This window comes from Micropterus salmoides, unplaced genomic scaffold (genome assembly GCF_014851395.1).
Source record: "Micropterus salmoides isolate LMB-PRFRI ecotype aquatic unplaced genomic scaffold, ASM1485139v1 Ms_hic_scaffold_11, whole genome shotgun sequence".
Taxonomy (NCBI): domain Eukaryota; kingdom Metazoa; phylum Chordata; class Actinopteri; order Centrarchiformes; family Centrarchidae; genus Micropterus; species Micropterus salmoides.
Genome location: NW_024040152.1, coordinates 18,079,408 through 18,149,724, shown reverse-complemented (window position 1 = coordinate 18,149,724; position 70,317 = coordinate 18,079,408). Strand labels below are relative to the sequence as shown.

At 41.2% G+C, this 70,317-nt stretch overlaps 5 protein-coding genes across 9 annotated transcripts in view; 2 read left to right on the top strand and 3 right to left on the bottom strand.

Annotated features, from left to right (window-relative positions):
- The window catches only part of steap4 (STEAP family member 4), a 10,641-nt gene extending 4,740 nt beyond the window's left edge, over positions 1–5,901 (bottom strand). The window contains exons 1-6 of the mRNA XM_038711580.1: positions 5,327–5,901; positions 5,029–5,136; positions 4,867–4,937; positions 4,697–4,784; positions 3,531–3,809; positions 3,286–3,380 (exon numbers count right to left, since the gene is read on the bottom strand). Coding sequence (XP_038567508.1) covers positions 3,286–3,380; positions 3,531–3,809; positions 4,697–4,784; positions 4,867–4,937; positions 5,029–5,136; positions 5,327–5,527 — 842 coding nt within the window. The 5' untranslated portion in view covers positions 5,528–5,901. The remainder of the gene's footprint in view (positions 1–3,285; positions 3,381–3,530; positions 3,810–4,696; positions 4,785–4,866; positions 4,938–5,028; positions 5,137–5,326) is intronic.
- Positions 5,902–25,787: 19,886 nt separating this feature from the next.
- Positions 25,788–30,733, top strand: glipr2l (GLI pathogenesis-related 2, like). Of its 2 annotated transcripts, XM_038711578.1 has the most exons (6): positions 25,788–26,204; positions 26,413–26,764; positions 26,912–27,020; positions 28,515–28,618; positions 29,077–29,154; positions 29,957–30,733. In XM_038711578.1, the coding sequence occupies exons 2-6, from the start codon at positions 26,689–26,691 to the stop codon at positions 30,121–30,123; spliced, it is 534 nt and encodes a 177-aa protein (XP_038567506.1). In that variant the 5' UTR covers positions 25,788–26,204; positions 26,413–26,688; the 3' UTR covers positions 30,124–30,733. The 2 variants fall into 2 exon arrangements, with proteins under 2 accessions (XP_038567506.1, XP_038567507.1); XM_038711579.1 differs by lacking the exon at positions 26,413–26,764 and having other exon boundaries at positions 25,792–26,204.
- Positions 30,734–30,876: 143 nt separating this feature from the next.
- On the bottom strand, positions 30,877–44,390 carry nacad (NAC alpha domain containing). Its single transcript, XM_038711577.1, has 10 exons — positions 43,975–44,390; positions 40,564–40,847; positions 34,992–40,446; positions 34,514–34,762; positions 33,833–33,924; positions 33,232–33,300; positions 32,929–33,075; positions 32,709–32,843; positions 32,465–32,587; positions 30,877–31,943 (listed from the first exon to the last, which is right to left on the bottom strand). The coding sequence occupies exons 1-10, from the start codon at positions 44,057–44,059 to the stop codon at positions 31,929–31,931; spliced, it is 6,654 nt and encodes a 2,217-aa protein (XP_038567505.1). The 5' UTR covers positions 44,060–44,390; the 3' UTR covers positions 30,877–31,928.
- A 1,565-nt stretch (positions 44,391–45,955) lies between these two features.
- On the bottom strand, positions 45,956–52,105 carry tbrg4 (transforming growth factor beta regulator 4). 3 transcript variants are annotated; one of them, XM_038711576.1, is made up of 11 exons: positions 52,001–52,105; positions 50,947–51,465; positions 50,472–50,792; positions 49,919–50,093; positions 49,196–49,353; positions 48,959–49,066; positions 48,722–48,866; positions 47,638–47,880; positions 47,332–47,443; positions 47,113–47,227; positions 45,956–46,513 (listed from the first exon to the last, which is right to left on the bottom strand). In XM_038711576.1, the coding sequence occupies exons 2-11, from the start codon at positions 51,370–51,372 to the stop codon at positions 46,412–46,414; spliced, it is 1,905 nt and encodes a 634-aa protein (XP_038567504.1). In that variant the 5' UTR covers positions 51,373–51,465; positions 52,001–52,105; the 3' UTR covers positions 45,956–46,411. The 3 variants fall into 3 exon arrangements, with proteins under 3 accessions (XP_038567504.1, XP_038567503.1, XP_038567502.1); XM_038711575.1 differs by having other exon boundaries at positions 46,377–46,513; positions 50,947–51,396; positions 52,001–52,057; XM_038711574.1 differs by having other exon boundaries at positions 46,377–46,513; positions 51,873–52,006.
- LOC119897685 (potassium-transporting ATPase alpha chain 1) lies at positions 46,733–67,847 on the top strand. Of its 2 annotated transcripts, none has more exons than XM_038711573.1 (24): positions 46,733–46,810; positions 58,057–58,209; positions 58,451–58,510; positions 58,705–58,908; positions 59,048–59,161; positions 59,348–59,479; positions 59,902–60,019; positions 60,134–60,402; positions 60,850–60,928; positions 61,195–61,314; positions 61,532–61,641; positions 61,816–61,950; positions 62,193–62,385; positions 62,721–62,896; positions 63,017–63,153; positions 63,356–63,506; positions 63,625–63,793; positions 64,653–64,807; positions 65,159–65,282; positions 65,602–65,747; positions 65,902–66,035; positions 66,960–67,061; positions 67,305–67,396; positions 67,507–67,847. In XM_038711573.1, the coding sequence occupies exons 1-24, from the start codon at positions 46,733–46,735 to the stop codon at positions 67,533–67,535; spliced, it is 3,180 nt and encodes a 1,059-aa protein (XP_038567501.1). In that variant the 3' UTR covers positions 67,536–67,847. The 2 variants fall into 2 exon arrangements, with proteins under 2 accessions (XP_038567501.1, XP_038567500.1); XM_038711572.1 differs by lacking the exon at positions 46,733–46,810 and adding an exon at positions 54,607–57,065 and having other exon boundaries at positions 58,105–58,209.
- Positions 67,848–70,317: the final 2,470 nt, after the last annotated feature.

Below are 70,317 nucleotides of genomic sequence, written 5' to 3'. Positions count from 1 at the left end.
CTGTGTGAACACCATGTGATTATGATGGCACTGTTTACAAAGTGGAGGAAAAGAGAGAAAATAGTGAGGGACGAAGAAGAAAGTGTCCAACTTATGGGATTATTTCAAGGTAAAAGAAAACAACAACTGTAATGTTACCACAACAGTACAACGGCCCCTGATCAGCCGCCAAGCAAAAGTACTTCTTAAACAATGCATTGATGAATCCATGAAATAATTTATAGCAGCTCCCAGTACTACAGTGGGTACGGAAAGTATTCAGACCCCTTTAAATTTTTCACTCTTTGTTTCATTGCAGCCATTTTCCAAAAATCAAAAAAGTTCATTTTATTTCTCAGTAATGTACACTCAGCACCCCATCTTGACAGAAAAAAAACAGAAATGTAGAAATTTTTGCAAATTTATTAAAAAAGAAAAACTGAAATATCACATGGTCATAAGTATTCAGACCCTTTGCTCAGTATTTAGTAGAAGCACCCTTTTGATCTAATACAGCCATGAGTCGTTTTGGGAAAGATGCAACAAGTTTTTCACATCTGGATTTGGGTATCCTCTGCCATTCCTCCTTGCAGATCCTCTCCAGTTCTGTCAGGTTGGATGGTAAACGTTGGTGGACAGCCATTTTCAGGTCTCTCCAGAGATGCTCAATTGGGTTTAAGTCAGGGCTCTGGCTGGGCCATTCAAGAACAGCCACGGAGTTGTTGTGAAGCCACTCCTTCGTTATTTTAGCCGTGTGCTTAGGGTCATTGTCTTGTTGGAAGGTAAACCTTCGGCCCAGTCTGAGGTCCAGAGCACTCTGGAAAAGGTTTTCGTCCAGGATATCCCTGTACTTGGCCGCATTCATCTTTCCTCTCGATTGCAACCAGTCGTCCTGTCCCTGCAGCTGAAAAACACCCCCACAGCATGATGCTGCCACCACCATGCTTCACTGTTGAGACTGTATTGGACAGGTGATGAGCAGTGCCTGGTTTTCTCCACACATACCACTTAGAATTAAGGCCAAAAAGTTCTATCTTGGTCTCATCAGACCAGAGGATCTTATTTATCACCATCTTGGAGTCCTTCAGGTGTTTTTTAGCAAACTCCATGCGGGCTTTCATGTGTCTTGCACTGAGGAGAGGCTCCCGTCGGGCCACTCTGCCATAAAGCCCCAACTGGTGGATTGCTGCAGTGATGGTTGACTTACTACAACTTTCTCCCATCTCCCGTCTGCATCTCTGGAGCTCAGCCACAGTGACCTTTGGGTTCTTCTTTACCTCTCTCACCAAGGCTCTTCTCCCCTGATAGCTCAGTTTGGCCGGACGGCCAGCTCTAGGAAGGGTTCTGGTCGTCCCAAACGTCTTCCATTTGAGGATTATGGAGGCCACTGTGCTCTTAGGAACCTTAAGTGCAGCAGAATTTTTTTGTAACCTTGGCCAGATCTGTGCCTTGCCACAATTTTGTCTCTGAGCTCTTCAGGCAGTTCCTTTGACCTCATGATTCTCATTTGCTCTGACATGCATTGTGAGCTGTAAGGTCTTATATAGACAGGTGTGTGGCTTTCCTAATCAAGTCCAATCAGTATAATCAAACACAGCTGGACTCAAATGAAGGTGTAGAACCATCTCAAGGATGATCAGAAGAAATAGACAGCACCTGAGTTAAATATGAGTCTCACGGCAAAGGGTCTGAATACTTATGACCATGTGATATTTCAGTTTTTCTTTTTTAATAAATTTGCAAAAATTTCTACATTTCTGTTTTTTTCTGTCAAGATGGGGTGCTGAGTGTACATTACTGAGAAATAAAATGAACTTTTTTGATTTTTGGAAAATGGCTGCAATGAAACAAAGACTGAAAAATGTAAAGGGGTCTGAATACTTTCCGTACCCACTGTAAATCATCAGTAGCTGCAGCCCTACATGACAGAGCAAAACACTACAGCGGAACCACAATTGTTCCTCACCTGGCAAATCCTGCCAACTAACAACTAGCACGCCAAAGAAACTTTTCTTTCTTTACAGACTGGTAATGTACTTGGGCATTAAATGGGTTAACAGTGTAACGTTACTTGGCTTTGCACAGGACTATTTAGCTTTTGTAGATGTACATGTATTGATGTGTTTTTCATTGAGGTTTTATTGTTGTGGTCATTTCATGGTTAAGGTGAGGTTATTATTGTTCTCAGCCACCGCTAATTAAATTTTATTTAACCTTTATTTAACCAGGTGAGTCTCATTGAGATTAAAATCTCTTTTGCAAGAGAGACCTGGCCAGCATAAAAGAACATAAAGAACAAGTTTCCAACATATAAAAGACATCAATCATACATACACTGTAAGAAACTTACTGTAAAACAAATCACAGTAAATAACTATGGAATTCACAGGCATTTTTTATAGTGTACATAAGTAACACAAGCCCCTGTGTTGAATAAGGCAGAATAAGGCAATGACCATGTTCACCTGCTCCATATCCTTCAGAGTTGACAACAAAATGTCTATAAGAAATAAAGGCAGTCAGTTTCAACGAGTTCTGAAGAAGGTTCCAAGCAGAAGGTGCAGCAAACATGAAGGCTTTTTTACCCAATTCTTTTCGGAGGGACCAACAAGTGTAGGACGTCCTGTGAACGTAATCCATAATAGCCTTGAGTACTTGTTAAGAAGATACTCAAACAGGTAGGAGCTAGTCCAAGAAGTGCCTTATAGATAAAACACTACACACCAATGAATCTACCTTGCATTGAGTGAAGGCCATTTAGCTTTATAGTAAAGGGTACAATGATGTGTCCTATAATTACAGCCAGTGAAAAAACGCAATGCACAATGATACATAACATCCATACAACTCTGTGTCTGTGTGAAGCATTACACAAGTAATATTATGCTCCACACAGACACAGAGTTGTTGCTTGCTAACTCCTTTTAACTTAAGCACCATTATCAGACACAGATGACACACATACACCTCTGATATCGCCTTAAACACGACCACACATACAGAGAAAAGGCTTAACGCTGTGCTTTCGTTGTCTGCAATATGTGTGTCCATGCTCTTGGATGCTGAACATATGGTGCAGATCGCAGAAACATGATGATGGTAATTTGGGGCTCTGAGGTGAATTTAACACATGTTCAATTATATTATTAATTAATAAATAATATTAATTTTAATTATTATTATATTATTTAATGTGTTCGATGTAATTTAAACCCTAATCCCAAGGTGCAATATTCAAATTATATTGGAAATTGTACACCTCCTTCCAGGCACTAAATATCAGTCCATCTTGTTTTGACTTCTGACCTGTACTTGGTCCCTCTGTAAAGCTGAAGGAAGGCAGCTATGACACCGGGCAGGTAACACAGAGACAACATGATGAGAGACACAATGGGAAACACCTGAAAGATGGGGATACACACAGAGGTTACTTTGAGGTTACCATGCAACAGATTCGAGTTACATGATTTCTACACAGTAGAATACACCTGGAGACTACCTTTGAGGAAGAGGAACAAATGCTAATTTACGAGACACTAAACAGTCTTTACCTTGTTGGCCAGGGACACCATGATTCTGAAGGAGATGTCTTTCCCATTTTTAACATATGCATAGACAACATCTGTAATGACCACATAGATGAAAAAGAAGGCACTGAGGCTGATGGCCAGGCGTAGGGGCAGCCTCCACTCTGGGAACAGCTGCAGGGGGAAGTCCTCCAGCTCTCTGGCTGCAGTCAGTGACCCCCGGTCCAGAACAGTGAACCCCAGTTTGGTGGCCATCTCTGCTACTGTCTGCTTTGCCACAACATTGTTTCCACACAAGTACACCTGGAGCATGAAAAAATAAGAGTATATGTCTTAATTATTTTGAATGCACGCATTCATGTTTATGTATTTGCACATGCCATGATGAAAGGATGGTTTTGACTCCAGAGGACTGAACATAAAAGTACATGGAGATTCTGAGGCTTCCTGTATAAAATGCTAAATATAGTTGAAAACATGTAAAAACAAACAACAATGCTCAGTCTGCACCTATGTGATGTTGCTGATTGTGCTCCAAATACACTGACACGCCCCAATACATAAACATATGCCCCCCAAAAACACACACGCACTCTCCGGTGTGGTTTTTACAGTCCTCTGGGATTGCACAACCAGATCAAAACGAAGCAGAAAAACCCACATATGCCGCAGATTTGCAGTACAGTGAGAGAGCAAAGCACATGATGGGAAGCTTAGATCTAAGAGAGTCTGTGGAGTTAATTGATTCAAGGATACATCAGAGATGGCATTCACAGCAAAGACAGAAGGCAGACTCCTTAGGTTTGGCTTCTTTTACTTAGATTTGGTTTGATCAAAACTTCAAAATGAGTTAATAATATAATTTGGACTGCAATGCTTTCTTTACTGACAGAGGCTATTATTAACTATTATTTTTACCTTGCTGGTCAACACCCCACTGTGTGAACACATCAGAGAACTGTGAAATGTTTGTAGCTCTGCAGTGGAAGAAGACTTTGACAACCAGTACTGAATAGATTGATTCCAAAATGTCACCAATAGAAAAACAAGATGCATCCCTAAATAGCACAAGAAGAAACCCCAATTTGGTATTTTTAAAATTTTAGCAAGCTTCAAATACACTTTGCCAACCGAAAGATCCTCTTTTATCAAATCTGATACAGAACATCACTAACGGACGTATTCAGTACCTGTCTACTGGCATCTGAGGGTCCATTTTGCAGCACCCAGGCAGACAAGGTGTTTAAAGCTTTCACCACATGAGCTCCAGGGATCAGCCTGGACAACAAACAGCGTTGCTATTACAAACCACATGGTCCAATATTTAAAATAATTACATTATTGCCTAATTTAATCTTACTTATGCAGGTACTCAGCATTGGCCTCTGGGTATACGTTCTTCTTGAGGTTGTTGCTGACATCCACCAGAACCTTCCAATCAATAAAATCAGTGCAGTGGATGAAAAGAGAAATAAACCAACTGCCTTGTTACACAAAGGCATTTGACTGTGAAACAACATACCTTTCCCTTGAGTTGAGGTGCAAGTGTCTCCAGGAAGTCATAGTGTTCTCTGTGAATACAAAGAATGACCACACTGGCTGACTGGGCTGCTGCCGCATGGCTCATCACCTGCACAACACACAAAACACAGCTCTACTTTATATGTGGTTATTTCTCACTTCAGAATGTGCAGGACCATCATGCAGCACACGTTCTGCAGTATCAGCTGCCAATTACAACAACAATAATGATCAAACAAAGCTGCAAAAAAAAGTTTAGTTTGAGAAGACGTCATGCAGCTTGCAGCTTGTTGTTGTACCTGAGCTCCCTGAGGCAAGGGGTCACAGCTGTGAGGTCTGCGGCTGCCGTACACCACCTTGTAGCCAGACTGGAGCAATCGCTGGCCCAGAGAGCGCCCAAAGTCCCCCGTCCCAAAGATACACAGCGGTTCCTGCTCAGGGGCAGCTGCTGTGCCCAGAGGACACAGCGACACGCTCTCTGACTTCACCTCTTTTGACATGTTACTCAGTCTGTCAGCTACAATCTGACACAAAAAGTGAAGATATCTCCTGTGAACAAAACACTCCACCAGGTTTTCTGTCAAAGCTAGACAGCTGTTCTGAAATATGAGAAATGTTTCCAGATTCAAAGCAGATGCAACAAAGTAATATTCTTCAAGTAACGGCTCTCTGGGTGCTTCTGTCGGCAAATCAGCTGTCTGCCCCTTAAGAACATGTGTCTGTTCTTCTAACTCATTGCTCTCTAGACTGCCAAATTTTTCAGTGAGTCAGTTTTTGTATTGGCCCATCCCCTCCCATGGCCCGAGGTGAAGTATAAACTGGGAAACTCCATGGCAAAAAGCAGGAGGCATGGATCTTTGCACAAACTCTTTCACTCTGTCTGTGTGTGTTTTGTGCTGGGCTGTGAAATAGTGCAGCAACATTTCAAAATGGCCTTCTTCTGGGAAACCAGCAGATCATCTGTAAAAGATTATGCAACACTGGAAAAAAACAGTTCACTACAGTCTGCCAAAATACTGAGGTTTTCTGGTTTTACCAAATCCCTGCTATGACAACACATACGAACTATTATTAACACACCTAGAGGATGACAGTCAGTGAAAGTCACAGGTAATTTGAGGACATAAATGAAATGCAAATCTAAAAGCACAGTGTGTGACAGATTGTTTTAATTGTAGTTCATCTCATGTCAGCTGCTCAAAGAAAAGATCATTATAAGAGTATTTACACAGAATAAAATCAAAGGGGTGAAAAACATTATTAAATCTTAAAACAGTAAGTGCAGTGTAAAACTAGAACACACTATCTGGACTGAGTCTAGGTCACGGTATGAAAACACAATGTGCTGGAATGCTTCACTCCCCTCCTCTCTTTCTCTGCATAATCTCCCATTATATGATCATAACATCCACATGCCCTACCAAGTGCATAATTACTTTGACATGTGTGCAAAACAAATACCACAGGAGCAGGTCATTTGCTGTGTACTTGGGGTGAAAGAACCCAATCCTTATAATCAGTCACTGATACGGTGGTCAGTAGAGACGCTCGCCGATTCATTTGAGCGGGCAAACCCGCCAATTACAGTCTAATCTGCACTCTTGTGTTACCCCTATGAGTAATTAATGTTCTTAGTCTCGTAGCTGAAGTTGGCCGCTGAGTGCAGCCCATCCTATTTTCCCAGAGGTCCAGAATAGCTACAGTGTTCTGGGTGTGGTGAACCGCAGGCCCAGTGACCTGTCCTATACTGTAATTACTCCCTCTGCTCTTCTGCCTCACTGACTGGCCAGTGTGGGTTTGTGCAAGTGGGTGTTTACATCTATAACAATTATGATAGTATTTTACCAGCACACACACAAACACACACACACACACATAAGATAACGGAATGAAATTTGTCGCTGATCTGAGACCTTAACAGCAACTAATCTGCTAATACGTAAACAATTACTTGCTTACTCTTCCTCCCACAAGATCTGAAAGGCCTATAGTAAAGGGATGATCATGAGATGCGTGGTCTGGCTTGATAAACAAAGGAAAAATCATGTCAGTAAATAAGAAGAAAAGCAAACAAAAGAATAGCTTATGGAGAAAGAGTTAAAAGTTTAATGTAATTCTTGCAGGTCAGTGTTATTTATGCACTGTGGGGTGGGGTGTTTATTTGTTTTGTTTTTTTACATGTTGAGAGGTCAGTCATAACTGACTCAGAGATCCTTGCCCTATGAAGCAAAGCTCAAAGATTAACCAGTAACAGCCCAGGCACTAAAGAACAGAGCTCGAGCTCAGCAAGCACAAGAGCTGCAGTGAAGTACTCAAGAGCAACACACTAAACAATCAAGCCTCAAACAGCGTGGCTGGTTTTCTGTTGATCAAAACAAAACTGAATGGAAGCTGCAATCACATATCAAATGTCGAGTGAGGAAAAAGGCACTCTCAGGCAAGGGTGATGATTGGACCATCCAGTATTCCCAGGCTACAGCCATTACCATGATTGGCTTTACACTGCAATATCTGATTGTCTAAGCAAAACGCAAGGTGCATTAGAGCCACAAGTCTATGCTAATGAATTCTGGTGCATGAAATGAGGTTCACTGATACAGTAACATCTTGCTTTCTAGATCATTGTGCTATATAATGAAAATGATAGATTTTTGAATGCAATGTTTTGTGTTTGGTAAAGTGTTCGGTTCTGTGCTAATATGTATACAGTGGTGACCATTAGTTTAGACCTTAGAGAGCTGAGGAGAAGGAAGAGATGTAGGTTTTCCACAGTGATGGAGTTATCAGAGCAGAGGCTCCCCAGATAATGGATTATCAGATACATGAAAAACTGTAGCAATTATTCAGTGGAGAGCATGGTCAGGGAGATAAATGACTAATACAGTGGAAAGAATTGTTGCAGAGTATGATTTGATGTTGTTGAAGATATTTTATTTGCATATGGCCATGATGTTTTAATATACCATATACCTAACTCGATAAGTACTAAATACTAAGGTAATGTTAAAGATGTTAAAGATGATAATGTTTCAGATGTTTCTTGGTGAAGTACTGAAATTGAAGGGTGCAGTCTTGCTCAGCCATGTTGCTCTCAGGCTGTGGCCATCACATTTTATTAAGAACACACAGACTTCACTAGGACACACACACTACACATTTTGGAAACACACACACAAACTGCCAGTTGAACAGTGTTGCTAGCAGGCCGTATCAGAGGCAAAGGCGAAGGCCATAATTCAGTTCAATTCAATTCAATTTTATTTATATAGCACCCAATCACAACAACAGTTATCTCACAGCGCTTTTCATAAAAGAGCAGGTCTAGACCGTGCTCTGTGATGTTATTTACAGAAGCCCAACAATTCCCACCAAGAGCAAGCACTAGGCGACAGAGGCAAAGAAAAACTTCCTTTTAAGAGGCAGAAACCTCGAGCAGAACCATGGCTCAGGGTGGGCGGCCATCTGCCTCGACCGGTTGGGGGTGAAGGAGAGAGAGAGAGAGAGAGGGTGAGAGAGAGAGAGAGAGAGGTTCCGAATTCCGTTGTTGTTGAGAAGTCATGTTTAAGACTTGCTGCTAAACAAAACGCTTGTTTTCGGTCCAAAAATTGGATAAACACCGACTTTTTATGAGGAAAATGCAAAAGAAGTGACCACAATACACCAGAGGAGAGAAAAAGAGGAAAAAGAAGGAGAAACAAAGAGAAAGAAGGAAAAGAGATACAGTTTGAAGAAGGAGCTCAGAAAACAGAGCTCAGAAACAGAGCATCAAACTGAAGAGAAACACAAGGAGAGAACAAAAACAAAAAGAAGAGGATAGAGGGACTCAAGCAAGTTACAGCAAACTACTGGACACTGAAATCAGTAAGTTTTTGCATTTATTACCATAAAACAAGTCCCAACTGAAACACTCAAGCTAATAGCTAACAAGCTAACACTGGACTGTGGTTACCTAGCAACGGCATCAAACAGCAGTAGTGCTGTTTTAAACACAGAACACAGAAGAAGATCAATAACTGTTTCATGATGTCTACACACTCTGAAACCACTGACTACCCCCCAGCTATCAAAAGCAAAACCGCAAGGGGAAAATATAAACAAACATTACTTCGAGAAAGACCAGAAATCCTGTTCCTGGACCACTACAAAGATGGAAGATCCTGCAATTTAATCTTCTGGACAGATGAACCATGTGCCTGGCTGAATGTGTTCAGCTCTCATTACCCAGCAAAGAGAGCAGGCATTTGTAATGGATGGAAAATAAGTGTACTGGAAGAAAATGACTCTGACACCAGCAGAATAACCTGTAAACCTGTAAACCTGTTCAAGAATGGAACTGCCATGATACAAGGCAACCTGAGACAGTCTGAGCTTGACTTTCCTGCTGTGAGACTGATAGCTGAGAAGGAGAAGGAGGTCCTCGCAAGCATCGCTCCAACCCTGGGAGTCAAACCATCCTGTTCTGTCCCTGCTCCAGACAGACAGCCTGCTGATGCTGACACTGATCCCCTCCTGTTACAGCACTCTGGGGCCCTGGACATCATGAGAGAACACTTCTCCCTGATGGAAATAGAACTGGTACAGATCAGAGAGCAGCTGGACCAACAGCAGCCTACCTCTCCTACTGTCAGTGACTTCTAGGCCAAGAAAGAACAGGACAGTGTCAACTCACAGCTGAGAGATTTTCAACAAGAACTAACTCGTCAGAGAAGACAGCTGGATCATCTCAGTGAGGAGGTGAAGGAACTTAGGAAGGACAGGGACAACTGCAGAACTGAGTTGGCTACTATGAGAGAAGAGCTACAGGACAGGGACAGGCTCAGTCTACAAGCCAGACTGAACTCCACACAACCCCCTGTGCCCGCCTCTCAGACCCAGACCACATCTAGCCAAACTCTCACTACACCCGCTGAAGGACAACACAGCGCTTTCCTCGAGGACTCCCCCCCTCACACCCAGCCTGGTGCAGACTCTAATTCCCCCAACCGTACCAACCAGCTACCTCCATAAAAACATCCCAAGCCAAGACGCCAGTCACACCCCTGCACCTGTCCAAGGCCCGGCCTCTAGCCATCCTCCAGCTAGGAGCTCCAGACTTGAAAACACCACCACAGCTCCACATCCAGACCCGACAGCTGAGTCTGAATAAACACACACAGGCAGAAGGGCTGATATTATCCTCCTCATGGACTTTAAAGAAAGTTCCTGGTTGAAAAGACCTTATTCCCAAGGCACAGAACGGAGAAGATCTGGTGCCCCAACACCAGGATATCCCTGGAGCTGTTTTAACAGTGCCTGAGCTAGGCTCACCTAGCCACATCATCATCCATACAGGCACCAACGACTTAAGGTCCCAGCAGGACAGACTGGCAGACTCTCTGAGGAGAGTCATTGAGCAAGCCTCCACCAATTTCCCTACCAGCAAGAAGAAGTCATATCCACACTGCTGCACAGGAGAGACTTCCACCCCCACACTATTCACAAAGTGAATATCAGACTCTTCAGGGACTGTGCCCTCAAACCCAACGTGTTCTTGGCCCACCACCCGACCCTGCACGGGGACTGCCTGTATGATAACATACACCTACACAGAAATGCAATCCCCACCCTTGCTAGGACCCTGAAGGATGTTGCTCTTGGTAGGAGCCCTACTACCACTCCAAGGTGTAACCACACAACGCAAACCCCACGCAGACCTCCAGGACCTCCTAGACCTCCAAGATCATCCAGACCTCCACCATACATCCACCCCCGGCCGTCAGAGAGGACGGCCAGGCCACCAAACCCACCACATCACCAACATCACAACCCACAGCCAACACAACACTGGCCACTGATACCCAGCCAAAGAGCCCCCCAGCCTGGAGGTCCTATACCCCCCCTCATCCCAACGGCAGAACCAAGACTACAGGAGTAGCAGCCTATTGGACTGAACTATGCTGCAGTGGTGAGAAGAGCCACAGCCCCGCCGCCCTCTGGTGAACTCAAAGACATATTACACATGCTAAACCTGCTCTGCTCTCGCCTCATATAGCTACATGGTCGAAGAGCAGAGACCTCTTAGAGACATCACAATAATTCATAATTTAGCATGGTGAATATCATTTTAAACAAATAGTAATATGAGGACAATTCTTAACAGTATTTCACACATGATACACTCTAAAATGTCACTCAAAGTTTAATATTTTATTCATTTACCTACAACACTATTTTCCTCTTTTTAAACTTTTTACATTTTTATTTTTATTTTCGTTTTTTACTAGTATTATTTTATAATATATCATTTACTATTGTTATTATTTGTTTTTAAGGTGTTTGTCTAATTTTTGAACAGATTACACTTGGAGATGAAATTGTTTACAATAACATGTTGGAACATTCAAGATCTGAGATCATCAGCTTTTGGTTTAAAGAGCAGAAATCCAGATTTTAATAGAGACTTAAATTTATTATTTTATTTTAATTTTTAATATTTCTTTTTTTTAACACAAACACACATACGCTTTGATTACTTTACACTTTACTTGTTTAATGAAATGTTTGGGGTTGATTGTTCTTATGTTGTATGTATGATGCTTTGGCAATATTGTTGTTACACATTCATGCCAATAAAGCTAATTTGAATTGAAATGAATTGAGAGAGGGAGGGCGAGAGAGAGAGAGAGAGAGAGGGCAAGAGAGGAACAGAGAGAAAGAGAGAGAGGGATGGAAGGAGAGAGAGGGGAGGGAGGCAGCCTACACAATATACACACAGAGGCACAGACAGTAAAGGTGATGTTGCTATAGACTAAATGAAAAATGGTACAGATATTTAAAGTAGTGTTAATGATAATAATCGTAATGTTAATGATTATAATAACAATAATAACAATAGGACTACTAACAATAGTTGTTGTAGCAGAGGGTGTCGAGCAGAAACACGGGGGCAGCAGGCGACCCGCAACCACAGATCCAGACTCCACAGTCTAGGCCTATAGCAGCATAACTAAGGGATGGTTCACGACTCAGCTGAGTCAGCCCTAACTATAAGCTTTATCAAAGAGGAAAGTCTTAAGCCTACTCTTAAATGTGGAGATGGTGTCGGCCTCTTGAACCCAAACTGGAACCTGGTTCCACAGGAGAGGAGCTTGATAGCTGAACGCTCGGGCTCCCATTCTACTTTTGGAGACTCTAGGAACCACAAGTAACCCTGCATTCTGGGAGCGCAGTGCTCTGGTGGGGTAGTAAGGTACTATGAGCTCTTTAAGATAAGATGGCGCCTGACCATTAAGAGCTTTGTAGGTAAGCAGAATTATTTTACTGGAAGCCAATGCAGCAAGACAGGAGAAATGTGATCTCTTTTCCTGGTTCCTGTCAGAACACGTGCTGCAGCATTCTGAATCAGCTGAAGAGTCTTAATGGACTTTTTCGAGCAGCCTGATAATAAAGAATTGCAGTAATCCAGCCTAGAAGTAACAAATGCATGGACTAGTTTTTCTGCATCATTTTTAGGCAGGATATTCCTGATTTTCACAATATTACGTAGGTGAAAAAAGGCGGTCCTTGAAATTTTGATAATGTGAGACATGTCCTGATCAAAGATATCTCCAAGATTCCTCACGGTGGGGCTGGAGGCCAGGGCGATGCCATCAAGGGAAACTATATCTTTAGATAATGCGTCACGGAGGTGCTTAGGCCCCAGAACAATAACTTCAGTTTTATCTGAGTATAATAATTATTATAGTGATAATAATTTAGAATTAATTGCATATCCGACTGAGGGACAATGGGGCCTTTATGGATTTTAACAAAATGTTGCTAGCACCTTCACTCAGGCCTGATAAAATATGAGACTAGACACAATGGGCCTTTGCAAGTGGACTGCAACTCTGAAGACTGTGAAGGTCATCATGTGACACAGCACAAAAACGTGGAATGCATGTGTTGTTGTTAACCAACTGTGAAATTGTTTTATGCATATAAAATGTTTTGCTAATATCAAGATGATGTCTTATAGATCAAAGTCACATTTCAGTCAATTACTTTAGATGTGTTATAGGGTAGAATACACTATTGTTTTAATATTGATTATGTGGAAGAGCGAGACAGGACATATTAAATAATGTAAGACAGAGTTCAAGGAGTCTGCTCTCAGAATCAGCTTGGATGTACATGTACTTGTTGCATTTGTTTATTTGCTTGAAATTATCACGTTAATTTGAACTTTACTGGAATCTGCGTCGCATTGAAAAGAATACCATTTACATTGAAAGGACAACAGTTCATCTATGTTTAAGTTACAGTTACATCCGAGAGTATGAAGTGTGAGAATGAGGGCCCGTTAGACCTTTGGCCCAGTCTGAGGGGGTTTTCCCCACACAATGTCAAAAGGAAAGAGGGAGGTGGTATAGAGAGGGGGTGGGTATGTTAGAAGGCCTGTTAGATAATGTTAGTACTGACTGCAGGGGTTTGGTAGGTAGAAGTAGTTGGATCTGAGGTGTGACCAAGCCAGGAAGCTGCTGTGCCGCAGGGCAAAAAGGGAGATTGAGAAGGCATCCTGGTCTGAGGGCGATGTTTGGTACAGTGACTTTTCCTTATTTTCGCTTCACCTCCTCTACACGACACATCTGATGTTTGTGTATTCCTGGAGGCACAGAGTGTCCTCCTATGAGCTATCTTTTTGAGGTTGTTTTGGGTTTGCAGGCCATGACCCGACACAGCCAGGAAGGGCAAATTTAAAAGTGGCTTTTCTTAAGGCATAAATATGAGAGGGCCTGATTAAAAAAACAACCCACATATACTCTCATAATTTGCTCTGAAAATGGCTAAATTGTCAAAGCCCTTTTTTGTAGAGTGTTTATATGAGTAAGAAGAAAGTCCAGTTGGCTAGTTGGCAGATGGTATCCTCAGCAAAACTTATCCTTAGCTTTGGACAGCGTCAGGAACAGTGTTGCAAGATGTGCTCTCTCTCTCTCTCTCTCTCTTTCTCACACACTCTCCATCCCTTCAGTCTATCATTGAGATCGTTGTAGAGATTTACGGTGAAATCTCCCTACTGACCCCTATTGCACTGGTGCTCAATGAGTGGCCTGTAAAGTTAATGGGTCAAATCCAATCTTTCCTTGTAACACACTTCACGCCACACGCACACACACACACACAAAGGCACTTCACTTCACTTTCTCTCTTCCTCAGAAACACACATCTTGCTGTCTCTCTTTCTATCTCTTTTCAGAGCAGCATCAGGACATGATCTCAACTTTATAGGGACTCTAATCACAGTGGTTATAAAACCTGACTGAATGAATGAGCAGTAGTTCTGTGGTAACACTGATGTATGCAATAATACAGGGACCCTGATGAATTGAGACTCTGGATATTGGGTCCACTTGTGTTTACACAGTTGACACTGTCCATTGTGTCCCCAAAAACTAAAAGGATGTGCTAAAACCTAGAACATTAAAGCCCCTACACACCCATAGTCCACCCACACAGGTTATATTGTTGATTAGACCTCTTCTCAGGGCCGTGTGGGTGTGTACAGATTAGACTTGACTGATATCTGTTAGTTTTGTTGGGCAGGACAATTTACCCGGTTATCATTTTTAATAGCACATACATTTTGGTGAAATCACATAATTCCCCACATAGAGTTGTGAAGTGGAGAGAGCTATTTTAAGTGCAACTGATTCTGGAAGTAAAAGTCCCATTGAGTTTCCTGGCAGCTGGAGCATTTTTACAGTTTAGATGGGCCCAGAGCTTTCCAGGTTGAATAATCACTACAAAATATTAACACCTAAAGCCATTCAGTCATAAGCTAAAGATTGTGGTGTGATATGGTAATATTTAGACCAGTTCTCAAAAAATGCCAAAATGATGGACAAAACAGATTTTTCAGAAACTGAAGCTGAAATAATTAAAACTGGTGGTCAAAGCATAAACCAGTTTGACTGTTAGATTATTCAAGAAACTCCTGTAAAATGTTTTAACTTTTGTATTTGTTTTATGTTGGGTTAAAAGTTTCTAAGGAAGAATTTCTGTCTCTCTTTGCTGAATGTCAGAATTCTCACATAAACTCGGTGAATATGTGTACACTAGTATGTGCACAGAGTATCTGCAGAATTGATAGTTTGAGGCCCTGACCTCATCACTCTCTGCAAAGATACATTTTAAAGCCACCAAAAATGTATTTTCGCAATCAGCTTCTTCAACTTCTTACTATGAGTTATGGGATCTAGTTATGTGATCCAGTTATTTCCCATGAGAGATATCTGTATGTCTTTTTGTTTTGTTTTTTACTTGGGCTCAAAGTGGCCAGGTCTCAGTCAGGAGAAGGTGATGTCACATACTTCTGTGTACCTATCAGGATTTAGTAAAATTTAGCAAAATAATCTGATGGCAACTGTTCAAGCTACACACACATAGTCCTGATAAACCAGATTTGAACCAGAGTTTTTAAGAGCAAAAGTAATGTGGCTTTCAAATCCAAAAGCCACATTGGATACAGAGCTGGACATCAGCTACAGTATATTTTGTGGGATCCTCTGTGTCAGCTACCATATGACCATTACACTACTAGACACCTAAAAGCCCCTGAGAGGAATATTTATCTTGTGAAACCATATGTTGCTGAAATGCAGGAGTGCAGCAGCAGTAACGGTGGCAGCACTAGTTGCCAACTGAGCCATAAAGCAGATGCACTGGCAGACCAGGAGTGTAACCAAGGCCTTTGACAGCTCAAATACACTGACTTATTACAAAGGAAGGAAGGAGAGGCAGCCAGTACAGTGTGTCACATGTGAGTGTGCCAGTGCAACTCAAATCCTCTGCTTCAATTAGCTTTGCCTGCTTTTTTCCGTATATGTATGATTTACTCTTTGTATTACACAATACCTGCTAAAAGCACTTACGACATCTTCTGAAATTCCCTGAGCATTGTAATTAGTTGCATATTTCAAAAAAACCAAATCTTGCCAAACACTCTAAAACAAGAACTGAAACTAAATAAACCGGAAGCAGCATGCTCTGTTCAGTACTTTTTAAATCACCATGCTTCAGTGAGCCATCTGTTACCTCCAATGACCAGAAAGAAAATATTAACTAAAACCATTGAATGCATTCTGAAAACTAAAATTTTAATGAAAAATATGTGAATAAAATATGTGAAGGAAAAATCCCAAACCATTTTCTATGAATCAGCAGTGCCTGGCATGCATTTTCCATGCACCTGGGGACAAAACAGACTTCAGTGAGCTGTAAAAGTAAAACTTCATTTCCTCCATGTCTAATCTAATATGCCCTCCCTTCTGTTCTTTAATCACTCCATTCATTCCTTTTTCTGTGTTATTTTCTCTCCATTTTACTCCAGATCCCACTCCCTCTCAGCCCCTACAACCTCAAATCCCACTCTGGAACAGAAGCCCTGACTGTAGTGAATATATAATTCATCCCCATGACCACATGTTGCTGAATACTTCAATCTGACAGTCATGTATAATTATAGTTGACTCTGTGTCAAGCTGTCACTCCAGTGCCCCATCTCTGGTGTTTTTTTGACACAACCCTTCAGGCATTAAAAAACTTTTTCTCTGGCCGCGTGGGCTGCCTTTTTTGTCTTTCGGCAGTGGATTGCTCAATTACTGTCAATTGTTGACTGGTAAACGACTATTCACAAATGGTCCCGCCTCCAATCAAACACATAACAACTCGTAAGTACTGACTAAAATTGTGTTGCACCAAGCAGACATCCATAGAATGCATAGTGTGGTGTTTAGGAAATGAGATAAAGCAAGTGATAACGATCCTCACAAGGGTGGTAATGAGACTTAATGGGAGTTAATGGGGTTACAGTGATCAGGAGTGCAGAGAGACCCCAGGTTAATACAGCTACTAACAGGACAGAGACTGAGTGAGGGGGTATACACACACACAGAGGCAACATAAAGGCCTATCTCAGTGCTCATGCAGTAGCCTGAAATCATTAGCTTGTTATAACTATCCTCAGTTTAAGAATTATACATGAGCCTTCTGGAAGGTTCCTGTCTTTGATTCTCTTGTCCTATGTTGCTGTTAGGGTTATTCAAGCAGTGTGTGTGTCTGTGTCTGTGTGTGTGCATGTTTGAGACAGTGTGTTCTTTCAAGTCTTCTGTGCTTAGCAGCAGTTAATGAGATCAGGGTGAGTGTTACCTGTGAGGAGACCTTTGATGAAATATGTTCAGAAAGAGAGGGGGGTCGTAGAGAATGAGATGGGAGGAGAGAGCCAGGAGGAGCGAGGAGGGAGGAACGTGTCAGGCTGTGTGTGTGTGTGATATATAGAGATGGCTTGGAGAAAATAGAGAGGCTATAGAGGGGATAACGTTGAAAAAAAGAGAGAGAGAGCAGAGGCAGGAAAAGCGACAGAAGCATGGAAAAGTGACAGAGAGCAGAAGGGAGGACATTCATTTTTAATCGTGAGGAAAAGTCGGCCTCACCGTGAAGAGAAAGGCAGATAGATGAGGCCCCATTCACTTACATCCACCCATGCACACACCCACACAACATGGGCACATGAATACCATGCATGTTTACAAACAGCTAAGGCAAACAGGCACACACATGTTCACAGCACATAATGTTTGGTCTGCTTAGCTTTGTGTATTTGAAAGAGTGGATTGCACTGAAATATTATAAAAACCCATGAGGGAGTATTTGGATTATAGTTTTTTCCTTCATCATAATCAGACTCAAATCCTCCTTTTTAACTCTAATACTTTAATTCTAATTACTCCACACAGGCATCAGTGAGCTGAAGACTGGGAGGGTATTTATCCCTTGGGAGAGAAAGAGGGAGACACAGACAAAGGCAGAAAGACAGAGCCAGAAAGAAAGAAAGTAGGAAACAGAGAGTTGAAAGTGACAAGAGAAAGGTAAAACTACGGCAGGACGCTATTTGGCCAGCTTTAAAATGGTTTGTTTTCTAAATGACGGAGGCAGAGAGGAGCTCCACCAATAGGTAAAGACACATTTATCGGCAAATTACATTTTGATGCCTTATTTGGTATATTTGGTCTACCAAAAACAATTTAAATAATTAATTTTTTCTTTTGCTTTCTTTTCTTCACAAAGAAACCATTTGAATGACCCAAACCTGTCCCACTGGTGTCATAAATGCGGAAATATACGCTAAGTACATAACACATTTACAGCGATGGCACCTTTAGCAGCAGCAACATTTAAATGAATACTCCCAGGTATTACCAGTCTCTACAGACCACAAAGACAGATGTTCTGTGGGATCTAATAACACTTATACTGACCACTGGCCCAATGGGATTCCAGTTCAAACCAGATCTGAACATAAAAACAAGGAGGATGTTTTATTTTCCTCAGAGGGCCCTCTCTCTCTCTCTCTTTCTCTCTTTCGCTCATTCCCTTGTGTTATCTCTATCTTTCTCCACATTGGCTGCTTTTCATCCTGTTCGCAGAGCTGAGGAGAAACACACACACAGACACACAGAAGTTAAACAAACACACAGAGAAAAGTAGGCGCATACAAAAAGAGAAATGCAGTCCTTCACACACACACAGATACAGGTATATATATATATATATATATATATATATATATATATATATATATATATATATATATATACACACACACAGTGGGCCCTATTTCAGGATGCTGTCAGCAGGGGGACAGAGGCTAGAGGAAACACAGGATGAATTCTCCTCTGCCTCATTCCATCACACTACCATGACACTGCTATTTACCTCCCCCATCTATCTCCACACTGACTGTCTACCACCTTGTCTTGCCTGTGTGTGGATGTGTCATTGTGTGTGCATGCAAAAGGTGCGTGTGTGCTGTGTGTCTAAGACTGTAAATGTGCAAGTCTAAGTGTATCAGCACATTCACAGTGATGGAGTGAGGTGAAGTGGACACTGTATATTGTGCTCTACGGTGTTAGAACATGCTGTGCAGCACGTCAGCGTTTGACAGAATCCCTGTGTTTTGTTTAGATGGTTGAAAGACTGACACTCATCCCCACAGACTCAGGAAGTTTCTTCATTAAAGTTTACAGTGGTGCCAGTCCCGAGGTTTCCCAAGCAATCTCTCTGACTGATTCCCCGTTAACTCGGTTTCAATTTTATTTTCCCTGTCATCTCTTCAGGCTCGCGAATATTCCTCTTCCCCCTGTCGTCATCCGATGGCTTTGCTTCACATCCCATATGTCCTCCTGCAAATATGAGAGAGCCACTTTCATTGGGGGGAACGAAAGTGTTCTATCCAATTCTCCAACCTCATTTTGGCTCTGAGAGAAATGGTCCTTTTCTTTATGTCTCTCACACACACACACACACACACACACTCAAAAATGGTCCCTACCGTGCTGTCCTTCTACTCCCCAAGGCTATGGTCATGCATTTTCGCTTCATATTACGTTTTTTTGTTTATTCTCCCTGGCCTTCTATGATCCATGACCAAAAACGGAGAGAAAACACACAGCTAGAGCAAATGAAATGGATATTAGCAGTACAGACATGTAGTATTGAGCTGTCCGGTGACTTAATCCCTCTCTGAAAAACTAGCTAGTGCTTCTCAAGGCAAACAAAAAATGTTTAATTTCTGCTCTTTTGTGCTTGCTCTGTATCTTTGTTTGCACTGTAACCCAATTGTCCTTATAAATACACTCTTACACTGATTGACATTGGGAGCTTGTCCACTATTCAAAGGTTGGTGGTTCAATCCCCTGATTCCAGTTTGCATGTCGAAGTGGCCAAGAACTTCTGATGGGCAGTTGGCACCTTGAAAATGTGTGTGTGTGTGTGTGTGTGTGTGTGTGTGTGTGTGTGTGTGTGTGTGTGTGTGTGTGTGTGTGTGAATGTGACATGTAGTGTAAAGTGCTTTGAGTGGTTGGAAGACTGGACAAAGATCACATCCTCCCAGATATGAATACAATTCTTGTGTAAAAGACATAGGGAAGCTGTTAATGCATCAGCTTTATTCATTCACTTCTCTATCTGCTTAATTCTCTTCAGTGCCATGAGGAGGCTGTTGGAGTGAAGCAGAGATACAGTTTCACATATAATGATTAAGATCATCATTTACATCATGCTGAGATATTTCCTTAAATGTGCAGTGATGCCTGTTTGAATATCAAGTCTGCTCATAGGTTACTATTTTCATCATTAAATATTCATTAACACATGGTTTCCAAATACCTCAAGGACATATGTATGAAGTGCTTACTCCCTGTAATGTGGTTTAAGCTGTTGGGTTTTCAGCAATTGATTTGATTAAATTCAGTGCACAAACTCACTTCATAATATTCACTCTCTGTTCATCATGACAGCTAAAACACTACAGGGTGAAAAATTGTTGCTCATGTGACAAGGCTTACATTAAGGTATATCCATGTGCATGGTGCGTTCTTGAATGAATATGCATGCAAACTGGTGGATACAACAGACAGGCGTTGACCACAGACAAAATTCCTTTCCTATCCCCATCTCTGTATTTGTCCATAGTTGATGGCTATATTTTATTCTTGTGTGTGTGTGCATGTGTGTGTGGTGAGTGTGCTTGACAGTCTGCTGATGGGCTTACACGTTTTTCCAGACAGCCCATCCTCCTGTATTGTCTCGCCAAAGTCCTCCTCTGCATGGCAAACAATGCACACCTAGACAAAGGCCCACATACTCACACACACACACACACACACGCGCGCGCACACACACACACATATTCATAAGCACAATCAGGCTTACAGTTTGTTTTAAACAGATTTCTTTGTTGTATGTTGACCCTAAGCCAGAGCTTAGCATTCCCAAGGCAAGGTAAGAAAATATTACTTACCAATAGAAACACAAAGCCAAAGAAGCACCATCTAGAAATACTAACTTAGCTTGCTGCCCAGTCCAACCACAAAGGCTGTCCCAGATGCTGAGGAAAGCGCCATCGGGGGCTCATGCATAATGCTCAAGGGTGGTTAGTTATTTTCAGAAGCAATAATTAGTAGCCATAGTGTCAAGATTTCTCTCTGGCTCTGCACATAACATTTTGTATGACATCTATTAAATGGCATTAAATCAGCTTGAGGAGCTTATTAGTTATATTACTTAGACATAGCTGTTAAAATTTGAATATACATAATGCAGAGTGAGAAAGGAAGAAGAGTAGAAGATAGAGGCAGCAAATGTAAGTCTAGTATTACAGGGCCTGTGTACAGAACGAGAGCAAAGAGGAAAATGGACATTTTGCACAAATAGGTGTGCAACGAAGTTCTGAAATGCTTTACATCCTTCTCATTCTCTTGGAAGTTTCCTGGAAGTAACTATTAATTTGGTACAACGTATAGAGAGAATAGTAACAAAGTTTAATAAGAAAATTACCCAAGTAGAGTTAGCTGTGTTACTTGTCTTTGCTCCTTTTAAACCAGGTAATACACATTCACTGTTTATTTACTATTGGAAATGTAATTATACCAATCTATACTGAATTGATTGATTGAATTGACTGGCTCTCTAGATACCAGCTGAATACTGTCTCAATTTTCCCTCGAATTAAAATTAAATTAAAAATGCCTTTTGAGAAACCTTTCTATGACTTCACACTTACATATCAGTTATTTTGTAGAAAATTGGGAAAAGCGGGACACAGAACTCTTAAATAAAATTGTTGCCTATCATTCTTATAGCAGGAAGGAGAGGCCATTGACACTGTCAGAGAGGTGCTCATTTGTCCTCACATGGATGTGTGGAAATATGCAGTATGTTATGAGAATATAACAACCAAAAACCATCAAAACATAACATGTCAATCACTGTCAAGGTCAAACAATACACATCTTGTTACCAGGGCCGAGATCCCTCATCATCAATATTTTGCTTTCCCTTGTATTCTTGTTTTTTCTTCTCTCTCTTCTTCTCAGGTCCAGATGTGGTTCAACACATATGTGAACATGTATAAATTAATACTTGCATGACTCTGTGTGTGTGCGTGTGTGTGTGTGTGTGTGTGTGCGTGTGCGTGTGTGCGTGCGTGTGTGTGTGTGTGTGTGTGTGTGTGTGTGTGTGTGTGTGTGTGTGTGTGTGTGTGTGTTAGGATGAGGATGTGAATAATTTAATTATGGACCAGATAGAGCGGGTTACTGAGGTTAATATCCTGCATGCACTCTGCTCCTCTCCGGACACAGTAATTGCTTTAAGCACATTAAGAACTTTATTGACTGCGATGGCCTTTTAAGACATTACATTTCTGCTGCTTAGTGTCAGACAGGAGTCATCCAGTTCTGCTTACTGTCTCCCTCTATCTCTGTCTTTCCTCCTTTCCTGCCCTCCCAGCTTGCCCTCTGCTCGCCCTGCCACTCTCTCCTCTCTGCGTGTATCTCCTTGCCTGTATCTGCTTAATTGAAGGCTCCGTAAATATGATGAGATTTGTATAGTGCCTCATCCTCAGAGGCAGCTTGATGAGGTTTGATTGGCAGGTGATTAACTCCTCTTAACCCGCAGAATCATTTGTCCTCGGTGGAACAGTTACACTAATGACACCATAAAAAGCTTCTTGATGTGTCAAATTCTGGAGCAGAGCTCTAGAGAGAGAGCTTCCAACAACTCCTTCGAAAACGTATAGCCCCCTCACTTCTCTTTCTCTCAGTTGAGATCAATCCTCTCAACACCCCCTCAGTAGATCTCTCCATTTTCAGTCAACACAGACCTTCTAATGAGGATGGAGGTGAATGGAAGGAGTTATTAAAAAGTCTTCACCTTCCTCCTGGGACCGCTAAAGAGGAATTATATGCAACTAAGTGCACTTACAGCCCCAGTTATAGTTATTTCACATTTCTGTTGCCATAAATCCACATTCACTTCCCTCACGACAGGAGTGCAAAATTATTTCTGGCCCAGGAAGATTCTGGTGTTCCTTTCTTTCTATAAGGGATCTGCTGGAAGATTTTCATTGCAGGCTTCAGGTGAGGAAAAAAGAAAATTACAGATTGGAGGGATGGAGGGAGGGGATGAGAGACAGAGGGAAAGTGATGGAGAGGAGAGGAGAAGCGAAGGAATGATGTCGCAGCTGACAGGGAGGGGAGCCAAGCAATAAGTACAGCAGATATAGCCAATGTGCAGAGATAAATGATGTAATATCTGCATGGATCGATGTCTGTACTGTCCCTCTAAAAGGAACTCTCTCTCTAAATTACACCACTATCTCTCTTACCACATGTGCACGCGCACGCACTCAAATACACACATTCACACCACAGATACACACAAATACACACACTCCACAGCTATCTCAATTAGTATAAATTAAGATGTATGGCTGTAAAGTCTGTGTCTTGAGACCACTATGTAAATGTCTTCTGCCAGCTGTCCAGTCCCATCACAATGCAGATGGTAGGAGGAGGCAAGGAGGAAATCAATTTGTTAAGATAGCACTATCCAGCTAATGAGAAATCAAGTGGCTTGACTTTTCACATGAATCCCATCATGTCCACTCATATTATAAAACTAAGATGTCATTAGTTGCACTTAGTGTGACTAATAGTCCAAAAACGTCCCTGTTCAGTGTCTATGCTAACAGTCCCACCTTGTGGCAAATCAAATAATTGCACTTAAAGGTTCACAGATTGGGGGGGGGAGTCCAGAGCTTTAAAAACAAATTTCAGCTCATGATGTTTGTTTCTTTTATTACAGTGGAGTGGATTAAAATCAGTGGTGGACTCCACGTGAAAGATTTCCAGCTCCAGCTTTGTCTCACACTCATTTGCCCCTTATATAATTATGTTAGCTGACATAATTGGAACCCGTGTTCCCATTGTACCTAATGTTATATTTTCAAATAAAGATTCACGAATTAGTCTCACTGGGTCTTATAAAAGACTTTTTGCTTTAGGTCTGGCAGCTGCCAGAACAAAGAAGATGAATGGAAGGCAGAGCTCCTTATAAACGGTTAATAACTGCAGTAATATTCATGGTACATGGTAGTAATATATTACTGTATGTATGAATAATTTATGTTCAGGAAATGTATGCATACATGTCTTGATGATTGACATAGTCTGAGAATCTCTTGGTACATTTGCTTTGCCGAGATATAATTAAAACTTGATCAAAAAGGTTAATCTCACACAGAAAAGTGCTTCTCTGTATATAACATGTTTTTTTAGATGTTTCCTTCTTGCTGCACTGTGGTATTTGCAATGATGCATCAGCAGCTTAGGCACTATCTTGCGGGGCGGGGGGGGGGGCGTTAAGATGCCTTAAAAACTCACATGAAAATGGTGATTGTTAGACCCCTTTTAAAGCTGACTCATATACTGCAAACTGGCATTCTGCTACATATGACTCATTTATGTAGCTGTCTTTGGAATTATGACTTATCATATGCACAGCATGATTTGCTGCATCAGTTGCCAGGACAGCAACATTATAAAATGAATCAATGGGGAAAGACTCAAGAGGAGTTTATAGCAGTTTACAGCCATGCTAGCAGTTCTGTGAGGCTGCACAGCAGTGTTTTGAGCTAAATGCTAATGCTAGCATGGCAACACATCACAATGACAATCTGATGTTTAGCTAATTGATGCAAATTTTTTAACATGTTTAGTATCTCAATTTAGAGTGTTGGCATGCTAATCTTTGTTAGCAGTAAACACAAAGTACAGCTGAGGATGACGGGAATGTGATTAGTTGTGCAGGAATGTGAAACATACAATTTTGACCTGATGATGGTGCTAGGGGGGAAAAAGGATCACCTAAGGATTCTTCCGCTGGGGATCAATGTATTTACAAAATATCATGACAATCTGCAGTAACTGATATCAGCACAGTAACTTTAGAGTGTGTTTTTATTGACCATGATTTATTCAAGCCTTATCCAATCCAAGTGTGGATAAACTCACACTCACAACTGGGAGATTAGCAATCAAGCCTCAGCACTCTACTGTTACACATTAAGGTGTAAGAAAAGGGCAAGTATTCATTCTTTATACAATATGTAGCCTGTACAAGAAGTTGAGAGACAATTTCAAAAGCTGAGTTATGAGATGCACAGTAAAATATGAGGTAATCCATTTTGAGGTTCCGTTGCACACCACTGCTGCCTTTGTTAAAGCAGGTGTCATTTATTTTTTTCTGAAATGATAAATAGCCCTGCTCAGAAATACCATTAAAGTGCAGAGGGTAGCACACCTCATACAGACAAAACAAATAGTAGAAATCTGTTCTGCAGCATGATGAATGGTGATTCTGCCTCTCCCTGTGTGTCAACTCTAGTAGGCAAATTGTTCAGTCATTGTTTTCTCACCCAGGATGAAGGTACTGTAAAAGAATCGCTCATTTACAGTTGGGTGTATTGGCGGTAACTCCTGATTCCAGAAGTTACTGAAGAAACTGAAAGAAGGAGTGGTATATTTATAGAAGGCTATAATGTTTTTATGACCTAAGCACATTGACGCTATCAGCATTAATGAAAGTGAAAGGGTGTTTTAAAAAGTGAGATATGTCCATACAGAATTAGCAGTGAGCATCATGTAGGCCACAGCAGGCACTGTGCAGCCCATCTCAGAGTCTGCTATTGTCTTCAGTGGCACCTTATCTATAACATAATGCTGCACCATGACAGCGTGGATTGTGAGGAAAGCCACTGTCCCGATTACAGTTGTTAGGAGTAACAGTGACTACCAAGATACAGAATACAAGAATATATATAGCCATATATGGGCATGTGTCTCACAGAGATGATGTCAGCAAAGACCGCATGGGCTCCCCTTTCATTAGTAGAAATGGGAAGACAGAGTGGGTGTGTGCTCCTCTGAGCCATAAAGATAGACGCAGGGCATGCAGATAGTAGGGTGCGTGGCCTCAAGAGAGACAGGCAGGTTAAGTTAAATGAAGTGAAGGAAAAGAAGAAGCACATTAAGTAATGTCTATTACATGCAGATAAATAGCTAAAGGGGAACTTAGCATAGCTGCTCTAAGTTCAACATGGAATGAGAGGAATTGAAGGAAATAAAGGCATTAGCAGCTGTTCCAAAGCATCAGTGTTCGATAGACAGCACTGAAGGGAGAGAGGGGAGAGGGAGCAAGCAACAGAGAAGGGGGCAGAAAGAGAAAGAGAGCAAGAACAGAGGAGTGGCTGCTTTTGTTCAGTGTTCAGTGTTTTACTGATCTAACTGAAGGCTTCCTGTGTCAGCACCATGGGAAAGTCAGGTAAGTGGAAACTACACCTTGAGGGTTTTAACTTTGATTGTATCAATTTGGCCTGAGTTAGAACTTTGCCCCTTATGAAACTGTGTGTGTGTGTGTGTGTGTGTGTGTGTGTGTGTGTGTGTGTGTTTGTGTGGGTGTGTGCGGGTGTGTGTGTGCATGTGCGTGTGTGTGTGCATGCGCGCTCATGTGTGTGTGTTTGCTTGTTTAGTGTATGTGTGTGCAAGCTTTGCTATATTTGAAAAATAGGACAAAGCACATACACAATTGCACTTATTTCTTTTCCTCTTTAGTGGTGCTTTCCATGAGATTTTAAAACTGCTCTCACCGATCCTTTGTTTGTTGTTGAGTAGGTGCTGGCTGTTAGGCAGCATTGGTATTTGTATTGTTTGTGTGTGGCTGTTTCAATGTGCCTATTGTGTGAGCACTCGAGAGATTGCGAGACCTATGAAAAGGGCAGTGAGTGATAGGCACCAGGCTGAGGGGGATGATGTGGATGACGTTTTCTACACCATCATCTGTCATCGGGTTGTACTCACTGTCTGAGGTCAGGCAGTCTTCAGGTGGTGAAACTCTGACTCACAATTCAGCTCCAAGTTCATATTATGTCGTCATGTACACATCTTCCTGTAGCATCATCACATCTCCTTTGTCATATTTCTCTCTCTGGTTGGCTAACCCTTCCTGTCTCTGTCCCCTCTGTGTCTCAGCCTCGAAGCAGTTTGCTGAGGAGCTGCTTCAGTGTCACAATGACTTCAGGAGGAAGCACCAGGCTCCTCCACTGAAGCTGAGCAGCAAGTTGAGCAGAGAGGCTGCCCGGTGGGTTAATGCACACACAGATCAAATTACAGCTGAAACCTAATTAGCAAGTACTACGCATACTAGCCATTGTCAAATCGCTCTGGATAACAGTGACAGTTTGAGCCTAGCCTGTCAAATGAAATAGCTACAAACTATAATATAATTTTGAGGGTCTGGGTTTGTATTCATTGTAATTACAAGTTGTGTTGACAATTTGTTACCTCTAATTGCAGCTATATTAACTTTTCATATCATTATCATAAACAAAGATAATTTATTCTGTTGAGTAAATGTAAACGGGATCATTACCGTTGGAAAGGATAGAGGGGCAAATGTCTTGGATAACAGACTTTCAGTCCATTTCTTTATGCATGTCTGATGGTGCAATGGCAACAGCAACATTAAGCTGCTAAACAACCTCTAATTCTCTTATACTTGACATGGAAATGTACAGCAACATTCAAAGCACAAAGAATCTGTGTTGGGGAAAAAGAATGTCAATTCCTCAATTGATTTTAATACGTTAAAATGTATTTTAAAAAATGGCGTAGTATTTCATAATGTGAATGATAAACAGTCTACGCCTAAGGTGGATGTCTTTAAATACTGTATTTTTACTGTCTCTGATTGTAAACATTTGAGTTTGGAGATAACCTACCATTTAATGTGTAGCACAGTTCATTGGAACATGGTATTTTTACCTCTCCCTTTGTGTCAACTGACGTTTGTAAAGGCATAACTGTTTCGCCCCTGCTTAGGAGGAAGGTTAAGGCATCATTCGCTCACACAGCTGCATGTTTTGGGAATAATTTGTGGTTTAAGTTTAGATTTAGAACATTATCCAACAAAATAAGTAACAAAGCTAACTGGACTTGTAATGGAAGAGCAGGAGTTCGTCCTGTCATCCAAAAAGTATCATTAACTCTTGTGATCAACACCTGACATTTAACTTCTGTGGTTTATCCACACCATGTTCCATGAGTCACTGAGGTCACATGGCAGTCACATGATTGCCAATACTGTCTTTTCAATAGAGACATGTAACTAGAAGATGTGAACCATATCTTGGTAATACCACCCCAGATTGCAAATGCTGTCAACACTATGTTGATCAAACCTATAGGTTAGCATATACTCCTTTGTACAGTAGAGAGTGAACTTTCTAACAATTAAAAAACAAACTATTCCATGTGTAAATATTGTGTAAGCCCCAGATAGTCTTTTAACGGGTAACAGTATCAAACTTATTACCAAAAGCAGTTATTTAGAGAATCCGGTTTCCATCCAACACTGCAGATTTACACATAGACTAAACCTCTGAGGTAAGGGTTTTTTACTGTTTATCTTGAGGGGTGGAGGACAGCATGGTGCAGTAGGCTTTTAAAAACTGAGGCTTCTGGAAAGGCTACATCTGAAGAGGTGATGAGCTTCAAAGTATACACAACTCAAAATGGCATTTCTACAGTCTTCAGCAGTGCTATCCACAACTTTTATTTGTCCTCTGTTCCACAGTTATGCTGAAAGTCTGGCCAGCACACGGATTCTGAAACACAGCGTGGAATCCAGTAGAGGGAGCTGTGGAGAAAACCTGGCATGGGCCTCCTATGACCAATCAGGTACAGATCTATATGCATAAACACATAATCAAAATACTTACTTTTTAAAAAAAGCCCTCTCTGTGATCCTCCTGAGATACTTATACACATATGTAAGATCAAATAGGACACATTCCTCCATAGGTACAATAGGTTAGCCTGTGGGGCTTAAAGCAGACTGTCCTACCCTGAAACTGAACAGCTGGGATCTATTTCCCCTCCACTTCGCACTGTGTTTGAGAGCTCAGACACTATGACTCACTGGAGAAATATGTCAGAGCGGGACAGAGTGATTCATAAAACATCTCCTACAGTGCAGCACTGGGTGACAGAAAGTGCAGCACCATAAACATGCACCCAAAAGGGATTTAAAGCTCCAGGGTGCAGTCTTTTAAGTTGCTGTCATTCTGATCAATATGTACGACACAAGTTAGATTTGATTGTCCTTTAAGTTGACACTTTGTCCTGTGCACGAGCAGGAAAAGACGTCGCAGACCGCTGGTATGATGAAGTGAAACAATACAACTTCAGCCGTCCTGGATTCTCCTCTGGCACTGGTGAGGTTTACACATGAAGTGTCTATCCATCTCACTCACTTCCGTTCATATTTCATATTTCAGTGGCAACCTTCCTCTGACCTACAGAATAGTAACTACAAATTGGGCAAAATGACTAAATTCAATATCATAATAATAAAGTATTATTACAACCTTTCCGATATGAATATACAGTATGGCTGTGTGTGTGAGTGTTTTGCCATGATACATTATATCAAACACTTCCCTTTATATGTTTTCATCTTGTCTTGTCTCATCTAATTTCTCCTCTTTTTTTCAGAGCATTTATCTCAGTGTATCTTTTTCTTGCTTTATTTCTCACGTTTACTCAGGCATAAGCAAGGTTGTTGTTATTCCTGTGTTGATGTCACACCTCAGTCAGCGTGTGACTGTCTGATTCAGTGACCAGCCATGGGGAAACTGAGGGGAAATCACAGTCCTGTGTATCACTCATCAGCCACATGCCATTTCCAGTCTGCCCTAATTCCTCTAGATCATTTCCCATAGCCTCAGACTCTGTTTAACATGATCACACAGGAAGTAGATCAGTACTAGGAGCTTGTGACAGTAATTCACACTGATTCATATAAAGTTGTCTGATAGAGAAAGAAAGGAATAAATTGTACAGAGTGAAAGCAGAGGTTTGGGACTGGTGAGAAATTCCTATGTCTGTAAATATTTAGAAGAACTTAAGTCTGTGTGCACTCAATTTCCACTATGTCCTAACAGTCAGTTTTTTCTCACGCTCACTCTATTTTATGCCTTTAATTTCTTTCCATTTCTCATTTCACTCACCACCTAGGCCATTTCACAGCAATGGTGTGGAAGAGCACTAAAAAGCTAGGTGTCGGTAAGGCCACTGCATCAGATGGTTCTTCCTTCGTGGTGGCCAGATACTTCCCAGCTGGGAATGTCACTAACCAGGGACACTTTGAGAACAACGTCCTTCCGGTTAAAACCTCCACCTAAAGATCTGGATCTGGATCACCAACACTTGACTGAAGCCCAAAGGCATTAGTTTAATTTTCCAGGAGAGTCAAAATGTATCTGCCTGCACTGCTATGGGAAATACTCAGGAGAGCAATTCTTGCCTAGTAGAGAACCACACAACCATAGTTTGGAATGGTTTTATAAGATGAAATGCTTATCTGCTGGCTTAAAGTCCTAGTTGTAATTTGAAAAATAGACATGTGTATGATGCAGTGTTTAGAACGACGAAGCACTACTGTTAGACACTGCTAACAAAACATTCCCAGTGACCATTTGGAATATATAGTATTATCTTGATTTTGATGGTTATTTACATTGCCTGTGACAGTATTTAATTCATTATTGCCAATACTTTTATATTTTCACACACTGAAATACATCATAGCCTCACATTTGTGTTTACGTAAGTCAAAGGGACAGACTTTGTACACTTACATGTAGAGGCATTGCAAAGTAATTTAAGGCTAATGACTCAGCATGCTTGGTTTGAATTTGTGTTACTGCCACCACTTGTCAAACAGAAACCTGCAGTCCCCGGCTTGTGTTTTGTACTCTAATCAGTTTGTACAATAAAGTTGATAGAAATTAATTTGGCACCTGTGTGTGCATGCTTGTGTAATCTGTGTTGTGTGACATTATACAAGAGTGAGAAACAGAAGAAAATGAGAGTTTAATTTCATAATGACACATCCACTTTTTTAGAAAAATGTGACATCTGAGTCTGGCACAGTGTTGGCAAAGTCTAACTCTATGGAGTATGATTCATTTAAGAACATTTTAGACAATGCAAGCATTTGTACTTGTAAGCACTGATTAATGAGCATTTAAAGGTCTGAATAACTGTGAGACTTGCATAAATCTTCTGGGACCAAAAAAACAATTTAGCAGTGCAAAGTATTTCTTTAATATCTGCAGACCACTTCTGCAAAGCATGAAAACAATTATATGTAATGATAATCTTACAATGCAGAATACTTGCAATGTTTCTTTTAAAAAGCCATTACCAGAAATTATGATTTCGCCTTGCCTATTTCACCCAGTCCTTGGCATCTGCCACACATGAATAGCATGTGATGATTCAGTGTGCCTTTCTCTTGAACCCATTAAGTCATTTTTGGACAATATAAATAACCAAATTTGTTCTCATGAAGACTTTGATATACCGATGAAAAATAAGCCTTTTTTTGTTTTTCAGTTGCTTATACTTTAAAATAATAAAACAACATCAGCATCAAAAACAATTAACTTAGACTATATTGTTGTCACTCAGTTTGAGTGACAGCAGGTTACAATTTTGTGTTGAAAGTTTATATTTTAGATCACATACTATCAAATCAAAACATTTGAAATAATTTATAGATTTTACATTTACATATGATACTATTTAAACATTTTTTGACGTTAAAGATTGGCAAAAATAAAAATAAAAAAAGCATGGGGGTTGTTTTGTAGATATGGCAATGGCAATTTTACTTAATTTAGCACTTTTCATTACACATAAACTCAATGTGCTAATTCTGAAAATGGGGTAAGGAAAAAACAGGCCTTGTGAATTTGCAGAATATTAAGGACTGTGCTGCTCCTAATGTTAAAACAAGTTACACCAAACTAGCTGCAATATCTTCAGGAAAATCAGTCTTACAGTGCAGTCACAGCCCACATTGGAACAAACTTTATTTAGCAGATTTTGGGGATGCAACATACAGTAGCAGCGATACAGAAGAATCAGTGGCGTTTAGGCTTTATAGGCTGGAGGAGGGGTACAGGAGTCAAATCATCACCACTCACATGGTCAGCTCCTATAAAGAAGAGGGATAGAAAGACAGAAGGGACAGATAGAGAAAGTTGGTAATAATTTAAACAATGAAAACAATTGAAAATTCAACAAATAAAACATGGGTAACTCTAGGAGATGTTTCACATAAAAAAAAACATTCTCTGGGATAGTCAGTATGAGAAGCTCTCTTTTTACTTGGAAAACTTTTGCTAGTGGTGTTAAGGCAGCTTCATCTTGCTTTCCACCAAATCAGGAACAAAATCATCTGCGTCACTTACACAACTCAGTTATCTCAGTGTGAGTTGTTGCTGCCACCTAGTGGGCATTAAACTGCACGGATGACTTACAGAACCATAGAGGTTGCTCAGTTACTGGGGAAAAATTCTGCTTGTCATTTGTCCTCTGCTCTTTCTCCTTTACCCTCCCCTTCCACGCACTCCACTGCTCACTGGCTATGACTCATTATTTTGTTCACCATCTGCCCTCCCTCTACCCTCTCACTCTTCCTTCCTTGCTCCCTCCTCCCCCCTCCTTCCTCCTCACCATGATAGCGTTCACAATGTCATTCTTGTTGTGTTTCAGTGCACGGACAGCCTTGGCTCTTGACACATTGGCCTGAGCCATCACCAGCTCAATGTCCCTCTGCTCAAGACCTCCCTCATCCACCTGATGTACAGAAAGAAAGAAAAAGACAGAAAGACATCAAACATTTTACAGAGCACTACAACATACTGTACTGATATCAGTGTGATAGGTGGTCAGAAACAATAGTTTTGGCAGTAAGCACCTCTTCTTCCTCCTCATCACTCTCCTCCTTGATGGTGAGGCTAGGTGGGACAGGTGGGGCCAAGGGAGATGAGGTCACAGGCACCTTGAATTTCTCTGCGGCTGCTTTGTGAGCCTGCTGAGACAGATCCTCAATCTGAGAGGAGATGAGAGGAGAGATTGAGAGGTAATACAATACATGTACTGAAACTTGAGAGAGAAAGAAAGAAAGAAAGACTTACCTTTGCTTCGCCAAATACAATGTAAATATCTGATGCGGGGCTTTTGAACACATCTGGTCTGCTGATAACAAACAAGATACTTTTGGACTTCCGAATGGTGATTCTGGTCACACCGTGGACCGGCTTCAGACCCAGTTTAGACATAGCCTGCAGGCATGTATAGCAGCAGAGAGAGTGAGAAAGACAGACAAAATAACACACATTAAACAATATTCTCAAAGGAGCAATTGGTTTCATAATCAGTTTGATAATTTCTTTGACCACTTCATTAATTCTATTTTTATTCTTTTCAGTTTCTCTGACCTTGCGGGCCTTCTTCTCACTGCGGCTCTGTTTTGGTCTGTTTAGCCCTTCATCTGCAGAGGAGATAGACTGAAGGAAAATCCATATATGAATTCCTTTACTGCAATAATAATTTCAGTTTTGTTAATATCACCAAAAGTGACTCATCTTATACACAAAAACATTTTTGCTGCTATTTTGCAGTTGCCAGGCAGCTTTATTTTCTCGTGCACATACAGGAAGTGATGTATTTAACAGCAGCAGTAACAGCGGTTCGTAAAAAAAAAAAAGAAAGAGAAAGAACATAAATATCCTTAAACTTCATCAACCAATCAAAAATAAAAAATAAAAAAGTAGGGCAATAGCAGATTATCTCTCAAAAGTGCAAGAGCAAAGAAAAGCTTACATACCATGACAAATTACATACAGAGGGCCAAATATGACATGTGATTCATTATTTCAATGTGAAGCAAACTGTTTCCTTCTAATTGTGAAATCATTACTTTATCATCATTGTTTTACTCATGTCCTCTCTAGCATGCCATAGTTTTTATAAAAGATGTTTAAAATGATGTGGGGATAACTCAGTACAAGCAGAGATGAGCAGCTTGAACAGACTCACCTGGGGCTCTGATGGTCTCAATGGCTCTGGCTCCTCTAGCTCAGGCACTGACCCCTCACTCTCAGACTCATTACAGGAAGCCAAAATGGAACCTACACAAGCACATATTCGACATACATTCAAGTGCATGTAGTGAGGCTTATAATATCCTTATTGCTATAGAAACAAATCACCAAAGTAGAAGTAATGAGGGCATTAGTGACTCTATCTCATTAGTGCTATGCTGATAAATAGAGTGTTCATTAAAAAAATCCAAAAGCTCATTTAATCAACACCAGGAAATTTAATTAGCCTATGGGAAATGAATTTAATTATATCTCAATACTATGTGATTTTTAAATGATATGCAATGCACTATTGGTAACAAGAGAGCCCACTTCATCCATAATTCAAACAGTCAACTATATAATGCTGAGAATTTACATATCTTGTGATGTCCTTTGTCATAAAAGCACAGCGACTTCAAGCTATTCTGTCTTGGATCATCATTTTAAATTCAAACACATGTAGCCTACATGTATCACATTATAACAATAACTCCAGGTTTACTATAGAACTAGCAGAAAGACACACGAAAAGAGGCAGAAAGAAAAGGGTGGAGTGTATAACACAGAGCCAAAGAAATTTAGGGGATTTCTGAAGCTGACGCCATATCACATACAAGGTTCAGAAACAACTCACAATTGTTTTTGAAGGATAGGTCGATGTCTTCAGAAATCTTGTGGCTGTGGTTGATTGGACAGCCTGAGTGTCTGTCGGCTATTTGGTGGGCAGAGAAAGGCTGTATTTCCCGTTGACTGGATGGACCAGACTCTTTCTGCATATATCCATTTCTGTTTCCTGCAACTCCTCTGGGCTGGGATCTGTGACCACGCTGAGGCAGTTGACCATCATCCTCACTGTCTGTCTCTTCCTCAGCAAAACTGGGACCTTCAAGAGCACACATTAATTGATCATACTTGTATAAGGAAGCTCACATTTTACTTTGTTTTAACAAACTTTAGCTTATTTTTTGTTGCTTAAAACCAACCAGGAACAGGGGATTGGCAATTTTTCTTTTTGACAACAACCCCAATTTTCATAGCACCCTTTAACTGTTGTCAGTAACAACAAGGAATTCCTGTGTATCAATCTAACAAGTCATCATTTCCATACTCACCTCTGCACCTGTCTTGTGTGCTCCATGTGCGACCTTCCTCGATTTGTTTGTGAGGCTGGATGTTGAGATTAGGCTGAGACTGTGAATAGGACTGGGCACCGGAAGTAGGGTCTGGAACACATGCTGAATCCAGAGTCCCAGACCCAGGTGAAGACGACTCTTGGGTGGGCTGGGACAGGCTTAACAGCATGGCAGTGGAGAATGAGGGTGAAGAGACACTTGTGGCAGATGTAGTTGATGTAGAAAGGACATCAGTGACCTCTTGGAGGTTGTTGTTAGAAAGAAATTGGGAATCTTGTTGTGTTGTGGGAGATATAGAGCAAATTGAAGGGGAGATGGGGCACATGGTGTGTGAAGACTTGGCTGAGACAATAGGTTGGGATTCCTGCACAGGTGTGGGAAGATTATCCTCTGGATCTGTGGAGGCACAAGGTAGAGGGGAGGAGGAGGAAACGGGAGATGTTGAGGAAGAAAGTGGAGCCAGATAATATGATATGGTATCCTGGGAAGGTGGGCTGTGGCCAGTATCTATGTTGTTGTCATTAATGTCCACTGTGCTTCCCCCCTGATTATCAGATAGTGGTCTGTTATCAAGCACTTCCTGTTTCTGATGTAATTCTTGGTTCATTGCCGCCACATTGAGGTTGTCTGGTTTATGTGTGGCAGAGTTGCAGTATCCATGGCTAGAACTGCGACTGTCATCCCCCTGTATCTGTGAACCAGATTCTGCATTGTCTGTCTCAGATGTCCTCTTTTGACAGTACGGCAATGGAGCTTTGTTTTTTGCTTTTCTGCCTTTTTTAGTTTTAGAATTGTCTGCGACCCCCTTTGACCATCCATCTGCAGCAGCATTTAATGGAACAGAAGGTTTCTTTGGATCATCAACTGATTCAGGGCTCGAATCAGCATGACTGCCTTTCTGAGATGCCCTGTGTTTGTTCTGCTTCCCTCTCCTCCCATTCTTAGCAGCAAGTGGTTTATCTGTGCAAAGTTCCCCTTTAGGGGTGTGACACACAAAGTGCTCTGGACCATTCGGTGCAGGAGAGGTTGTTATTCCTTTTTTGTTCTTCTTATCTTTCTCTTCGCCTCTTTTAGCTTTGTCTTCTGATTTTTCTTCCTCATCTTCTTCCCCTGAGTTACAAACAACACACTGCTGTCCTCTAAAGGCATCTTCAGTCTTTGGTTCATTAACAAGTCTTTCAGTCACAGGACTGACATCAACTTTTCTTTGGCCTTCAGTGTGAGGCTCCACCACCTCTGGTTCTGACAGAGAACCAGAATTTTCCATCTTGTCTTTACAAGCTCTACTTGGTCTTGATTCATTAGATTTACATTTAGGAGTAAAGGAGCCAAATGATCCATGTAGCAAAGAAAATGCTTTATTACTCTCCGGAGTGCTTGTGTGACACTCTGGACTAGTATGACATCTTGACTTGGTTTTATCGGTTGAACTGAGATGTTGGTTTGTTACAGCTTTGTTCCCGTGAGTTTCAACTAATGGTACTGACATACTTCTGATACCTTCTTTTGAGGACGCTACCTGTCTTGTGTCTGATGTCTGGTTTATGGAACTGTGTGTTGTTTCTCCGTCTTCATTAGAAATTGTGTCAGAAACCTGAGGTGGCATCTCCTCAAGTGGAATATTGGACACAGACTCTCTGACATTGACACTCACACTCTGGGGTCTCACTTCCTCTGATAGCGCATTCAGACTTCCACACATAGCTACTTCCAAGGAGTCAAAGGCATTGTTTTTGCTAGAATTCTTCCAGGTGTCTTGTATTTGCATGTCTGTGTTATCTCCATCATTATCTGGATTTAGATTACTGACATCATCTTCTGGGAATCTGGAGCTTCCATCCTCCCCTCCCCCTGCTTCTGAGATCTCTTCAATGGACTTCCAATGGGCCAAGTTGGACTCAGAAGCTCCTTCTCCTACCAATTCTTCATCCGCCATCTGGTCCCTCTTACCACATAGACTGTTGTTATCTTCCTCATCCAGAACAGAACCCAGAACATTGTCATAATTTTTGCACACTTCACTGCCCATGTTGGGAACCACAGCCATCTGTGTACTCTGGCCATCTGTGTCACACATAAGCAGACTCTCCGCCTCTAACTCGTACCTCTTCCCCAGAGACAGGGAGAGAGACTCCCCTGCTCCCCAGACACCAAACTCAGCGCCTGATGATAATCCTAGACCAAAACCTAGCCCAATCCTGTCATCACACCATGCTCCAGCTCCAGGAGCCATCTCCCTGCTCGTGTCTGTTTCTGAGTTTTCCCTTTTGGGTGAGATAGCAAGGGGAGAGTGTGGAGATCCAACAGCTCCCAGCACCCCCTCATCAGCAGTGAGGGTGTTTTCCCTCAGGTTCTCCTGGGCAGAATCATTGGGGCAGTGTTCAGGGGTCAGGGCCAGATTGTCAGCAAGTTCTGAGATGACTTCTGGAGAGGCAGAAACAGGGATATTGCTGGGGTTGGGACTAGGGTCTTTAGGGCAGGAGAGAAGAAGAACACCTTTATTCAAGTCATTGGTGGCAGTGGCCATATTCAGAGAGGGTCCAGAATCAGTGTTTTTACACTCCACACTCATAGACTCAGCTGAGGGATTCCCATTCTTCTGGTCAAGCTCAGTGTCACTACACATCGCCTCTGCTCCTCCAGGCACCTCAGATTTATTGGAGAAAGACTTTGATAATACAAGTCTACTTGCTCCTACAGTCCTGTGGCTTTCTGGCTGATAATGACGAGGCTTGATGAGCAATTTGAAAGAGTCTCTTTCTGGTTTCTCTGTGGGTTCGTCCCCTGAATAATCATTGCTCTGTTTCAAATCAACATCTTTCATCTGGGGATTTTCCTCCGTCAATTCTTCTGGAAGAACCGAACTGTTAAAGTCTGTCATCTCCTGTGTGGGAGTGGCAGAAGGAGGATAGATGTGGAACTCAGCAGCAGGGTCAGGTGGAGCCTGAATGACAATAGGAGTGGTGGAAGGGTTAAAATGAGGGCTGTCTTTAAGCTGCTCAAGGGGGTTGGAAGAACCAGAGATATCCATCATCTCACTCTCACTCCCACTCTCATCCAGGTTGCTGGAGGACTCCAGCTGACAACAAATTGCTTCTGAATGGCAATCCACTAGTTGGTCTGTGCTCACTTGCGTGTGCAAAGGTTTTGTCTGACCTGTTTCAAAGGTAGATTCCTGTTCAGGGTCTGACTGAGGTTCAGGGGGTTTAGGTTCATCCAAATGTTTGGGTTCTATATTGTTGTCTTTGGGGTGTACAGAAATGGCTTCAGAAAGACAGGTGGCTTTTGGGTGATCCGCTAGTTTGTCATTGCTCAGTTGTGTGTGCAAAGGTTCAGTTTGATCTGTTCCAATGGTAGACCCCTGTTCAGGTTCTGGTTGGATTTCAGTTGGATCAAGTGCATCCACTGGTGTGGGTTCTAATGTTTGTGCATGCCTCTCAGTGCTATATAGACGTTCGTCTTCTTCTCCATTATAGGAGGCAGAATCTAATGAGTCATCTGTATCATCTTGGAAACAGAAGGCTTCGTCCAACCCCTCATTGATTGATGTCTCTGAAAGTGAATGAAGGAAGGATGCTGAGCTGTCCTCACCTGTAGGATCCTCCACTGCTTTGCTATCACGCTTCTCTTCCTCCTTTTCCTGCTCTTCTTCTTCCTCCTTTTCCTCTCCTTCTACCACTTTCACCTCTACCTTAGCTTCCCCACCTGCCTCATCATGGTCCTCATTGTCACTGTCTTCATTGTTTTCATCATCATTATTCCTGTCAGCAACTCCACTAGCATTGAAATCAACATCATCATCATCATCATAATCAAAATCATCATCCTCTTCATCATCATCGTCATCTTCAACATCCGCCTCCTCCTCTCCTGCTGCATATGCATTAACATCCTTTCCTTCATTTCTGTCATTAACTTCTCCTATTTCATTCTCTTCCTCTGTGGGGAAGAGGGTAATTTCCATTGAATCCGCCTTAAAGATAAGGCTTGTGTGGAGGGGAAAGGAGATGAGGGAGGCAGGGATCATCCTTTCCTCCTCTGGTATATCATCAGCACAGGCTGCCTGGGAGAACAAGAAAGAACTGGGGCTGAGCCTACCAAAGGCTCCAGGACAGAAGGCATCCAGGGGAATGACAGGTGAGTCAGGGCTAAGGCTAGATGAGGCCATGGTCATGTTCTCTGAGTCAGGAGTCAAGGCAGTGGAGGGTAATTCTGAGTGGTCATCCATCTGTCCATAATGTTCCTCTGATATACATGCCTCCAGTTGCAGTTTCAGGCCTGTCTGTATGGGTCTAGAGTATTCTGCTTTCCCAGCACTGGCCTCTTCCAGTGGGCAGAGTGAGCTTTCAGACTCTCCTCCATCCTCCTGGGAGTCACTGCTACGGCTGCTGCTGCTCCTTAGAGGGGATGTATCCTCAGTCACCCAGCAAGGACGACAACTTTCTCTGGAAATCTTGATTTCATCCCCTTTTGGAGCCTCTTCCTCCTCGAGTATCACTGTCCCTGTAATACCTATCTGTGAATTCATGATAAATTCCTCAGGACGGTACAGGCAGAAGTCCCCTGAACTGCTCTGGGCTATTTCTAGACCTACTCGTCCCTTTTCCTCTGCAACTTCATCTCCAATCTCTGATAAGGAGCTCACAAAGCAAGCAGGGGCCTCCTGTGCTTCTTCTGTGAGGAGCAGGTTGGGAGAAGTGGAGGGGGAGGTGGAAGATGTGTAAGAGGAGGCCCAGCTCCCTCCCTCTGCTGTGATATAAGAGCCAGAGGGAGAAGTGAGAGGGGAACAGAGTTCCTCGCTGTCTGAGGGAGAGCCAGGGGAGAGTGGGCACGCTGGAGAGCCAGGATATGAATGATGTTTAAGGTGCGAAGAACGAGAAGCCATCTTGATTGGGGTGGAAGGGGCAGTATAGTACAGGTCAGGGTCAAGAGATGAGGGCACACCCACTCGAAGTGGGTCAACAGTATAGGCTGGCTCAGAGAAGGACAAAGCAACTGGACAGGCCAGCTCAGATAAAGGGAGGGAAGGCACTTCGTCTTGAGAAAGGATCTGACCCGCTTCCTGGTTGTCCATCAAACGGTCATCTGTTGTGATTGGCTCTGGGGAGGAGGATGGCAAAACAGGGTTGTGAAAAGGGGAAGGGAGTATGGTATGGGGCTGCACAGGGTCTTTTTGCTGAGCCTGCTGTTTTTGAGGGCTTTGGGCTTGGCTTTCCTCTTTGCTGGTTTCCAGCTGTATCTCTTTTCCTTGTGACTGAAGACCTGAAAAGCTTGGGATAGCTGGCAAAGGGATAGCCTGACCACTTGGCTCAACCAGGGATTTCCCTTTCTGGATCTCTGTTGTTTTGATCAGTGTCTCTTGACCCATTACCACTCTTGTGTCAATGGTCTGTGGCTCTTGATAGTCACTCTCCACCTCAGAACCAGTCAGGACCTGGGAATAACACATTATACATACATATTAAAGTTCATATCAGTATACCACTAAAATGTGTCTGGTACCATATTTAATTTAAAATTGCAAACATGTTCTTACACACATAACACACACCTTGATTCTCTCCATTTTAACAGGGACATGGCGACCACATGGGCCATGACCACCTAACTTTCCAGACAATCTTGGTGTGTTGTTGCGATGGTCAGAGCCTTCAGGTTGAGGTCTTGGGGTACCAGAGGAGCTAGGGGTTGCATGAAATATTCGTGGTCCAAATGGAGAGGTGTATGCTGGGAGAAGCTTCTGAGGAGTACTAGGAGAAGGGCTAGAACCACTGTCACTAGGGGAGGAGCCGCTGTCACTAGGGGTGGAGTCAGTAGACGGGTGTCTGGTCATGTCTGAAAGCAGAAAAAGCTATGTAAAACAATAGTTTACATAAAGGGATGGAGCAGTTGCAATCAAAATCTTGAATTAGGAAAAAGGGGGATACTGTGAACAAAATATTCCTGCCTATAGTGGCCCACCATAAGGCTGAAAGTGGAAAACAATGCTTCTCTACATACAGTACAGTATCTTCATTCACCTCTCTGTTTCTCCTTCTCTTACTGTATCAACATACACAATTGCACAATTAGCCTTTGGCAAAAAGGAACTATCCACTTGTTCTTCCAGGCCATGCTATCATCTTCATTAACTGTCATCATGAATGGGGAAATCATTCAGATGAAATGACTGAATGAAAGAAAAGGGGGACAGAGGTGAGGGGAGGGAGTCTTCTGTATGAGAAAGAAAGGGAAAGTAAATGGAAGCAGATGGAATTGACTTACTGTATTCTTCATTTGTTTCAGTTCCACTGCCTGTCTTTAATGATTTTCTCACGTTGGATTGATTACCATAACACAAAACCATACATTCACTGAAATTTTCGTTAAGAACGTGACATGTGCCTTTTTCTCTATGACACACAGGGAGGGAACAGAACCTTCATTTACTCTCTTAACTGGGGCATTGCCACGGTGACCTGAATCCACATGCTGATTGGCCATTATAACACACAAGTGGATCAGCTCTGTGCCAGCTACAAAAGCACACACCCTCACACACACATATACAAACACTTGCTCTGCCAGGAACCCAGATACCACTTACTAATTCACTCACTCTTCTGTATCCACTCCTGTGTCTCCCTCAAGATTTCTCTCTTAACGTTTTCCTATCTAATCCTCTCTTCAGTCCTGTTTTACACATGAATAAATAGCTGCCTCCCCTTGTTTCACTTTTAGTTGTGACTCTTCGCTTCCTTCTCTTGCCTCCATGTTCTTTTTACCTTTTGACATTGTATATCTGCTTTGCTTTTCCTCCCTCACTGCTCTATTGCCCTGCCTGTGATGGTGGTGGATGCAGTCATCAGCACTTAGCAGCCCTGCCTGATCATTGCCCCAATAATAAGCGCTAGGTGTATGTGTGTGCATTCTGCGTCAAATCTGCCACTAATCAGAGAGATGCGGAGTTAAGCATGCACAAAAGCCAACTCATGTTCTCCACATGCGCTACGCTAATATTGTTAATAGGTATTGAACATTGTAATTGTTGAACATGTAATTGTGATGTATATTGGGTTTTATCTTGCATAGCCTACTAAAAAGGCACCGAGCTTCAGTGACCATATGCACAGGCAAACAAAAATCCAGTCCACCTGATTTATAGAAAACAGCTACATTGAACACATTCAGAATAATTGTATCTTTCTCCCTTATATGCTAGGCATTATAATCCCAGTTGGACAGCATACATTTTGAACTACTGTTTTGCTAGGCTTTTAAACAAGTCAGTGACATGTATTATGCCTGCTAGCATAACTGTCATCTCTTTGCTGCAGATTCAGCACTGCAAATAGTCCGTGGATGTCTGCCTCTCTTCCCCTCACTGGCCCAGCCTGAGAGTCTCCTCTGGGGGAATGCAGTAAAATCGAGCACCCAGCTTGCCAAACGAGGAGCAGGCCGCAGCAAGCTGAGCAGACTGGAGCTGCGTCACAGAGGCTGCAGCGCTGGCCTGTCAGCCCCAAGGGGAGCATCTATTACAACTAAGATTCAGATTGAATCATGAAGAGACACGCCTGTAGTCTCATATGTTTCTTTGTCTTTCTCCATCTGCCCCCCCACCCCTTCTTTAGTTATAATCAGTCCCCCACTTTCATCAAGTATCTGCCACAATACAAGTTATAACCAGAGCATCTGACAATTCTCTCTCCTCCCTCCTCTGCCAAGATTCGGGGCAAGAAAGCTTAAAATAATTTCAAGCCTAAGAACAGTTTAGGGCAATGATGAAGTTAAAGCAGGGACATTTCCACAACAGCAAACCACTGAAAACAACTTCCAGTAGAGAGGAGGCAGGGAGTTTTCTTAATGCAGATGAGAGATCGGGAGGGTCAAGATTCTATTGATGTCCCCTTGATTACAATCATGCAATCAGAGTGAGAATGTCACTGGAACAAAGGCTTGTGACCACTGTGTCTCTGAAAGTTATTGCACGAAATATAGGTTTCATGAGTCCGGGGTATACTGTTGTAAACACCTGACAGTTATGATGGCTAAACTTAATGGCCACCTTATCTACTCAACCTTTCTCTCTCCCTATTATAATTTTCCTTTAATTACCTTTTTCATGATTTCACAACTTCAGATATACAGCAGCAACACGAGGAATAACTGGACCAGATAAAACAATTGGCAACAATAACAAAAGCTCTTGTGGTTGTGTTTGTGTTTTTCTACAGAGTGCTGCCATGCTGCTGTGTCATGCTCCTGCTGAGGCTGGGGGAAGGGAGGAGCAATTCTACACTGCCCTTACCCACAGCTCACAAAATTGCTGGGAGGATGTGGATACAGATTCCAGGGCTGAAGATGGGGCAGTGGGAGGAGGGATTGGGGTAAGGAGGACAGGATTAGGAAAGGGGAAGATGGGGCTTGGGGTTTTGATAAGCATGGGGTGGAGCGCTGGAGGGGGGGAATTACACAAAGGTTTTGGAAGTCCAAATGTGCATTTAGACGAGAGATTAGATTTCAGAATTTAGCGCATAGGAGTGCATAGAAGTGGGCTGGGAGTTCACAGTTCTGGGTTGGAGGCTTTGGGGAGGCTGCTTATACCTGGGAGCTGGAGGGGGAGACAACATGCTGTTTAGTGAGGAGGCCAATATGCAGCCGAATAACAGCTTACACAAACTGCACATGTCAACAGAAAGATAGAAATGACCCAGCTCTAAACTGACTGTTCTCCACATGCCAGTTTCAAACAGATTGTGTTTAGCTAACAGTATCTTACACTATCAAAAGCTAGTCTCTGTAATTATGCCATGCTTTCTCATGCTAACTCACCCCCTACTGCCCCTCCTGCCCCAATCTATGTAACACTATCCACTTGCTCTACACTAACCATCCTCTCTTCTCTTGCTTTCTGTCTTCAATTATATATATTATATATATTTTATTACTTTTTTCTTCCCATCCCCAACCCCAGAGATCCTACCTGGTCCAGGAAGCCCTGTTTCCTCAGCTGCCTGCTCTGGATGTTTGTCGGTGGGCACAGATCTGTGAGCGTTCTCCCCCGGCATGCTTCTCGCTGGCTCTCTTTGGCTCTGACGCAACAATAAACCATACAGCCGGAACAGACAAGGTGAACAGGGAGAGGGAGTGAGAGAGTGAGAGAAAGAAGAAGAAGGGGAGGGCCCCCCCCCCGAATGCTCAGCGACCCAACACTCAGATCTTCCCTGCTGCACGTGTCTGTCTACTTGTGTGCATTTGAATATGAGACAGAATGAGACAGACAGGGAGAGAAAGAGTGAGAGATGGAAGAAGAGGCTGGTCTCTCTCTCTCTGTGGTGCAGCACAGTGATGCTGCTGTTGTGGGCGTGTGTTAGAGCCCCATGATCCAGTTCATCTGAATATGTGTGTGTTTCTATGTGTGTAGAATCTGAGAGGAAGCTGCAGTATTCTCTCTTAATGCCCAATTCCTGCCTCCCTCTCTCCCTCCCTCCTGCCTCCCTTCCATCCTCCCTGTATCCCTCCCCCCCTTCTCTCTCAGCCAAGCTATGACTGGATCTTGGGCGATGATGTCAGCAGATTTCCACTGCTTTCTCAGTGCTGCCCTCAACCTTGAAGGAAAGAACCAGTACTGCAAAAACATGAAGATAAGAGAGAAATCAAGTAAAAGAAGGGTGATTCAAGGAAAACAAAACCAACGGAGAAAAGGGAAACTGAAAACAATCAAAAAGGGCACAAATGAAACCTACAGGTATACTGCTAATTAGACGCTCTGCATCCTGATCTGATTGCATTACCAAGGAATCAAAGGGGAGACAATTCCCCCGAAGGGCAGCTATAGTATCTGTCTCTGCTCTCCATCCTAGCCACCACTCTTGCTTGTTCTCCTCAGTTTTTATTCCCTCTACTTTTAAAGCTAACAAATAAGGGAAAAATAGATGGAAATAAAAATACTGAGAGGGGGCGGCAGCACTGAGCTGAAATGATGAGCAAGGGTAGTTTCCATGGCAACCAAAAATTTCCCAGGTTAGAGTGCCAGCTCAGCAGAGGTAACTGCTACTGCTTAGCCTCCGTGCAATCCAGGTAAACTCAACAAATGTAGCTGTTGATGAACTCAGTTTTAAAAATAAAAAAATAAAAATAAAAAGATAAAGATGTATGTGAGTTCTCAGCTCACATTAACCCCCTAATTGTAGCACAGCAGCACTTCACGGGTATCAGTCAGAGACAAAGCAGGAACCAATACTGTCTGTTTCATATAACTATACTGTTTATGTAATGTATTTGGGTAGTAATAAGGCTAGATTGTTAGTTTTATTAAGAAGGAAACCATGCAGTCTTTCCAGTATTGGCTGAACCTGCACACTGCTAACCCATCAGACAGGATATACTATGACCAATATTAGAAGTGCTAGCTGGGCTCTTTGTCAGCAGTCCATCAATTGATCCATTAATCCCTGACTATTGGGAAGAAAGAGGTAGGCACTATGGCTCTGGATCATGTGATGGCTTGTTAGGGAAACAATTCATTTTCCTGTTTATCATTTCCTGTTATCTTATTTTCACCCTGGTTTTGTATTATACATTGGCTCCCTCTCAGTTTAACTTGTTTTCTCTCTTGACCCCACCCTGGCTTGCATTTGTCTTCTTGATTATGTCAGAGTGCTACTGATGGCCATCATGTTGTGTAAGCAGTTTCAGGTCCGCATCTAGTTGTTTGTTATCGAGGATGTGAGAAGATGCTAATAATAATGACGCGCTCAGTATTCCAGAGAGGTATGCCATTAGCTGTTAGATGTGAAATGAAGCATATTCTGTCTAAATAGCCCACCCAATACAATCTAATGCAATAAGCCCCTGACTGTACGCACCTGAAGAAAATATGCACATCACACGCTTGCACCCACATCCTGAACCTGAATCACAAAGTCAATCATGAGACTCATGAGAATTAAAAGACAAAACAGTTAAAAATGGCAATAAAATTTTTTATTCCATCACAAGATGACACACATTCACGGAGATAATTAAGTTATTCCACTCTATTCACATTCTGATAATATGCACTTTGTTTAGGCCAAAATTCAACAAGTCGCCCGGGTGCGTATGTTTTTGACATGTCACTCGCAGATGCAAAGACTAACTTGTTGATCCTATAATTTCTACAGAAGGACTTACTGTGGTGTTTATTTCTGTCTCTCTCAGGCTCCAAAACTCTTGCTTTTCATCACCATAGAAACAGGGAAAGCCCCACACGTTGCCAAGGGAACCAGAGTGAAAATATGATTTTTTTTCTGACAAAGTATGAGAGAGCTTTTCTGCAACGCTGCTCCGTTCGGAGTGTGAACGTGGGTGTACATGTGTATTCCGTCTGGTCCCATTTAATTGGGAAAGCTGATTTAGATGAGTCTGTAAATTTTGGTTCACTTGGCCATGTCCTCAGCCACAGCCTTTCCTATTTTATCCTTCAGGTACGCCAATTTCTGCCAGTCTGTCTTCAGCTCCAGCCACTCAAAGTATGGCACCTGAAAGAGGACAAAAAGGTTGAATTTGAAAACATTTTTAAAGAGCTAACGAGCAAGTACCTTCTAATTGCCAGTGTGTGCTTAAGAGAACACAATTGTAAAACTTTTACGGTTATTAATTTACAGACTGGTTTTCAGTTTCAGGTAGTTAAAACATCCTGCTGCACTGCAAATCTGAGAGGCAAGTGAAGTTACTATTGGCTGGGGAGATTGGCCTAGATGAGGCAGAGCTGCGGCTGGAGCTCTATTTATACCACAGACTGCAGCGGGTCCCACCTGACTCTCAGCTCTACTAAAGTATTAGGTCCATTGTTTGCATAGCCTTAGACCGTCAGATACATCAGGAGCAGCAATGCTCTGCCTCTGCTCATTCAAATATGACTCACTATCATAGCAAACACAACACAAAAGAAAATTCCTTTTGCAATTGGCTTTAGTGAGTGTGTAATACAAAACAAATCTGAAGAACAAACAGCTCAGTTCACCTTCTCTGCAGAGACGGAGAAAAATAACTTGATCACTTTTACTTTGAAGTAACAAAATCATGGTCACAAACACTGCTACAAAGATGGGTTATCCCATCTCCAGCCTCTCCCTACCTCCACTGTGATTAAGCCAGCCAACTGGAGATGTCGCTTCATCATGGTAAATCGTCCCAAAAGGTCTTTACTCTTTGAGCCAAAGTTTGGGAATTCCCAAGCCAAGAAAGCAAGCCTAAAAACAGAAAGCAAAATAACTTGAGATAGCTAGGGGAGAAGAAAAGCAAAAATAAATCTTTAACAACCCCCAAGCCCACATGATTCTCCTCTATGACTCACCACCGTGCCCCTACAGGTAAAGCCTGATCTCCTCCTCCACTGGGTATATGAGGGGCTTTCAGCATGGACATGTCAACTGGTTTGTTGTCACAATCCACTACCAGCTCCCCATCTGATGAGAGACAAACATGCCAGTTGTTAAAAAAAGAAGAAAGAAAAAAATAAGCTCTCTGACTCAATGACACACACTGATGTTGTAAATGTCGCTTTCAGTGTAAAAATCCTGTAAAATTCCAGTAGTGAAAGGAACAGACATTGTGACATTTGATCTCAATAGATTTATATGAGCTACGTAGGCCCCCTTACCAATAGTCCATCCATAGAGTGTGTCAACCCCAGTGCGAAGGGCCTCCGTCCTACCAGCCACCAAACTCTGTAAAGCCTCTCTTAAACTGCTCTGCAGGGGGGAGAGGGGGGAGCTGCTGATTGGGACAGTCAGGGCACTCAGAGAGGATGGAGTATCTGAGGAACCCGGATGCTCTAAGTGAAGAGTAGCAGCAATATGGAGGAGCTTCAGCTGATAGTTCTCCACCTGAGTTGGACTGCCCTCTACAGACAGAATGGACAACAGAAAGAGAGTGAGTGTTGTGAAGCCATTTGCATTGGTGCTTATCAAAACCAGTATGAGAATGTTTTATTAATCAATGCTATGCATCATGTCTGTGAGAAAATGTTATTTATGTGCCTGTCTAACCACAAATCTATTGGTGCTACACTGCCATCTACTGTGACAGAATGGTATTTTGGCAGTGAGCTCACAGAGCCTCAAGAGTCAACACAGCAGTTCTGGATGTTGAAAGATATGTAATGTATGATAACATGGGAATGCCTGTTAATGTTAATATACCAGCAAATTCAACCAAGCTGAATGAAACTGTAATGTCACTGTAGTCTTAATGGTTTGGTGAAAAAAGTGTTTCAGCATCGTAAATGTAAGATTAAAACAACTTCACATGTGACATTCTTTGGTTTAATTATATTCTGTCATTTTTTTTTCATAAATTTTTCTAATTAATCATTCAATGTAAATTAGATAAAATACAGAAAAGCTGCAAATCCTTAAATTTCAAAAGCTGGAGAGAGTGAAGATTTGCCAATTGTGTTTGATAAATGACGATATATTATGACCATTGTGCTCTGTTGTTTCTGTCTCAAGGAAAGTTAGGGTAGTCACTTGGAGGGGGGCATTCTTACCAGGAGCCTGAAGCACTTTCACCGGCTACTCCTAGGTTAAAGGAGCAGGTGCTTTACTCCAACGTTCCCCTGAACTGCTGACAGTGATGTATGTAGCAATAAGTGTGAGCTTAACTGCACTAATACAAAGCGTGTATCTGCATATTATAAATTCACTAGCTATAGAAGAATGAACACCCACAGCTCTGTGTCTTACCAGACAGTTTGGTAACGTGATTCTGTTGTGTGAGGGGGATGAGGTACTGGGGCTTGGCCTGCTGTAGCACACACAGAGACCAAACAACATCTGTCTGCAAGAAGGGCTCCAGGCCTGAGAGAGAGTCCTCCATCACAGAGTGAACCTTTACACAAAATGGCACATACAGAGAATTAAAAGGTAGCAAGTAGAAGCAACAACGTGCAGTCAACACACAGCCTGTAATATCATTAGTACCTTGCTATAGAACTCTTCTCCTTTGCTGGGCTGAAAGCCCAGTCGGGCAAATGTCATGAGCAGATTACAGAGCTGAAGAGTACTGTACTTCTGACTGTTTATGTAGTGCTGGTGACAAAATTGACAGAGAGAGTTACACAGTGAGTGAAAGAAAAACTTATTCAAATTATTGAGATTAGAGATTAAGCACTTCTCAAAATGAAGTGAGTTTAAGTTTGTCTTGGGTGTATGACTGACCTCAGCAAAGGCCTCAAAGAGAGGGATATGAAGCCATTTGAGGAAGCCCAGTGATTTAGCGCAGCGTGTGACATCAGCAGAGCTGAGCTCAGGGACTCTGGGTAACAACTCTGAGGCCATTCGCTGAAATACCTGAGAATGGTGGAAATTCAACTTCCCTATAAAAGGGCAAAGACAAAGTTGTTACTGTTGCATGATACAGTATGATATTGGGCAGACAGTGCCTTAATCTGTCGGTAGACATTAAGCTGTTTAGCCATGAGATTTTATGCCACTAGCCTAGCATAGATCTGAATTTTCAAGTTTATAAAATGGTATTATCTATAAAAAGATGCATGATGAAAATATTACAACAGATACTTGCAACAACAAACAACAGACCAGTTATGCTAACATTAAATCTTACATTTTCAGTGTTAAACATAACTAAATATAGTACCCACAGTCCCTTGGCTATGGTATTATATGTATTCACTGGTCCAAGTTGAAACACACCATAGCTTTCTCTCAACCAGCTCCTGCTTTGAACTTTATCTGCTGTCTGAATTCAAAAGGTAACACTTTAAGCCAATCCTTAAAACACGGACTGTATGTATCAGGTCAAGAAGGCAATATGAAGGTAAAAAATAAAATGACACTTAAGGCATGGATATACACTGTGTTAATTTGGCTTATGCGTGCCTTCAGTGTTACTGGGTATGTTACAGTCATAAGTGTTGTTACCGTATGCAAAAGCCATGTCCAGTAGCAGTTGAGTGGAGAGCTCTGATGACGGTTTCTGGAGAAGGTAGTAGGACAAAGCTCTGAGCAGCGGGACAGATCTGCGGCTCTGAGCTGCCAAAGACACACAGACTTTGCGGATCTCTTCTGCTGAAAAGCCCTCTGCAAGCTCCAAAGCCTGCAATAGACATAGATGGAAGGGTGGCACTCTGGTTTTGGATAAATTGTACCTTCATCCACTGGTGTTCCCCTACGTTTAGGGAAGATTCATGAAGTGCTGTTCATAGGTGTACAGTTTCTTCCAAGACATACAGTGGTCTCTGTTTTAACAGACTGGCCTCTCCAGACTTCAGATCTATTCTAGCCTGCATACTCATCAGCGACCTTATGACATTACATTAAAATTCCATCTCCAGGAGAAAATAGCTTTCCCCTGACAGCAATTCATATCCTAACTAACTGGTATAGTATACAGTTAGTTTAAGGTAATATTAAGATTGACATATTAAACTGAGCTGTTAACTCTACGTTAAATGGATATTTTGAACTCTGATACCTTGTCTTCAAGTCTGTCTATCAATGTAGGTGACAAGCGTTGTCGTCTGGACATCAGTGCGCTGACAGTTTTAGCATCAGCGATTTCAGTCCAGCGCAGTTCCAGCTGTTTTAATGCAGAATTTACTATTGTCACGTCCTGCTGTCCTTTCCTGCCTGCTCCCCAATCTGCCAGGTAGGCCAATTGCTTGTAGGTTAGCCTGCGGAGTCGCCACAGGACTTCAGTCTGGACAGAACTGAGTACTGAATCATTGGTGGGCACACCCATAATCCATAGAGTTCGCAAGACAGACACTAGAGTGCTGTTCCACACTGAAGACACCTGGGGAAAAAAACACACACACACACACACACACACACACACAAAAATGTGTCATCAATCCGAACAGGCAAGCACAAAGCCTTGGAAAAGATCATATCATGTCAGTCACTTTACATGATGACAGTACTAGTCCACCTGTATCTGGTTTCCTTACCTCCCGAGATACAGTACCCATCATATCCAGAAGCCTTGAATCTGTCATCAGTTCTGGTTGTTGTTCCTTAAACTTGCCCTTTGTCCTTAGCACCAACTGAGCCCACTTCATCAGGCTATTGGCAGCTTGATTACCATTTCCTCCATGCTCTGCCCAGGCAAGCAGGATGTCATCTGGCACTGCTGCCTTTTCCACCAACTCGTCCAGCTGGGTGCGAGTAGGCATGTTTGTAAAAGTGTCTTCCTTGGTAATTGTCCTTCCCTCACACATTAACCTTTCTGTCACCCATGGCCAGACCTGAGCCCTCTGCACCTCTGCAGGCCCAGCCACAGGCAGAGGCAGGCGGGCAGCAGCAGCTGGAGCTGAAGCCTGGGAGGAGGCCCTGCAGAGCAGACGGGCATATCTGCCCAAGAGGCGGCCGGCCATCGGGTCTGAGAGACAAGAGAGTGGCTACAGGTAGGAAAGGAGAGAAAAGGTTTCTCACAATTCAGCAGCCGGCGTCACCATCCCACATCCAACCTAATAGTGGCAGAGGAGTTCAGCAAGAAGTGTGATTAAAAGGAAAGGTTAACAGGTTATAGAAACATCTCAACAATGAGCCATACCTTCATTATCTCAATTTAATTTAGCAACAATTACATACTGTCAAATATTAAGTTAACCTTCATGCCAACCAAATGCTCCAGCACTGTTTCATTAGCTATTGCTTTTGGTTACCCAACAAGGGAACACTGGTTGTGTAACGTTAAGTCCACAACGCAGGAACTTTTCTGAGGTACACAATGATAACAACGTAGACAGGTTGAGATCAGCTAACGTTCTATGTGTCGTTGCATTTTTGACAGAAACGCCACATCCCGTAATGTAAAGGTAATGTCAATTGTGGATGTTTCTCCTGTCATGTAACGTTAACGTTAAATCCTGACCTTGTCGCGAGAAGGAAGAGACACCGGCAGTGCTTCACTCTGTCAACTATCATAAGTTTTAAAAACAAAGGCAGAATGCAGACAGATCTCATAGCACCATCAGCTACTATTATTGATCCACGACTTACCAGAAATGAACGATAACTTTGGTGAAATCTGTTCACATGGAGCTGTCAGAGGTAGTCGCAGGAAAATGACGTCGTGGGGCGGTATCACGTGACCCGCGGACGCAGAAGGTATTGGGCCAGAAATGTTCGACTCATTCCAAAGAATTTGCACTCCAAATATGTAAAGTCACAAATAAAATCTCTCCAGCAGACGTTCACATGTTGGGCAAAAAGCACTAAACGTTTAGCTACGTTTTTAAACCCTACCGGCAGTGCAGTACGTTTGCTTAATGTGTTAAACTTTAATTTAACCAGGAAAGGCTCATTGACACTGAGAGTCTCTATTGCAAGAGCCTCCTGCCCAAGATAGGCAAGTGGTTATATAAAATTTGCAAAATAAAATACAGATGTCATACAAAGCAAGAACAACTTTATTCACAATAACTGTGTTCAAAATCAACACACCGTTTCTTTTTAAATAAACATTTTATTACATTTTGTCCGGGTTGTGTCATCTTTAGGTGTCAGGGTCAGTCAATACGTTTTAAAAGTTTGGATATTAACATTACACTCATTTAAGAGTTTATTGGGTAAACCCAGCTAAAAATAACACTGCCTAATGTGAATGCAGTTTCTAATATTTTGTCTACCTTAAAGCTGGGGTAGACAATTTATTCCAGAAGCATTTTTTGTAATATATGTTGAAAATCTCTTTACATCCAGACAACAATAAATAAATTAATGCTCTGACACAATAATTAATAAAAAACACATCTTCTTGTTTCTAATTGCTTTGTATGCAATTATGTTGAGTACATGTCTGCACTGTTTGCATATTTGACCGTTTTATTAATAAAGCTTTGGGGGGAAAAGGAAAGGAAAGGATTCTTGTCTATAGCTGATGGTTTTGGTTTTACAGGGCCCAGTTCAGCACAAACAAAACATAGCAAAACGTTTATTTCAAATGAAATGGCAATGCCTTGAACACCTTGTTGTGTACACAAAAGCGCACTGCACTTGACTGCCTTTTTAATTTGGCAGTGTTAATATACATATCGCTGCCGATTGGGTAACACCTCTCACACTCACCAAACAAGAGTAGTACCTCAAAAAAACCTATTGCACAGCTTATGGAGGAAACATGTCTTTCAACCTGGAAACCATAGCAAACCGGTGCAAAACGTTTTGAGATTGAACTTGCCCCAGATTTCACAGTAACTATCCTTCTCTGATCATTTAGTTCCATCACAGGACATCATGGCCTGATTAAATTATTAGGGGCCTTGGGACAAAAATTGCTGCTGGCAAGAAAGACACAACTTGTTTTTGATATTGTTTTACTTTTTGCAGGATAGAACGCTGGGACAAATGATTTGTGTGACTAAGGCTGCCTTCTCATGTTAATTAGTAAGTGAAAATATCAACAGAATAGTTGTACAACTTCCTCCTACAAGTTTCTCTCATTTTCTGTTTTTCTCCACTGCTTTTCTGTCATCCTACTCCAGTCTTGTTCCTCTTTGCAGAAGGCTGTGTTTTTATTACTCTAACAATGGTTCTCAGTCCCATACCACAGCCATGATGTACAGGTGTTAATTGCATCAACATCGCAAATTAGTACAGAATTTAGAACCACAGCTCATACAGTGAACCCCAAACAAGTTTATTGTAGATATTACTCAACCTGTTTGGTATGGAGAACAAAGAAAACTTTGTTTCAGTAACATTCAGACACATTACATGTAAGCCAACAACTATGGTAGTGGTCATTTTGCAATGTCAACATTCTTTAGAAATTTTATGTCTTTATAATAATAAGCCAACAGCAAGATAGACATATTAGTCTACATACCTGTCTAGGAGGAATAGGGCCAATTCAGGAGTGGTTTTGAATCCTTTCAAATCCCACAATTCTGTTGAATGACCAACTAAGGTTGACTCTTCCTTTATCGCTTTACTGATCCTGCCCCAGTATCAGCCATAACCATAAAATACAACATCAAAAATAAAATTTCTTTAAAGAAAAATCTTCTCCTGTTTCCTTTTAACTGGCTATGTACCACTTCGGTCTATGTGCCATAAAACATTTTGTCTGATTTCGTATTGAATAGGACCAGGTGACCCAGGCATTAAGAATAAATATATAGAAATAGCCAATCTTCTTGCTGATGGTCTCATTCACTTATGTTGTGTTGGTCATACAGAAGCATCAGTATTAAACTGAGACATAACGAGTTAAAAAAAAGTCCTTGTAGTCCATTTAACAAAATCCACCAACTGAGCTTAAAATTAACAAGGTCTTAGAGGGTCACTCCGGCATTTTGGTATTGCACTTCCACGTAGTTGGGGGACTCACAAGAGACAGATTTTTTTTAAAAGAACGGTTGAAATCAAAGCAACACAAACTGAGATATCGAGATATACTAGTCCTCTTTATGGGTCAAGCTCCAGAAATGCTGGATCCTACATGATGGAAGTCAATGACGTCTTTCTTTCGACCTCTCTTAAGATTTCTTTTGTGGTGCATTAACACACCTAAAATTTTTAAATGCAAAATATTAATATTGTTTTTTATTTTTTTATTTTGATGAACTGACCCTGTAACATAGTGTGTGTATCTTTAGATATGTATCTTGGTCCCTCTATCCATGCTTGTCTCTCACTCTTTTGTTGCCTCATCATCTCTTCTACTCTCTCTCTCTCCTCACCTGTCCCCCCATTAATGTGTAATTAAAGCTGATAAAATTGGGCTGATAACATAACTTTGATTACAGAGCCAGTGTCACTCTACAGTATACTTTACAGCAAAGTACAATATTGACTCACTTAAACACAACTTATCTTACATGGATCTTATTTACCCAGCATGCAACATGTTCTGGGCAGGAACAGTTAAGGGACAGGGTGACCTTAGCTATGGTTTTACTTACTTCTTTTTAAATACAGGATAATAAATAATAATAAAATTATTATGGGATTCAAGTAATGCTTTTTAAAATTGAAGTTTGTTACCATGTAGTGGAGTGATTTACCTTAGTTATAGTAAGAAGGCTGTATGTGTTTTGGGTAGGATTGTTCTTATAGGCAATATTACTAATTAATTATATTTTATAATACATTCACTATCTGCAAGTGTATCTACAACAGTGCACCTTTTTTAACCTCTACAAGTGTAATGGTCATGAGAGGTTGTTAATATGTAGAGGGCATGGTAAAGAGAGCTTCTGACGCATGTCTGATATAATGACCCTCAACAGCCTAGCACAGGTTACTGCTGGCCTTGAATGCCACTGACTGTGTTCTTGATATTCTTCATCAACCACTTAGGTCTTATTTTTAATAAATGTTTGTACATAAAAAGTAAATAAATAAATACTGTGTCTCAGTTTCAGTATTGTTAACTGATCAGAGGAATGTTGACGGTGCTGGGACATTTTGTTTGAGTGTGACTAAGGCGGCCTAGTAAGTTAAAATATAATAGACTGTCGTACTGTTTTGCAACTTTTGAAGTTTCTTTCCTTTCTTTCTTCACTGCCTTCCTGTCATCCTACTCTACTACCTTTTTTGCAGAAGGCTGTGTTTTTATTACTCTAACAATGGTTCTCAGTGAAGTGCTACAGCCCTAAAATGTACAGGCGTTAATTGCATCAACCTTGCAAATTAGTACATAATTTAGAACCACAGCTCATACAGTAAACCCTGCACAAGTTTATTACTCAACCTGTACAGCACATCAAATTTAAAAATGTATGTGCTATAACCACACATAATAAAACATAGCGTTATGGGACTTGGTTCAAGTTTTGTAGGAGGGTGCTTTTTATGTGCTAGTAAAAAAATCATCTCTCTAGAATAGTAGTAGTAGTAACAGATGAGATTTTTTGTGAGTTAGGATGGTGGAAAACACCTGCTAGGCATCACACTCAGACTAAATGACAAATGAGGTGCACACACCTGCAGAGAGGAGTGTATTAATCACATGTGGTGGTAGTGTGGGGTAGAAGCTGTAGACAGATGAGGAGATGGGTGAAGACAGAAGGAAAGTGTGGTCATAGCCAGTCACTGTACCACTTAGCCTGAAGGAGAAGGAGGAGGAGGAAAACCAACTTCAGAGGACATGCTGACACCATTAACTTGCCTCTGTGGCTGATGCTATCTGGTATAGCCCTGCTGATTAGCCGGTATTGGCATCAGGTGTGACTGCTAATTAACTCCAGCTGCAGGCAATTTTCTCCTTAATTGTCTTCTTCCATTGTATTTGGCTTTGTGGTTCTGTAGGACATCCCTGGCGGCGCAGCTGTCAGGCTGTAGATTGTGCATGCAGGAGTTTGAGTTCTTCTGTCTCCTTGTGGCCCTACGATGGATTGGCGACCTGTCCAGGGTGTACCCCGCCTTTTGCCCGATGTCAGCTGGGATTGGCTTCAGCCCCCAGCGATCCTGTATGAAGGATAAGCAGTTGACGATGGATGGATGTCTTCTTGTGATTCTCAGTTCATGCTTACTACATCAAGGCAATAAATTCCTTTCAGACCTCCAGAATGGCTTGGTGGCCAATAGGAGGCTGTAGTTGTGTAGTGCTGCATTTGGTGTAATCTGATGCAGTGCAATGGCAGGAATGACTTTGATGTTAACCTTCACTGTTCCTCTGCTCTTTACTCCAGTCACTTTATCAGGATAAAGAACGTGCTGAGGGCAGATAAGAGATACCAGAGAAACACTGTGTGTGTGTGTGTGTGTGTGTGTGTGTGTGTGTGTGTGTGTGAGACCTGGCTAGGGGTGACATTGTTACTACCATTTTACGCAGGAAGTCGTATTAAAGTGCATGTGTGTTCAAAGGTGTTTATGCGCATGTGTATCTTAATAGGGGAGTTGTTGTGTATAAAAGGCTTTTCCAAAAAAATCTCTCCTGTTTCTGACCATTGTGTTTGTGTGTGCGTGTATGTGTGAGAGAGGGAGAAACAGGGTGTGTGTTGGGACTGGACCCTAACTTAAAGCCAAGATTTCGGGGGCGAAGAAGGATCGAGTGGTCTGGACCTCCATTGATTTAGGAGAGCAGTCCCCTATCACACCTGCAACCATGAGTAAACCGGTAGGAGAACCAGCTGATGACCATTCACGTTGTGTAGCATTGTTTGTGAAAGAAAGTATACAAGTATTTTCTAAATGTGGAAAAAGGGCCTTTTTAGTCACTGTAAGGTGTTGGGCTGCCAATACATTTGGGCACAGGTTTTAATTTGTCAGTGTCGTCTTACAAATACAAAGATATATTATCAGATATAAAACCAGACACACTACTGTAAAAATAAAAAAAGGTTAATTAGTATCATCCATTAATTTTAGCCTCCTAGCACTGGCTACCTGTGAGGTTCTGTATGATTAAAAAGATGAAACTATATAAGCTACACTGGAGGTGTCTCAAGAAATTATATTAGCACTTCAAGACACTGTTGGGCTTTTAAATAGGAAAACATTTTCACAACCCTATTATTACTTGTTTATCTTTTTTCATGCTATACTCAGTCTCTCTATCTCTCTCGATATATAGATATATAAAAGTATGTGTGTCTCTGTGTTTTAAAAAAAGTTCTTTTCAATCAGTTACAGAATGGCATTCAATAAATTCCAGTGAATCATTCAACAAACCCAGTCTGTAAATTAAGTTCCTATTGATAGATTTTATATTTAGTATACTTTATAATGTACTGTATATAATACTGTTTCAATTTTGTATTATCTAATTGAAACAGATGGAATATTACAAATATCTACAGCTACCAAACTTCCACTTTGAAAATGGTGTCAGTACATCTAAATAAAATGCAGTCATATGCTTCATAAGTTATTTCAGAATGCATTTGTTTTCTTTGACTGGCATGGATATAATGTACTCCAATCTGTGATGTGTCGAGATTTGTTTATTTACCACAAACCAAATGTGTCTGCAGATTAGTTTCATAAGTTAGCTGGTACATATTTTAATTTCACATATAATGCACAGTCCCCATGAAGAGCATACAGCAGGCGTAGGGCGGAAAAAATACATTTAGTATCCACATTAAGAATGTCAAGCTACTAGACAGATAGATTTCCTACATAAATGTGTAAATGTTTTGCCAATATTTTGCCAGGACACATACGACATGTTTGAGATGGATGGAGAGATGGACAAGAAGAAGAAGAAGAAGATGAAGAAGAAGGAGAAACTGGAGGGCATGAAGAAAGAAATGGATATAGTAAGTAAAGAGTTCAAAAAATAGTAGGGCAGGTAGACATTGTCGTAGTGAGACGTGTTATATATGTCAGTTTAAATTCATTGTGCTGTAAAGACCTACTTGTGATTTACAGATTATACTACAGAAACCTCAGACTTTTTATTCCAGCTACTGTCCACTTAGAACCACCAAGTTTCAACCAACCAGCTATGACTAAATCGCCTTGTTCTGAATCAGTGTTGTGATCTGTCTCCTCCTGCAGGACGACCACGAGATTACAATTGAAGAACTAGAAATGAGGTACAACACTAGTGTTACCAAGGTGAGACATTTCTTTCTTTAACATTTTTCTTGTTTTTTTCACTTAATTTGTCTTATAGATTAATTGTATTAATTTATTTCCTTTTCTCTTTACCCATAACAATTTCCCACTTCTGTGTGGGTCCTTTAGGTTCCAAGACAATGCTATTTCCATACTCACTTGTTTCATCTGTTTTATTTGCTCTCCATCCACAGGGTTTGACCACTGCCTATGCTAATCAGATCTTGGAGAGAGACGGTCCCAATGAACTGAAGCCTCCTAAAGGAACTCCAGAGTATGTGAAGTTTGCCAGGCAGCTGGCTGGAGGGCTGCAGTGTCTGATGTGGGTTGCAGCCTGCATCTGCTTCATCGCCTTTGGAATTGAACTTGCGAGGGGGAACCTCACCAGCTTTGACAATGTGAGTTATATTTCCTGCCCCTCTGAGCAGGAGGTGATCAGAGAGGGTCAGAGACCAAGAACAGAGAAAAGAGACAGCAATATGAAACAGTCATAGTTAGCTACCTGTTTTTATGGTTATATCTTCTTTCTCACTTCAGCTGTACTTGGCTATCACCCTAATTGCTGTTGTCGTGGTTACTGGCTGCTTTGGCTACTACCAAGAATTCAAGAGTACCAACATCATTGCGAGCTTCAAGAATTTAGTGCCACAGGTAAGTTTCACATGCCCAATCAGCACATTGTTGGAATGTAATATAAATGGCTTCTCTATCATTATATCTCTTTTCGGTCTATTTCCTTTTTCCTTGTCTGTCGCTCTCTTGTTTCCCTCTGTGTCTTCCTTTATGTGTTCACCTCCTTTCATCTTTGTTAATCATACTCCCGACCTTCAAAAATAGCAAGCCGTTGTGATACGTGATGGCCAGAAAAACCAGATCAACGCCAACCAATTGGTGGTGGGGGATTTGGTGGAGATCAAAGGAGGAGACCGAGTCCCTGCTGACATTCGTATCATCAGTCAGAGCTGCAAGGTAGATCACATATTCAGCATATACTGTATATTCAAGCTTGCATACAGACAAAGACAGATATAATGCTTGTTTAAACTGAACGTGTCATGCTGTAAGCTTACAATCAGATTTTTTTAAATTATTGGTTACTCATAGAATCAGAGTTCACCAACACCAGAATTTAATGCCAAAGTGTCCACATTTTATCAAAGTTGCCCTACTGATAACCAAAAAAACATTGTTCAACTTATGTGTAATGTACTCAGTATTTTTGTGAGAGTTTTGTGAGATTTAACTGCACATGAGACCAGTTAGTTTTAATGTTCAAATACCCAGAAGAAAAAGAATAAACCCTTTAAATTGTTATATTTGAGAGGGAGATGTTGCCCAATCCTCCCTTCCCTTGCGGACAGGACCTTTTGTGAATATACTTTGTGTACCAGGTGGACAACTCATCGTTGACAGGAGAGTCTGAACCCCAAACCAGGAGTCCAGAATGCACTCATGAGAATCCACTGGAGACCAGAAACATTGCTTTCTTCTCTACAACCTGTCTGGAAGGTGCAGTAATTTATGAATCTATGTTTTATATCTTAAATTATGTATCTTATATCATCTATAAGTGTCTTATTTAAGCATTTGCTTGTTTATTTATCATTTTCGTGTCCTCTCCAGGTGTTGCTACTGGTGTGATCATTAACACGGGTGATCGTACCATCATCGGTCGGATTGCCACCTTGGCAAGTGGCGTTGGCAATGAGAAGACACCCATTGCCATAGAAATTGAGCATTTTGTTGACATCATTGCTGGTCTTGCAATCTTTTTCGGCTTTACCTTCTTTGTGGTTGCCATGTTCATCGGATATGCCTTCCTGGAAGCTATGATATTCTTCATGGCTATCGTGGTGGCTTATGTGCCAGAGGGGCTGCTTGCTACAGTTACTGTGAGTTACTGCAACACATGTGAACTTCTATAACATCATTGTTTATGGTTTCCATTATGTCCAAATTGGACTATATGAATGATTAATTTGGATGATAGCACCACTGAAAAATCATTCTCTGTATTAGTAATAATGTGTATTAGTTATTTCATTATACGTGCTGCAGACTAGACAGATTTAAGATGTCTGTGAAGATTCTCAGTCATCCAGGTCATAGTTATCCAACGAAGGTTAAAGTCAAGGGCAACTGGACTTGGTTGAAGATACTGGAAGACTTTCTACCAGTCCGTCAGAACTGAAGAAGTCCATTGGATGAAGGACAAAACGTCTTCCAGTATCTTCAACCAAGTCCAGTTGCCCTTGACTTTAACCTTCGTTGGATAGACAGATTTAACTTTGCTCTGTAGTAACCTGTCAGTCTGTAACAGCCTGTGTCTCTGTTAACAGGTATGTCTGTCTCTGACTGCTAAACGACTTGCCAGGAAGAACTGTGTTGTGAAGAACCTGGAGGCTGTGGAGACATTGGGTTAGTATGCCTGAATAAGTATGGAAAGCTGAGAGTGATCATTTTGTTTCTGTTCAGGTAATTTAGTTAAATTTAAGTTGAAATGTGTAGAATAAAATCGCTTTAGGTTTAACCACTTCATCAGCTTCAACAACACCTCACCTAATACAGCATAATGACACACATATTATATAAAAGTATATCTTATAAAGATTTCACTTGATATGGTCCATATTAAGCTCTTGTCTGTACAGTATATGTGTGTAACCTGAGCTGTGTGTGTTTAGGGTCCACTTCAGTGATCTGTTCTGATAAGACTGGTACCCTGACCCAGAACAGGATGACTGTGGCTCACCTTTGGTTCGACAACCAGATCCACGCTGCAGATACCACTGAAGATCAATCAGGTAAACACATGGGGAAAAAAATGTTTTTTATTCAAAACATTTACATTTAAAATGAATCAGTACTGTTGTTATGAGCAATGTTTTAGAAAAATAATGCAAGCCATAGTAAGCTAACATGTGGGTTTCTATTTCCATTATTATGTGTATTTGAAAGGTGGATTAATGTTATTTTACATTTGCGTAATCTTTGATTATCATGTGATTGTGTGGTTTTCAGGCCACAGTTTTGACCAGTCATCAGAAACATGGCGTTCACTAGCGAGAGTGGCTTCCCTGTGTAACAGAGCTACATTCAAACCTGATCAGGAAGGTGTACCTATTCCTAAGGTACAAGTTTATGGTTTTAAGGCATGTGGTGTCACACTGAGCCAACAAAATGCAACATCTACGTTATGTTATTTATTTGTTTTAAGAAGCCGGTTTCCCCCTTTTCTATATTATTATGAAAAAATATTTGTTCCTTTTGTCTCTTTGTTATCTCACTTTTACCATTTCACACAGAGGATCGTGGTGGGAGATGCGTCAGAGACGGCTCTGCTAAAGTTCACAGAGCTCACTGTAGGGAACATCATGGACTACCGTAATCGCTTCAAGAAAGTGGTGGAAGTGCCCTTCAACTCTACCAACAAGTTCCAGGTGAGAGCAGGAAGCTGTGTTGTCAATAGGCTTCTTATCATCCTTGATCAAATACCACACTGTAAACCATAAAAATAGTGAGCAAAATATGTATTTTTTCATATTTAAAGCTATCATCTGGAGTTTCCTACTTTGATACTGGGATAATCCTGTGATTCACGGTGAATCTAAGAGCACAGATTTAGAAGCTGAATAAATGTCCAGATTTATTCAGCTTCTATCAACCACCTCTCTCCCTCCAGCTATCTATCCATGAACTGGAGGATCCTCTGGACCTACGCTACCTGTTGGTGATGAAGGGAGCGCCGGAACGCATCTTAGAGCGCTGCTCCACCATTTTGATAAAAGGCCAGGAGTTGCCTCTGGATGAGCAGTGGAGCGAGGCCTTTCAGACAGCCTATATGGACCTGGGAGGACTGGGAGAGAGAGTATTGGGTTAGAGAGGACTTCTTATGACCCTGATGTGACCTAATCATGTGGCTTGCTATACTGAAAATGGTTTTACTAAAACTGTCAGTTCCCTTTTGCTTACAGTATACTGAAAAAAAAAACTAAAATGTGAAGTTGTTGCACACAAATGCTTTTGGCATGTGGAACTCCAAAGTTTTTGTCACTCAATGCACAATCAGTTGTATTTCTGCCATTTAGATTTGTAACTTATATCAAATTCCAGTAGTACATAGACGCCTTTTGTGATACACAATATGACATTTCTACTAGTTGTAGGTTTTTTTTTTAACTACTCTGCTGTTTCCTTTTTCCCCTCTTAGGTTTCTGCCATCTCTATCTGAATGAGAAAGAGTTTCCTCGTGGCTTTCGATTTGACAGTGAAGATATGAACTTCCCTACGTCAGGACTGTGCTTTGCCGGTCTCATCTCAATGATTGACCCCCCAAGAGCCACTGTACCTGATGCAGTGATGAAATGTCGTACTGCTGGTATCAGGGTGTGTTCATATTTCCCCACATTTTTTTGCAATGCAGAATTATACAAGAGACTGAGTATGTAATATGTAGAGTATGTAAATGTTACCCTGTCTCACAATATTTATATTTTGGAACTTCAGGTTGTCATGGTGACTGGGGACCATCCAATTACAGCAAGGGCAATAGCAGCTAATGTTGGTATCATCTCAGAAGGCAGTGAAACAGTGGAAGATATTGCCCAGAGGAAGCGCATACCTGTCGAACAAGTGAACAAAAGGTATTTGTGTCACTGCTGTCCACTTGAAACAATACTTATTTCCAAGATATATCAAAGAGCCATCTATCCATTGCAGTATAGTGTTTATTTCTTACTGTGTGACCTTGTATGACTAACTGTGTGATCATCATCTTGTAAAAATTCACAAGAGATTCACTGGACTGTTGTGAATCTGAATGCTTGCATGTGTCTTTGTTCACAGGGACGCCCGTGCTTGCGTGATCAGCGGAGGTCAGCTGAAAGACATGAGCAGCGACGAGTTAGATGACGCGCTACGGAACCATCCTGAGATGGTGTTTGCAAGAACATCCCCTCAGCAGAAATTGATCATTGTGGAGAGTTGTCAACGTCTGGTAAATACACACAGTTTGCGTGTATTCATATCCAAGCGTGTATGATCAGTTAACATTTTGAATGTTAACATTTTCAGGTTCGTGTCAGATGTTTTCATTTTTTCAACCCTTCCCCAAGGGCTCTATCGTTGCTGTGACAGGTGATGGTGTGAACGACTCTCCGGCTCTTAAGAAGGCTGATATCGGTGTCGCTATGGGGATTGCCGGGTCAGATGCTGCCAAGAACGCTGCAGACATGATCCTGTTGGACGACAACTTTGCTTCTATTGTCACTGGAGTGGAGCAGGGTGAGACTTAGAGAAGAAGAAATTCTGTGTGTTTTGACAAAACAATGTTAACTTTAGGGTCTGGCTCACTTGTCATCACTTCCACTAAATATCTTCGTTCACATGGTAACAGGTGGTCATACATGGGGGGAGATCATTGCCTCTATTTCAAGAATGTTTGTGTTCTCTCTATTCTGTCTTTGTTATTTAAAATATTGGCAATATTGGCGATCTCTATGGTTACCTTTTCCAGTAAAATGAAAAGTGAAACAATTCTAGTTTCTGTCTGTGAAGACCTGGTCACCTAGGTCATAGTTATCAAAGAAAGGTTAAATCAAGGATAACTGGACTTGGTTGAAGATACTTAAAGATCATCCAAGAGGCTTCTTTAGTTATAACTGACTGGCAGGGAGCCTTAGCTAACTAATCTTAACCTCTGTGGGGTCGTTATCAAGGGGATGGATACCACTTGGTTTGTTAGAGCTCCTGGCTGTTGTAACAACAGCCATTACGGCTATTAGAGTGACCAGAGGCCGAGTCTGAACGACTGTCTTTGACATTGTCACTTGGGAAGGGATGAAAGGACTCTACTCTTCTCTACTCTGGTGTAAATGGCTTCTTTCAATCCTTTTCAGAATATGAACATTGTGGTCCTGGAAAGAGTGACGCTTTTTCGTCAAATGTAAACAACAAGTATCTTCAACCAAGTCCAGTTGCCCTTGATTTAACCTTCCTCGGATTTCTAGGTTTTAAAATAATAAAATCTAAACTTTGAAAGGATGTAACATGTTTTTGAATAACTGCTATACCCAGTATTTACTGACCAATGAACAGTTTGTAAATTTACATAGAGTATATTGAGCTGTGTATGTGTGTGTAGGTCGTCTTATCTTTGACAACCTGAAGAAGTCTATTGCCTACACACTAACCAAGAACATTCCTGAGCTGACTCCATATCTGATCTACATCACTGTCAGCGTGCCTCTTCCTCTGGGCTGCATCACTATTCTCTTCATCGAACTGGCCACTGACATTGTGAGTAATTATGTCATTAGTACCAGTTCAGCAAGAAAGCAAATTACTTATAAAGGTATTTAGGCAATGTATTCATTTTTACAGAATTAACATGACCAGCTAAAGATAATGAAAGGAGAGACCATCTGCTGAAAGCAAATTACTTTTTATGGTCATTACACTGGCTATTTAGTTTCATCAAAGATGATGACTGTGTCTAAAATATTATGACACGTGCACAATTTTGAATCACCAGCCTTAACAGCGGGTGATTTGATGACATGAAGAGTAAATTAGCTGCATTTTCCTCACTCCCTTATCTGCTGTGCAGTGTGTGTATATATGGTTTGTTTATTCCTGTCTCTTCTGTAGTTCCCCTCCGTCTCTCTAGCTTACGAGAAAGCAGAGAGTGACATCATGCATCTGAAGCCCAGGAACCCTCGTCGTCATCGTCTGGTAAACGAAGCCCTGGCTGTATACTCGTACTTCCAGATAGGTGAGACTGTGTGTGTCTGTGCTATATGACAAAACATGCATACTGTATATTACTACTGTACTAACCTTATTAACATTGAATAAATACTTCATAGACAAAATAGAATAGCATATAAGCGAATGTGTCTCAACTACATGCATAGCCTTTGTTAGACACATTAAAGCAGATAAGACAATAACAGGGTACACTAAGAATCCCTCTGGAGGAGCCACTGCCCCATATGCTGTCTAAATGGTGTCACTCGGCCACTGAGCTAGATTTATGCACTCCTTAAATAGTATTGGCCCGTTTTATTTCTTCTTTCTTTTCTTCGTTTTAGGAGCCATCCAGTCTTTTGCAGGATTTACAGATTATTTCACAGCCATGGCCCAGGAGGGCTGGTTTCCCCTCCTGTGTGTCGGCCTGCGTTCTCAGTGGGAGGATGTTCATCTTCAAGATTTACAGGACAGCTATGGACAAGAATGGGTTGGCATACACTTGAGATCCTACTTTTGGGCAATTTTCAAATTGTGGACACAAGAATGTCTAATTTCTGTTTCCTGTGTGAAGGGAATATTTGCATTTGATCAGCATATATAACCAAATAACTCCCCCTATATGTCCTCTCCTCTGCTTACAGACCTTCAGTCAGAGGTTGTACCAGGAGTATACGTGCTACACTGTATTTTTTGTCAGTATAGAGATCTGTCAGATCTCAGATGTGCTGATCAGGAAAACTCGACGTCTCTCTGTGTTCCAGCAAGGCTTCTTCAGGTCAGTAAACACACATCCCTAACAGGAATTGCTCGGCGTAACAATTAATATCTTAAGCTTTAGCATTAATGTTTACAGGGTTATTTCTGTGTCTGTATCATGTGAACATGATTAACTTATGCTACATTTACACAATTATTAGTATAAAGAGAAAAAAAACTGTAATTATTTCAACTCGAGAGGGTTCACGCATTATTCAAAGATTTTGCTAGTCTTGTAGTCACATCATAGAAATTAACTAAACTAATTAAATTAACTACTTCTACTGTTAAGTATATGGAACAGTTTGTAAAACAAGTGGAACCTGATACAAACAAACTGTGTAATGCTTCTTTCATTGAGCAGGTTATTCTTGGTAGTCAAACCAAGTGCTTTAAATACTTTATTTTCTGATTTATAAATAGTTTAAAATATTTAAGTATAAGTATATATGGGAAATTGCATTTGTGTTACAATTGTAAACAAAGGCATCAAGTATTTTCTTATGTTCTTGTCAATGCATTTTATATGGAAACAATTAATGCAGAAATAATCCACTTCTGATAGTAACAAAATCCAAGCTGACAGAGTGTTAAAGCAAAAGGCAGTCCAGTATGGGAGCACAAACAGGAGACACAGACCAGGGAAATCAGGGAACACACACACGGACAGACATGTAATAACAAGGATACAAATCAGGCAAACTGGACACAAGACTAGACATGAACAGTAGACGCAGACAAACTTGAAAACATGACAGGGAACAGACAGGAACCAGGATCAAAAGAGTGAGCACAACAGAACAGACAGAACATAATCAAAATAAACAACAAAACCAGCAGAGAATGGAAAACACTCAGTCACAGACCAAAATAATTACAAATACAGACCTAACCAGAGTAGGATTATGACAGTTTGGTTATTTGTGTGTTTATTTGTGTGCAGGAACCGTGTACTGGTTACTGCCATAGTCTTCCAGCTGTGCCTGGGTAATCTGCTTTGTTACTGCCCTGGAATGCCCAATATCTTCAATTTTATGCCAATCAGGTAAAAGCACACAGAGGCTCATTCACATGGTCACTATCTGAAATAAAGCTCGGACTGGATTACAAAGAAAATGTGGTGTCTATATTCTGAGGACACAAAAATTTTTTATTGGAACATCACAAATATGGAACCCATAGGTAGAAAGTTATTTTTCTACTACACTCACAGTTTCTTCCATGTTTGATTGTTAAAAAAAAAGCTGTAGCCTGTGGTCTAATTTTACATGTTGCATTTTCTCTCCAGAGTCCAGTGGTGGTTTGTTCCTGTTCCATATGGTATTTTAATCTTTGTCTATGACGAGATCAGGAAGTTAGGAGTCAGACGGTATCCAGGAAGTAAGATATGATTATCATACCTTCTCACCTTTTACCATCCATTTGTTTATCATCATTAACATCTACACATCTATTCAGTATTCGTTAATTTATGGTTTGTAAACTCTCAGGTTGGTGGGATCAGGAATTATACTACTAAGACCAGAGAAGCTCTTTCATTCATCCATCTGTCCATATGCATGAAAGCACCACTCAAACAGAATGCGGCAAACCCAGAGGACCTTACCCAATTCACCCTACATCTATATTACTTTGAGCTCTATGTATTTATAGCTTTCAATTTTAACATTATATTAATAAAGAGTCTGCCTAAATCATTTAACAAAGGAAATAGGTACTAATCACTAAAAGTCATAAATTAATAATTCACAAAGATTTGTTGTTTCAACTGTGACTGAGTTGTATTTGTACTAATAAAGAATTTTTCAGACTGATGACCTAAAATCAATAACAAAAGTAGAAGTAACTTTGTATTCTGTGTGTGTGTGTGTGTGTGTGTGTGTGTGTGTGTGTGTGTGTGTGTGTGTGTGTGTGTGTGTGTGTGTGTGTGTGTGTGTGTGTGTGTATACATACAGAGGTGGAAAGAGTACTAAAATATTGTACTTAAGTAAAAGTACTGTTACATTGATGAATTTTTACTTAAGTACAAGTAAAGTTACTTTTATAAAAATTTACTCAGAGTAAAAGTTACTTACAATGTAAACCCAAATAAGTTCAGAATACTCAAAATATTTGTGGAAACTGATTACCTCAAACTTTAAATAGTGGTAATATTTTTGAGTAAACCTTAACTTGAATATAATAAATAAAATAAAAACTTTAATTTCTGCATACAAAATTTTATTGATTCACTGATGATTATTAAAATTAAATTCCAGTAATTCTTTACTCAGTAAATGTAATTCTGCACAACTTAAACCTTAAATAGTCATTTCTACATTTAACAGATGCAAAATAACGCACATCTTGCATAAAGCTGAATAGACAAAGTAAGTTACTGCTTGATCAGATAATTAACCAGCAACAATTTTGATAATCAATTTATTTTCATTCTTTTTTGCAATCATGTTGAACATTCTCTATTTCCAGATTTTTAATGAGATTTTTTGGTGTTAAGTAACAACTTGAATCTCTTGAGCTAAATAAAAGTTTCTTTTACTACTTACTTTACTATGTTTTGTTTCAAATACGTTGCTAGAGACTGGTTTTAAGCCCTAAGATCAGTTTTTCCATCCAAGACCCGATAAGGTTGCACTTCCCCATAGCTGAAGAATAAATCCATTGTATATCAGTGGTAAAATCCGAAAGAGACTTGCGGCAAAAACACAAAAGCTGCCTCTTGGTCTTTGTAGTCGTAACACAGCGAATTATATTTGGACCGATTTGAACTACCAACAGAAAGAACTACACCACCACGGGAGGAAAAAACATTCTCGAGCGCTGCGGGGACATTTCAATGAGCATTAGAGGTAGCGTTACATGGACGTTGGAAATAAATACCCGTTTCAAATTATTTAAGACCTAGAACACAAACTTCAGCGAATGTAAGTCTTTTTAAGGCCTTAATTGAAATTTTTGAAATTTAAGACTTTTTTTAGACTTAAGACCCCACGGAAACCCTGCAGGACGTCTACTTGACAGGTGCTGTTACCAGAGCAGCTCCTTTAATCTTTGATTGTCCGAGTGACAGAAAGTGACGATGAAAGTGATTTTCCTCTGAGAGGAGGAAAATATTCTGGCAGTAAAAGTACAGTGTCGGTGTGTCAAGTAATAAATGATGCAGCTTCTCCATACCAACAAGTCTGATCCCAAACGGCTGGAGAAGTGAAGCAGGTTGACAAACATCTCCCATTCAGACTGGAAGCTAAGCAGGAAGCTAACAGAACGTCTTTTAGTTAAATTCATAGAAAGTAACGAGCAGCTGTATTTTATTCCAGCCTACCTGTCCAGCTGAGAGAAAAGAGGTGTTCAGCTCAGTCCTGAACGCAGACTGAACTTCCATGGGGTACCATATTTGGGTCACACACAAGGTAGTCCCACCCTAAGGCCTCACCTGCTTTCTGTTCTATTTTCCTCTAAATGGGACCATCATTTACTAAATGAACATCATGCTGTGTTGAAGAGCGACTGAGGCCATAAACTCATTACTACAAAAAAAAAAACTATCCTTTCATCTCTTTAAACCTGTCAGCTGCTGGAAGAGGCATTCGAGTTGGTTTCCCGTAGTACATTTCATTACATTACATTAACATTTCATAATACTTGTCGCTGATATTGACATTTCTGTGAGTACACATTGCAGGTTTTGAAGACATCAGTCATCCGCTAGCAGGTTCACTACCACGGGGGGTCAGACGGCATCTCATGTGTACTTTGTGTTGTTCCTAGATTAAAAAAATCAACAACAAAAAAAATTGATCAAAATAATTATTATATAAATATTTTTTACAGCACATAAAGTGTAACAGTTCTACCAATGTAATTCTAAAATAATAACAATATTGATAGCAAGAACAACAAATCCATCCATCTGCAACTACCTAAAGACAAATCAAATTTACACAAACGCAGTGACTCAAACAATGGGTGAGAAATAGAAGCTAACTATAACCTTAAACATGACAATAGAAGAGATTTAGGAGCCAGTGCAGTAGGGCTGGACCCAAATATCTGACTATTCTTCCATTGGGTTGGTATTCAGCTTTCAGTTTTGGGATGTGGAGATTCGCACAAGCACTTACAGTTCTGTCCCGCAAAACGCTGCACACACACCAACTGGGACCGCTGTATCATACAGCGACAGACACATACAGGCTATCTGTCTGCTTTCAACTTTCATTGTCAGACGTATGTTTTTCTGTCCAAAAAACACAGTGCGCATTTTGAACTTTTTCACCCACGATCCTGTGTTAACAACCGCA

Bases quoted from the DNA above. Each gene is read 5' to 3' on its own strand.
- glipr2l (XM_038711578.1), top strand. From the start codon at position 26,689: ATGATGTGGATGACGTTTTCTACACCATCATCTGTCATCGGGTTGTAC. The intron at 26,765-26,911 runs GTGGTGAAACTC...TCTGTGTCTCAG, and splicing joins TGAGGTCAGGCAGTCTTCAG to CCTCGAAGCAGTTTGCTGAG. The intron at 27,021-28,514 runs GTGGGTTAATGC...TCTGTTCCACAG, and splicing joins TTGAGCAGAGAGGCTGCCCG to TTATGCTGAAAGTCTGGCCA.
- nacad (XM_038711577.1), bottom strand. From the start codon at position 44,059: ATGCCGGGGGAGAACGCTCACAGATCTGTGCCCACCGACAAACATCCA. The intron at 40,447-40,563 runs GTGTGTGTTATG...TGTTATTCCCAG, and splicing joins TTAAAATGGAGAGAATCAAG to GTCCTGACTGGTTCTGAGGT. The intron at 33,076-33,231 runs GTCAGAGAAACT...ACATGCCTGCAG, and splicing joins GTGAGAAGAAGGCCCGCAAG to GCTATGTCTAAACTGGGTCT.
- LOC119897685 (XM_038711573.1), top strand. From the start codon at position 46,733: ATGAGGCAGAGCTGCGGCTGGAGCTCTATTTATACCACAGACTGCAGC. The intron at 63,154-63,355 runs GTATTTGTGTCA...CTTTGTTCACAG, and splicing joins GTCGAACAAGTGAACAAAAG to GGACGCCCGTGCTTGCGTGA. The intron at 65,748-65,901 runs GTTGGCATACAC...CTCTGCTTACAG, and splicing joins ACAGCTATGGACAAGAATGG to ACCTTCAGTCAGAGGTTGTA.
- tbrg4 (XM_038711576.1), bottom strand. From the start codon at position 51,372: ATGGCCGGCCGCCTCTTGGGCAGATATGCCCGTCTGCTCTGCAGGGCC. The intron at 49,354-49,918 runs GTAACAACACTT...GCCCTTTTATAG, and splicing joins GGACATGGCTTTTGCATACG to GGAAGTTGAATTTCCACCAT. The intron at 48,867-48,958 runs GTACTAATGATA...TTTTGTGTAAAG, and splicing joins GAGAAGAGTTCTATAGCAAG to GTTCACTCTGTGATGGAGGA.